Here is a 72089-nt window from a genome sequence, read left to right on the forward strand (position 1 = left end):
AAATGGCGCAAGTTGGTGAAAGCTGGATGAGCCTTCTGTATCCGTGCTGAGATTTCGTCACATACCAGACCACAAGGGTTGATGAGACTCCCAAGATAAGTGAAGCGGCCAACACGCTCAACTATTTCACTCCCTATCATTAGTTCAGGTGTCGATGCAACCCAATCATGAAGTAACATTTTGCACTTCGAGGGAGAGAATCGCATCCCGAACATACCTGCATAGTTGCTTATAGTGGTCAGAAGACTCTGCATTTTGTCAGCGTCTTCACCGAATAAAACTATGTCGTCGGCGTATTCTAAATCAACAAGTGAGCCTCCCGGTAAAAGTTCAACCCCTGGAAATTTAGATGAGGAAAGTGTTGTCTCCAAAAGCATGTCAAAGACAATGTTAAACAAGAATGGGGAGAATGGACAGCCCTGACGAACACCACTTGAGGTAATCAATTCTGATGACAATTCACCATAGGCTCTAACTCGACCAGTTGTGTTCGAGTAGAGAGCCTTTATGAGGTTAATGTACTTCTTTGGTACTCCTTTCACTGACAAACACTGCCATAGAACCTCACGATCAACAGAGTCAAATGCCGCCTTAAGGTCAAGAAATACTACTATTGTGGGACGTCTGAATGTATGTCTATGTTCTAGGACCTGACGTAGAGTGAATATCTGGTCTATGCAACCACGTCCAGGTCGAAAACCAGCCTGGTTTTCTCTAGTCTGCTGTTCACGAGCCTTGGTTAGGCGTCTAAGTATTATTGAAGCTAATATTTTAGACATTATATTAGTCAAACTGATCCCTCTGTGATTGTCACAAGAGGACTTTTGTCCTTTCTTATAGACTGACACAATCAGTGATTGGGACCAGTCAGATGGAATTACGTCCAGTTCCCAGATCCTACCTAAGACCTTAGTCAATCTCGTTGCTAGTACTGGACCACCATCCTTAAGAATCTCAGGAGTAAACCTGTCAAGGCCTGCTGCTCTTCCTCGCTCCAGATTTCCTATAGCTTTTTCAACCTCGTAGAGAGTTGGAGGACTTACCTCAATTTGCCATTCAGGACGACTGGGGATCGTGGGTAATTGAAGTGTGGCTGAAGGCCAGTTGAACTGATCCCTAAAGTGTTCTGCCCATCGATCCAACCTCCTGGATTGAGAATGAATTATATGCCCATCTTTATCTGAGATAGTTTCACTGATACTTGGGTTCGTAGTACCGGTTTCTTTAACGAGTCTGAATAGCTGTCTACTGTTACCTATTGCCGCTGCCTTTTCCATCTCTCTTGTTTTCGCTACCCACCACTGTTCACGATCATTGCGTAGGCTTCTTATTAGCCTTCGCTTAAGCTGACTCCGCTCTTCGTTATGTTCAGAGCCAGGTGGGATGAGTTTTCGAGCATCTATCAGTGCGGTAGATGCTGCCGAGATCCATTGTTTCTCCCTGACCTTATGGCTTACTTTACTAGCGGATATCACTGCTGTTTCCACAGCTTTACGGATGTCATTCCACGCTGCTTCGGGGTGGGCACAACTTACATGTCTGCCTAACTGTTTTTCTAGTAGTTCCTGAAATATATTCTTAGCTTGCCTATCATTAAGTAGAACCCTTAGAGGCTTCCCTGCAGTTTCTTTCCTACGTCCAGTGAGAAGCAGACAGATACGTGCTCGCACTAGAGCATGATCTGAGTCTAAACATGTGCTCCAGAATGAGCGACAGTCTTCTATCGAGCCCCTCCATCGGTGGCTGATAGTGATGTGATCTAATTGGGTCCAACGTTGGGACGAATTCGGGGGTCGCCATGTCAGATATTTTTCCTTATGCCTAAAGTTAGTATTTGCAAGAAATAGGCGGTTATCTGAACACAGCTGCAACAGACGGTCGCCATTATCTGTTCTTTGAGCCACGACATCATAAGATCCACCCAAGTATCTTTCCCTTTCACTTAGTTTACTACTTGAGCATTAAAGTCACCAACCACTATTACTACATCAGAGCGCCTAGCTTTTCGGAGAAGGTCAGAAAGTTACCTGTAAAACTCATCTTTTATATCGTCTGAGCTGCAGTCAGTGGGAGAGTAGGCAGAGACGACGAAGAGGCAACGACGAGTTTCCCTATCTTTCCGAGTCCTTACTGATCCGTTTAGTCGGACAGCGCATAGACGACTGTCTACTGGGATCCAGTCTAAAAGAGCTAGTTCTGCCCTAGGACTTAATGCTATACCTACTCCAGCGAGGCCACGGGATGCAGCACAAGGGCTTCCAGATACACGAAGCGTGTATCGAGATGGTTCTTTATTTTGATAAGGTGAGGTCAAATGAATGACGCTACTCGGATCTTGTATGCGCGTTTCGGAGACGCAGCACACATCAATGGTGTGAGATTCTAAAGTTCTAACTAAGGAAGCCTGTTGTCCTATTTGGCACAATGTTCGGACATTAAAAGTTCCTACATGTAGTTTAGAGCGTGGTTTCAGGAGACCAGGAATAACGTTCCGTGTACTCGAATCGTTTGCCCTAGCGGTGCGAGGTGATAAAAGGACGTGGGAAGGGTTAGTCGTGGAGATAAGAGTTATTAGGTGTAGGAAGGATTTGAAAGTGACCAAATTGGTCTCGAGTGCAGTTATGGACATGAGGGCTCATATCACTTCTCGGCTGCCCACACTGTGGAAGGGCATTTCTTGAGGGACCTGAAAAAGAAGTTGGATTAGTGTTGGTCTTAACGACCTGGGAGCGTGACCGCAGTGCCCAAGGGACAACTGCTTGAGGCCGGTCACGCACGGCCTTTTTGTGGAGGATTTTTGACGTGCTAGCTCCGTTCTTCAAAGGACCTTACCGCCGGAGACGGATATCCGTGGGATAAGGCGAGGTGTGCATTTTTAGGGTCGGCCTTTTCTAACCCCACCCCTCCTTGTGGGAAGGCAGCATCGCTGTCATGCTGGTTGTCTGAAGGAAACACCTTACTGCCGTCACACCTCTGTACAGTCGGCAGTACGACTTCGCCTTCGGACCTTGGGATTGCTGCTTTTAATCTTACCGCTCTTCAACCGACCTGTCTAGCATGGTAGGACCTCGAGGAACGATTGTTCCAGCCAGCATAGCTCGATTGGTTCATCACGATAGGCAAGCCCGACCACCACGTCAAGGTAGCAGCAACGGTCGGGGGTTATAAGGTTCTAATTCATAACTTTTATAAACCGATGAAAATATTGATATTATCGGAAATATACTACATTGATTAGGGAATGGCCAGTTTGCTAAGTGCTTACAGCACTCGACTTTCAACTAGTGATAGGTCGAATATTTAAACTTTATGTATTTCAGTTTGGATAGAGTACGAATTAATAGCTCTCCCATGAAAAGTATGGCTTTAAGTCGAATACATAAACCTATATATGGTAAATGAGTTATATAATCATCCAATCAGTTCAAACAGCAGCTGCAGAAAAGTTCGATATTTGTTTGAGAATATTATCTAAAATAGCAGATAGAAAGTTTAGTTATAGGAAATGACTAGACTACTTTGTAAAAACACCCTACAATAGCATAATCGTGACTTTACGGTTACATGGTGAATTTTAACGGATAAATACTTTATTATCACGTTAGAGATTATTGTTTGTGGCTTCAGAGTAGTATAAGTTTTTACCTGGAACTTTATTTAGTTCGAGCAACACTTATTAAGAGACATTGTGAACCGACATTAAATCTAACAGGAATATTATTATACGACCATGGTATTTTTATCATATTCCATTAATCACTTATTTTGAAGGGAACGAAATGCGAAATAAACGCTAGTGTTGCTAATCAATGGGACTAATGATACATTGTGATGAATTTGAAACTTACCCGAATCAAAATCGAAACAAAAATCTGAAATTTGGTGATAAATGGGTCGAACTAGTTCAATTCGACTAGGTAAGCTTGTGGGAATTTCAGAAGTGTTATGAAGATTAGAATCCTCAGATTTGGTTGATGATAATTCTTCTGTTGCATGATGCTCACAAGATGGAATAAATTTGTCGCTTTCTTTCATCGCTCACTATGAGCTAAAACCTATTTTTAAGAAAAGACTGATGAACTTTGTTTGTTGTATTTTAAAATACAGAACTAAACGTTTACGGATTAAGTGATAAATCATGGAAACATATCTTTGCTTAGTACCCTATGGATAGCCCCCAAATGCCCTGGTACGGCCGAGAGTGGGGAAAGTCAGCTCTCCCTCTCGAAATGCTCTCACATGACCACGCGTATATAGCCTCTGACAGAGAAGTCCTACTCACTGCTTTCTCGTGGCACTACTGATGTTTACGAAATTGAGAGGACGAAAAGCGAATGTCCGGCGCTTTAACCGGGTTGGTGGACACGGCGAGTCCACCTAGGGGAGTTGGAAAACCCTGATTCCAAACCAATGGTGCACATGGGCTCCAGTATCCTGAAGAGACAAATGGCGTATGAATCAATCCTTAGTCACCGGCTACCATGGGACTGCATCTCCTCACGATGCTCCACTGCCTTGTGGATCAGACCTTTAGGTCAAGGACTCCGGGTGTGGTCCCCTAAGAAAACCACCTGTTTCAGTTTGGGTACCTGCTCAGTATCACAGCCCTCACACAAATCGGATGAGATTTGTGTGGCGCATATATATCTGGTGCCCTTTTGTACCAATATTTGTGTTTAAATAAATTAAAATAACCCTATGGATAACTTCAGCACTGCTTAGTTGGCCATTTTATGATACAAGAGAAATACTTTCAAAACGCTTGCGACCAAACATCTGGAACAAAAGCATATATTCTACTTTTATAGGCCAGGTTCCACAGCCATAGAGTAGTATAGTGGAGTATTACATAGTTTTATTCACCCTTTGATAGTCAGATGGATACCACACTTACTTCATGAGTAATACAAATTGCCGAAAATCAAGTCTTTTTGAATCCGTATTAAGATTCTGTAAAACATCAGCCCATCAGGGCTGATGAGACTTCTAAGTCAAGTGAAACCTTGAAATCACTAGGAAACTGAGCAGTTATTTTATCCTGATTCAAGACCGTTTAGTGGTAGTCATGATGTGAACACGTTATTTATCTACTAACTTGAAATTTAGTGGCCTATGTCGTTTAACCACAGTAATCTGACGATATAGTACAGTCGATACCATAGAAGGACACTTATTTGATCTTATTGATTCCACAAGTTACGAAATACAGAAGGTGAAGAAGGTTCCCAAGTAGGTTGCTGAAGGTTATATGATAATAAGGCAATTTACTGTTTGTAAAAATTCCCGCTGATTTGAAGATAATCTCCGCCCTGAACTGATGTCAGCTTCAGAACCAAGGACCAATAATCTGAATAGTGTTTCATTAGAGATGATTCCTTGGAATTTTTAGTTAGGTTTCGTGTATGAAGTCTCTGTAATTTGACAGTACAAGATACTCGCACTGTTATGATTGCCAAAAAGATGTAACCGTAAACTTCTGTTAGGAATTAAACTCCGATATATGAAGCTATAAATAAATATACAAAAACACAAAACCACGAATCGCAATGCTTTGTTGGATGATAACAGATTGTGGGTTAGTGAGTCTTCATTACTTGGGACGAATGTGGATTGGTAGTAATGGTCAGACATTTGAGATTTATCTAATCGGATAAGTTGGTGTTTCTCACTGAAAACTCAACATTTGGAACGAAGCGAAACAATCCACGCAGTGCGAATTCCTGGTCTTAGGGATTTCCACTTTAAACATCTGAAGAACCAGGTACAACAACGGCTCAATTAGATCAGAAGCCCTATGATGACTTTGTAGGTTACAAATGTTATTTATAATGATTATAGTGTCAGAATTGACATCTATCACCTAGTGACCTTAGTAAATCAACGAAGTCAATTTTAGCTTAGGTTATGCCCGAAGTAAAAGGGAGTATAAGCTACATATATTTGGGTTTCCAGACCACATGTTTGTGTGCACATAATCAATTACTATTTGCTTCCGTTTTTTATATGGCTTCCCAAGTTTACGGGGTGCTCTTATAGGTTATTCATCCCGTTGTTTCATTGTTCATATCAAGTCTTGCTGCATAAAACTCGGGAATAAAGCCCGGAAAAAACCATTTTATGAGACTAATTTAATGGTGTAATATTTAGTTTTGGACTTTTTACCTATACTAGTAATATATTGTCTGTACACTGGCTTACGAATCGCTTGTTTATTTTTCCGCTGCCATAGACTGAATTAAGTCAAGTGGTATTCTATTAAGTTAAGAGGTGCGTGATAAAAACAACTCCTCGCGGCAACTTTTTGACTAGTTCTTTAATAATGGACAGTTTTGGAAAAGAAATAGAATTCTACTTTTGGAGCGACATCAAACTGGGTAGCTTGTGACAACCCTTGTGATAGGGGTCTCTCAGTTAACACATGGTTAACACAAAGTCTCAATTGAGACTTTCGAAAACTGGTAATCAGCTGACAAATTTGCTCTAGCCTAAATTGAGGATGATAACAGATACAAACTATAGGGATAACGAGTGAAATAGAAGTTCAAACGTCAACTAGGAATCTTAGGAACTTCTCAAAGCATTTCATACCAAATTCACTAAAACCAACGGCCTTGAACGACCAATCAAAAGCAACCAAAACGATGAGCGAATTTAAAACGTCATTTAAAATAGCATGTTGCTAAAAGTCATGATATTCATTTTATTTCGTATTTTGAAAGCTTCGAATAATGATTTTCTTTTCTAATTAACTGTTATGGTAAGCATGTTACGGTTGGGAGTATAGCGACTTGATCTGCGCGCTATTTAAAAGGATAATACTATTTTCCTTTCTGAATTTATTGTATTGTTCTGACCATAAAAAACTCATAAAAATTACTGATTTAACTTAATTTGAATTTATTTCAGACAAAGTATTCTCTAAGAGTATCGTTTTTTCAAAAGTAAATTATCAACTGTACTTTTGAGTACATTGGTTCTTTTTGTATTTGTTTACACTTTTGGTCCGAACGGTTTTTGACTTTTTGTCTTCAAAATGCTCCTCTTTTATTTGGGTATCGTTTGAGTCTAGTTTTTTTTGAAAGCCTCTGATTGATATATGGACAGTGCAAAAAAAGAAATGGGCAGCACCCGGGCTGTCGATACCAATGGAAAGTGGCATGTAATGGAAAGTTCAAATGATGGTACTACGAAATTTGCAGGAATCTAATGCCTGAAGCTTTTAATCGGTCTGGCTAAAATCGTTGTTTGTGGTTGTGTTGGCAGTGCTGACCATACACAAAAGGCTTGCTATCCGATGCCATATCACTACACAATATGTGTTGTGTTACACAAAGTAACGGACTATAATTATCTAGGAGTCATGCTAAGTAGTAACTTTAAAACTATGGGTAACAGTAGGGCTGCTGTTGCCAAAGGCTTTAGGGTCTTATGGGCTATTCGTAAGTTTTTTCAGTACTTGAACGAAGAAACGTTAAGGGTCATATATCCGAGCTTTTGTCCATAAGGATTAGCCGCTCACAAACTGTGTAAAAAGACGAGAAGCTAAATAAGAACTAAAACTTAGGTTAGATGCTGCCGAAAAAGACCTAAAAATTGTAAATTTTCAAGTTATGAGATTTCGACAGAGAATGATCCCGAAGCCACTATGTGTGCAGCACGAAGTCTTTCAAATAGGCTTCGGATCTGTTACACGAATGCTTGGAGCTTGCTCAACAAGCCGTCGGAACTAGGTGTGCAGATTGATTCTACCAAGCCAGATGTAATCGCAGTCACAGAAACGTGGCTGACGCAGACTATAGACAGTATGGAACTTGATATTGAAGGTTTCACGTAAGTAAAAGTCGACTGAGTCCAGAATCGTAAAGGAGGAAGAGTAGCTCTATTCATTAGGAGTACTTCCTCATTCGCCATTATTGATAACGCATTCCATAAGAGTGGGACGTGTGAATTAGTCAGTTGCCACTTGAAATGCAAGGGACAGGAGATGCTCATTGGTCTGGTCTACTGCAGTCAAATCTGTGAGGTAAATGAAGTTTAGCCAGACGGTCTCAACACATGATCACAAAGTGGTCGACGTCTAACCCTAGATGACTTTAATGCACCCACGGTAGACCAGAAAAATCTGAGAACTGAATTGTCAGAAAACTTCTTCAAGCAGGAATTAGTTGATGCGGTTATCACATGTGCCCTAGTGCAACATGTGAAAAAAAGGACTAGGTACGTCCCGGACTCTGAATCATCCTTAATAGATCTTATATTGACCCATTATGAGGATGACATCACGAATCTCGATTACATGCCACTCCTAGGTGAAAGTGATCATGCAGTTCTAGTTTTTGACTTCTATATAGTTGTCAAAAACGAGCACGCGTCAGTCCAACCCAGACCTAACGTATGGAAAGAGAATATGGAAGATATTATAGACTCAGCATCGTCAGTAGATCGGAAAATAGAGCCAGAGTTTCCAATCGAGACAATTTCGGTTGTATTTCGAAATGTGTACTTAAAAGTCACTGCATCCCACATCTCTTGGACCAAACCAAGGGGTTTGAGAAATTCACCATCATGGTTCAGTAGGGAGATTCACACACTTCTCTGTAAGAGGAGAAGAATGTGGGTAAGATTTAGGTTACTAGGTACTGAAGAGACAAAATCTCAAAGCCGAGAAGCTCGAAATACTTGTACCTCGACCCTCTGTAAGTCTAGAAGGTTGTCTGAAGAAAAAATTGTTAAGGAATCTATAGAATGGCCTTAACGCCTGCATTCGTATATAAACCAAAGGATTAAAAGAGGAGAAATAGTCCAGCACTACGAGGAGACAGTGATGCTTCATCATTAGTGGAGGACGACTATGGTAATGTTCAAGTATTTTCAAACCACTTTAGAAATGTATATGTCGTAGAAACACCCTTAACGTCAGTTCATACAAATCCCCCACATACACCGGACAATATGATCATTAAAAAACTCGATGTCTTTGGTCTGCTAAGTAAGCTTGATATAGGCAAATCCGCGGGACCCGATGAATCGCATCCTAGGTTACTAAAGGAATACCCCTAAGTATATGTTTTAGTCTATCCATAACCCAGGGTCAATTACCAAAAGACTGGAAGAACGCCATAGTAAGTCCTGTCTTCAAAACAGGTACGAAACGTAAACCTGAGAACTACCGACCCGTTAGCCTAACCACCATGATTGTTAAAATTTTAGAAAAGATTGTTCGGAAGGAGCTGTTTAAGTATCTCTACGACAACCGGATTCTTTCTGAAAAGCATCATATGTTATCCCTCTCTCATATAAATAACCTTCCTGGTCTCCTATCAACATCGGTCTTGCTATGTGCTGACGACGATTTCCGCACTGGCAAAACTCCTGTGTGATGCTCGACTGGTTAAACTAAACCTATTTTTATTGTCATATCGAAGAACTAGAGGCGACTCGGTTACAGTGTTCAAGTTAATTAGTGACTAGTTTGTATCTGACATGCCCTCATTTTTCTTGTCTTGCGAAACGGAGCATTTACGAGGACACTCCAGAAATGTTCACAAACCCAGAATAAGTTACTTGTCACCTGACTATCGACTTTCTCATTGAATCATCAACGAGTAGAATTCATCACATCAACACGTGATTGAAACCCCATCTGTCGACTCATTCAAAAGAAAGTTGGACCAACTGAGAGACCATAATTGCTAAGACTAACACAGGTCACCTAGCCTTCTGCCCTTTCCATACTGAAACTGAAGAAGTGCTAAGCTTTATAGCTCTAGGTTCAGGATCTAGAGTTAAATATTATTAGGGTCAAGTGCTGGGATAAGGAGGGCTTGGATGAATTGCTAATGCTTAAATCGGCGAGACATAAATTTGTGAATAAAGCCATTGGATTTACGACAACAGTTTTTGAATTTTGACGCTATATTCTTCCATCGATTCGGTTAAAAATAATCTTGGCAAGTTAGTTGATGTCAGTTTGTTTCGAAAACCCGTAATCTAATTTTTGACCTTACACATCAACCATGAACCATAATTCTCATTCTTCACACTAGTTTATAACTATCAATTAGCCCTAATAAGTAGGGGTTTTTTCATGGCCACTTTTGACTGGCTTAGAGGTTGTCCGTAAATTACAATGTCACTCTCAAATCCCAAGAGATATAAGGTCAAGATTTAGTGTCTGGGTTTATTACAAATCTATTAATTCCAGTCTGACATATCAATATTTAACACTAGTAAAGCCAATAGGATTGTAAAATTCTGTAATTTCGTCATTTCTCTAAATTTCGGAGCTCTCACACGAAAGCTACATACTGGTAAACTTTTCGTAGTGTCATTTTCAAGGTCAACCTTGAAAATCGATCGGGATCATCCGTAAGGCATAGTATTATGACGCTTTTTCGGCACGGCTGAAATGATTTACTTTATGTGCATTTGGTTTCACAAAATTTCTTCCTTTTTAGAAAGTGCGAATCTGTTTTTAGCTAACGTTTACAACGCGTATATGGATTTTTTCAAACGGTACCGACGACTGCATGCGTTTAACTTTATGACACTAGATACATCAGAATATGAGCGATAATAGTTTTTTTTAACAAAAAATCTTACCAATACTTGAGCGAAATATGGAAAGACATAGACCTTACTAATACGACCTACAAAAGTGCTTAGTCATCAAACCACGACTCTACATTCGGACACCACATACTCCCAGTTGTATTTAAATTACGAAGCGCTCAATGATTTTTTTTGTCCGACTGACAATATTGGACGAACGGGACTATTCGAACAAAGTTACACCAAGTAATGTCATTTAATCAATGTGCTCCACATGATGCCTTTTTCTGCTCACTCAGTAGTTAAAGAAGGTATTTCAAAGAATTGTTCTTAAAATAGTGTACAACTATTCACATAAAGCTTCATCATATGTTCGTTGTTAATGTTTTATATCCATGTGCGTTATATCATTTACTTGAAGCTAACTTGGGTTATGTTGAGCTAGCTAGGGATAGATGAATAAGTTCGCCGCAGTAATCTGTAGGTAAGTCTAGTGTCACCGAAGTTGTTCAAAACGTTTTGGAGATATATATCATTTAGCTACTTCTGTGTTGTGTGCATATTAATCGAAAACACTTGTCAATGTAGACAATCTTTAGTCAAATATGTTTGGTTTAGCCATAGCTTGGAGTAGTGAGTAGGTGATGAGACAAGAAAGGTTGTAAGTTGCTGAGTATGTTATTAGAATTTTTATCTTGCAGCTGCAAGAACTAGTTCACTTCGTTTTGATCTCTTCCTAGGTTTGTCAATGTGTCATACTGAACTGTTGCAATGAACGAGTGTAGCAACGATTCAGTGACAACCGAATATCCAGCTGTCGTTAAACGTTTAATGCGTCAACTCGACAAATTTTTGATTTTTCAAGGAGCGTTTGACCGAACGGTCAAGGCGATGTTAAATATGGTTTGAGTTCGGCCACATTTTGTCTGATAGTCTCCATCCATCAAGTAGAGGAAGTAATGGCATGATATAGGTCGATTTTCAATGATACTATGCTATTGCGACAATTTGCAGGCTAGGACAATTTAGAGACTTGTCTGATAGAAGTATGTGAAGTAACAGAATCTCTATGGTCAATAGTTCCTCGTACATTATATATACACAAGTATGTTGCAATAGTATTTGAAATGAAATAGTGTGACCTAGATCAACAGTAATTCTTCATCGGATGTGCTTACACATGTGCATGTAAAAGCAGTGTATGGAGATCAGGTGCTCGTCTTCAAGATTAAGATGGTGATAGTGGTCATCATATTAAAGTTCATTTTTTGAGCAACACACAAACGTGTACCGTTCGACACCTGGTTTCTTGGAAATTTCACCAGCAGTTTAACAAGGACGAAGTTGCTACAATGTGGTCACAATTTAATCCGCGTAATTCAACGTACGTCGTAATTCATTGATTTTGGACACCAAACATATCAACAGCATTTTGCAGCCCATGCACGCAAAAATATAAAAAATTTGTGTATGAATAAAATGGAAATATATCTATCATTCGCTCCTGCTGCTAGGAGCAAATAACTATCCAACAAGCGTTTCTAGAAGAAGCACGTATTGACTCGACTTATCAGACCAAAAAAGCAGGGTAAATATTGAACAATAACATCATTGTTTTGAAGTTTTTCACTGTTCCAGCTAGTCGTAACTAATAATCTTGTACAAAAGACCCACCTTTATATATGCTCCTTACAAGCAAGAACGACGCAAATGCGTCGTAAGACCACTAGAGTATTTCGACGACACGATGTGCGAGACCTTTGATGCACGTACTTTCGTTATGGATTCAGTGGCGACTGAAATTTTCGCTGTACTGTTTATGCACAGTCATGCTGACATAATACGATGTTTGTTCTGTAAAATCAAAACTAAGGTTTGGCTGAAGAACAACTGTCTGCGTAGTTAGATATGCGATATTCCACAATTGAAATCAAAACAAGAGGAAAATGAAGGTTCCAAATTTGTTGTAAATACAAATTTACATTGTTACCTGAACAAATATTACCGCTTAGTTATTCAATCAATAATTGTTCCCTGAATAATCGATCTAAATTACAATAAGTAGGCAAACTGATAAGGAATATAAGAAAATTCTCGAACGCACTAAAAATAAGTGTTATTCTACCCTTTCTGGATAGATCAAGTAAAAACCCGTTCAAAAGAAAACAGTTTGTTGCTTTATAGCATCTAATAAATTTCTTTCATTGTTTGCGACTTCGCATTATCTGTACAATTATAATATATCAGTAGAGTCCATAGCCTCATATCCCTCAAACGTTGAATATGAAACTATGTAGTGCCACTAGCCATAACCACAGATTGAGGTTCCAAGTTTAACTGTCTTATTCCAGGAGTTCAGCAGACTTTTGAGAGGGAATTGCATAAAAACAAAAGCTTGCCATCCGACGGCGAAGGGCTTGGGTGAGTGATCACACCACTAATTAAAATTCCCGCTGATGTCACCGTCTGACTCGACAAAATGGAATGGCACTTAACCTCTTTTCCTCTTTGATATTCATTCAAACAATAAGGAAGATATCGGATGCACATCAGATGAGCTAGTCTATGGTACAACTCTGCCAACTAGCTAACCATGATGACAAAACACCAATCTATTCAAGACGTTGCGCAAGTTGTTTATTAAAGATCGTGCAGTGGATTAAAGTGATACCTTCAAGTGAACATAGTTATCGAGTAAAGCTCGATAAACATCCACAGACGTGCGAATTCATTTTTTACCGCATCGATGCCGTTCGATAACCATCAAAGCAACCGCATGAAGGACTTTACCGAGTTTTCAAACGGACAGCCAAACACTTGTAGATCACGAACGTAGATTATCCTCGTCGAATGACTGGGTGCCTACTCGAGTTAGAAAAAAATGGCGTGACCAACCGGCCAACGTCGCAATCACACCACACAGTCAGCACCTTACGTGCAATATTAATAATAATGATGGCTTTATCAAGTACTATATTTCTGATACAACACAGAATTCTCAAAACAAAGTGTTTCAACAAGTTTTTTTAACAAAAAGGGTGAAAGAAACTGACAGCTGTATACATATATACAACGGTTAGGTAGGTGAACTACCCGTAATCAAATGGAATCTTTTACAGTCTTAATCTGTGCAACTATATCGATTAGACATACTTAAGAATACACGTTATCGATCAGGTCAACTCTAACAACCTATTCGTCACATACTAGGTGAGGTCTCGTAGAGCTTTTATATCTATGCTGACGTGTACCGATTCCGATGTACTGACGTCTCGTTCTTTTAGAAAATATACGACGAAGAAGATATGGATGAAGTGGATGGCTAGTATCTGGTAAGATAATACCTGCCAGAAGTCTGTTAGACTTTACATGTTCATCCAAAACCATATTAGTGATGGCCTCAAAAAATTCACCATACGCCCTGCCATCTGTTTTTAACACTTTGCTCAATACAGAAAAATCTGTTTTCAGAAGCCCGGGAAAGAAAAGTGGGTAATATGTAAAAATTTACAAACCTTAGAAGTGAATGACGAGTAATGTCAAGAGCACGTGATTATTTGCATCGTAAGTCAGCCGGAATAATTTCTTCGATACCAATAAAAAATGAGAGGACCAAGAGAGATCGAAGGAGAAAATTATACCCAGTTAAATTGCCTTCGACAACGTTCTTATCAAATAATCTTTAAGTTTCTTGCCGACAGAAGAATATGTTTTTATTCTGAAATCCTGGAAGGCGGAGTGAAGCGTGAGGTTACCCTTTCAAACACACAGAGACTTTCGACATTCGATGTAAAATAATAGGAAACACAATCCCCATACTCAATAAAGAATTAGATAAATACTTAAGCTTTAATGTTCTGGCATTTACTCCGATGTTTGCAGTCAACTCTTAGCAAATCAACAAAAGTTGTTTAAGTGCTGTTCATGTTTCAGGCTGAAGTTAACATTTTGGCATTTAGACGTGTTAACAGTGAGATGATTATCAACAGACCGCCATTCATACGAGACAAGAGCTCATTCATGTTAAGGGGATGTAAAGAGGTAGAAATTGGCATACATACAGTGAGATAGTCCTCATATTTAAGAAAGGTGAAGATGGCAGATCATGCAGAAAAAAAGAGGAAAGAACAGCTACTAGTGGTACACCTTCATGAGACAGTGGGGACGTTGAACACATTCCTCCAAACATAGTTTTTGTCTAAATTTCACATTCTTATAACCAGACACTTTCTTAGGTATTGGGATGATCTTTATCTTTCTCCACATATTCTGTATGAGATTAGTTAACAAGGACCTGTTAAAGATATTCGTCAATGGATATCATAGAAAGTCAGCAAATATTTAAAAAAGGAGGTTTGGGGTATTATCAGGTCCTAAAGATTGGGATGAAGTAAGTGACTGGATACATTTTTGGATGTGCTTGTGAATGAATAACACAGAAAGCCAGCATAATTTTTAAAAATGTTTGGCTTAACTTTCAAATATTTTCAGTAGCGTAACGAAGACTTGGATGGTTTAAATCTTCCAGCTAACAAGAAGTATGTTATGTGAAACCGATGTCAGAAAGTCTGAAAGATATTTGTCGAAAAATAGTGGCAATTGGATGAAGCTATGCAGACCATGCATAAGAACTAGGAAATAAAGTTGTATCTCCACCTGTTGTCTTCTTAAAGCCTTCTGGGTTGCATAATTGAAGAGTAAAAATTAAATTACCAAATGGGACTGGAGAAGTTCATTATAAAGTCGAAAATGGTTTAGTTATCGGAAAACCACTGACAAACGTTAAAATAGAAGTTTATTCAGCGATGTTAGGTTATGTAGTTGCGTTAGATCTAACTGATCGATCACTTCAGAATCAACTAAAACCAAGTGAACTTCGACACAACTTGGCCAACGGGGTCAATTCTCCCTATGGAATCACTACCAGCTGGTATTTTAACTTCTCGTCAGGAATTCCAAAAAGTAGTTCATGAGATTTGGTTAAAAGCCAGCCAAACAACAATGATCAAAGTTTGAATATGATGTTATGGACAATAGCAGATTTAGTATTGATAATTGTGCTACTTTAGACAAATTTTTGCTTTGTGAACTTCGATTTTGCTCGTATCTCAATTATCTGATTTGAACGCATCGACAGACTTAACCGAGTATAAATGGGAATGCGGACGAGTGGGAAAATCCACAACATTTTGGTGACCTGGTAACAAAAGAAAGCCACAAACACATGAATCAAAATCACTAAATTAATTGGAAGTGAACCATTGAAGCTAGTAACAACAAAGTCGGTGAAACCGCCAACGAAAACAGATAGTACAGATGGTGTGTCGTTTCGAGTCAGGCAGATGTTGCTGACATGAACATCGAGGATGTCACAGGTATTGTAGTTTGGCAACGCTTTAACAGCAATACCTTCTATAATTGAATCGTGTCCAACTAGTGAAATCAAAAGTCAAAAGCGAGGAGGTTGGAAGATATATTTGATAGATTATCAATATCTTGAGAAGTGACTGATCTAAACTGGCTAGCGACCTCAGGAGAAGTTGAGCACGGCGTTCCAACTCGTGATCTGGTGCGGATGCATGAACAAGCATTTTCAGCTAGGTGAGTCCATTAAAACTAGTGTGGTCAGCATCCAACGTCGAACACTTACATAATTTTAAAGATTCCCATTGTGAAAATTAGGATTATTGATTTTGGGGATTTATTTACCGCTACAACATAATTGTTTTTGTTCAAGTGTTTTGGACGGCAACTTAACTTTAAACAGTCAATAAAGTTGTTGGAAAACTCAAAGCGCGTAAAATTATATCAAAACCAGATCACAGTTACAAATGTATCTACAACGCCTCCAACACTTTCTCTTATTGCCTCATCGATCCTGTCGATAAATATCGAAACTATGTAGTAGTGATACCGAACAATCGTTGTGCAAATCATTAACTAGAATTCTTGAATTGTGATAACACCATAATTACGACATATGTCTATATTTAGTAGGAATTGAAGATAGTCCACCTTGCCATTTGGTGATTGGGAGTTAGAATTTAGCAGTTCAGGAATCGACACATGGTTAATGTTCGTTCTTTTCAAAACATATTGTTAGCCACCATTATGATGTTTCTGATTGTACTATTTTGTAACTTGGACAGCGAATGATCTTAAACTTTTCATAAACGCGCCTGGATAGGTTATGCGACTAATGAACATAATGATGTGTTAAAACAAACAAACAACAGATAACTTGTTGAAATATCTAAGTGGTAGGAACAGGTAGCCTAAATATTCAGGCAGACCGTCAGTTATCCTCTGGTTGTATCCAGATACTAAGGTCACTTTGGTGACCGTACAACAGTAACTAATTAATTACAGAAATATATTGGCAAGTGTAGGCATAAGAAACAGTGTTTGACCATCACCTCATGGACCAGTTCATAGCGTGCAATTAACTGATACGCACTGGTTGTCCTTGACGAGGATCGGTAAAGTATTTGGTAATCACTGACCCAACTCCCAAATGATTTTGCTAAGACCCAGTAATGTTTCACAGGCCCTATAAACTTCGTCACTGACAAAAATGGAAAGAGGGAAATTATCTCTTTAGATAGATTAAAACCTGTTATTTACGATGACCGACAGGAGCAGGAAAATACTATTTTACATAAACAACCGCGACCGTTCATTACGACGAAGCCAGAAAACAAAGAGAAACCGAGTATTAGTCATACATTCTCAACACGTTCAGGAAGAGCAGTAAAAAAATGCCTAAACGCTATGTTCATTTTGCTCATTAACAAAAGAATTTTTGAAATAAATAACATCAGGAAAAACTCAATCTATCCGGGTTACTAACGGCAACAATGTTTTTCTCGCCACACATTGTGTATACATATAGCAATATTTTACACGTTTACCCGTCCCACCATATTTTTTGTTTTTGTCATAATTATAAATGGGTGAACTTTTGAATACTTCACATAAATCGTTTCTAAAAAATGTGATTTTCTTGTGAATAAATATACGGAGTTCCGCATTTTCTTATAACTATTGTTAGAGGACATCACCACCATTTGCATTTTCGTTTTTGTAGTGCTCAACTACGTACACATAACTCTATATACTACAATACCTTACACCTCCAACACGCGTGCCACATTTCATAATGCAAGTACATTTATTAGCACAATATTTCTCTGCGAAGCATCACGTATTTTTGTGCTGAATTTTGTTTTCATCTTCGTTTTTTCTATGTAAGTGTATTCTCCTTCACATACCATTGTGGTGACAGTTGACACGAAGTTATTTGCTAATTAGTTTATGTTATCATTCAAATTTTTCATAGTTTCGTATGATTAGTAGTTACTACTATGGACTGTAAAATTGCTTAAAAAATATGACCTTGGTCTTCTGTTCCTGTTTTTCACTCTCATGGCACGATATACCGCCCACAAATACATACTGCACAGTTATCCTGTCCACTTATCAGCTTTTACGATGAGAGAACTCAAATAAATTTGCTGCCTATGTTTATATATCACATTGACATTTTCGCTACGTGATGACTATGGATATACATCTTGAATTATATCATTCATATTTGGTATCACCGCCTACTTATAGTTGTGGATTAGGAGACCAAGTATGAACCCAAACACCCTTTCTCCTGACAATTTAAGTAGCGTCCCATATTTTTCAGTGTACAATTTATATTTCGTCATATTATCAATTATCTCTAACCTTTTTGTAATAACTTTATCATTATTTTGGAATTGATAATGTTTGGTCAGCCACAGATCCTCCGCACCCACCAAAGTTAATAAGCGTGAATACCGATTCAAAGGTGAGCTTAATGAATTTTAGGTGCATTATTGAATATTTGTACATGCTTTTTATTCTTATTTGTAAAGGATCAATCTTGAAATTACTATTTACCGTAAATTTTCTTTTAAACTGGCTTCACAAGTACTTACCGACCTAACCGTAAGTCTGTAACTGAGCAAATATTTTTACATTATCTTCCGTACATAATCTACATATAGCACGACACTATAGTTCTAGAGCCTGTATATAGGCTCTGGAAGCGTTGGTCCCAAGGGTTCATGATTGCTATAACACTAGACAATAGTTCGTCTACCATTGGGATAGGAACTGTGTTGATATTATGTTTATTTCATAAAAAACCAACGTTTTCTTTTGTTTGTTGAACACTGTTAACAAAAGTTCAACTTTTCGGAAATATTGGAAGAAAGTCAAAATTTACCAATATAACTTGAAACTTTGGGGCTTTTGGTCTCATTCCCCCGAAATAGGGAGATTGAGATGTTGCAGTTCGATTTCGCCAAGTTCTCGAAACCATGCATTATGTAAATACTTCTCATTAAAAGGATGATTGTGAATTGAGTTAAATTTTCTCATCACGATCTTACTCTTTTTGTAACTGGTTCTAGTCACTGATTCCCAGCTTGTACATTTCGTTCTACAAGGTTTACTTAGTGATAACGTTAATGTACCATAGGGTTATTTTTGTGTACAAATGTTTCAACAAATATGAAACTTAACACGGGATTATCTCTATCCATGTTGCACCGTATAGTTACATGATGAGTAAAAGTGGACTGTCAATGTTATGGAGTAATAGAAAACTAACCGTTTGTAAAATACTCATTGGCTTTTCAAATTCATTTCACATTATTAAATTTCGGCGACTAAAGATGTCTTCCGGCGTTAAACACATGTCAAATGACATGTATGTTAGCGAAAATGAATTTCACGCCATTCACCGACAGATGTCATGATTGTCAACATAGAGGATGGGAATTCGAAAAATAGGCGTGATATAGTCAGCTGTATGATGAGCGACACGCCGTTTAGAATATACCTTGAGTAGTAATACCTGCGATAATAAAATGTTGAACAAGCTTAAAATACCAACAAACGAAAGGAAGCTAGGAAAGTAATTAAGTAATATGCGAAACTCTCGTATACCTAGTCTGCGCTAACTACAAGACGGGCTTTCTCAGATTTAAGATGATGGATTGGTGTTTGTCAGTTTTGAACACCAAGACTATGAAGTTATCATCCCAACCAACTAGTTGTCTCTTTAGTGAAAACAAGCTTTATCACCTCGCTAATCCAGTAAGTTACATATTTGCACCAATTCTGATCGTATCCTTTATGAATTTGGCAGTAACATTAATTTTATCACAATTTAATTTATCACAATTAATTTATCACAATTCCCAAATAAACGCGCGACTAAAAAACTACTGGAAAAAAGCCGTAACTTTAGGTATTATTATTTAGCTTAGATTCTTTCACATACCCTGTAACCCGCAATGCACAATGAATTTTTCGCATGGTCAGTGATTTTTACTGCACTATGAAGTTATAAACTGAATCGATTAAGAGATGCAATAAAAATGGGGAGTTTGTTCGAAATCAGTACACGTCAGTTAAAGAGGAAACAGATAAAAAATTGTAGAGATGGATGAAGGGTATACTGAATTTTAATTATTAGAAAAACGTAAAATCCCATAGATAAAACGATCTGAAAAGAACCAACTATCCAATCTCTTGCATAGTTGTTTTAAACGCGCACGCAAACATCCGCAACCATAAAAACGAACATACACCATCTATTTAGCTTTAAAAAATTGAAACTGATCAAACTAGTAAATTAGTCTAGGTATGAAATAAAACAAGTAAGCAGGAATTTTATTACTTATAAAGGGATATGCATCATGAAGTTAAGGTTATTAAAATCTCTGTTAAAGAAAAAGAAGTAACTCCAGTTCCAATTTTCTTTTTGTAGCCAATGATTGGGAGCAGTGTCCTCAAACGTACCATCAGCTTATTAGAGAGATGTTTTAGGACCTTCTCTTTGACTGAACACATTACCCAAATACCAAAAAAACTGCAGAATGGAAACGTGAAAAAGGTAAATAAGAAAGAAAAAAAGGCAGAAATGAGTGCACAAGATTGGGTATTGTTTTGTGTATGAAAGCAGGAAATGGTCTTAAGTAAATATCTCCTACAAAGTGCATGATATGGATTTGGATTCGTAAACGATAATTATACTTGGAAGTAACAACTAAATCTATTCTCAGTATATGGTTGTGGGGATCGTTATGCTTTGATGGAGATCATGAATCAATCTATATTAGACCACCATTGAAAACCTCGGTGAGAGGCAGATACCCACCGAAGACAATCGAAGATGGTCGCACAATATTGTGGGTTGGTTGAAGTTAAAGATTAAAACTGTTGGATGACAGCTCAGTGGTCTAGAGGTTAAACGTTCGGCCGAAAGTCCCGGGTTCGAATCCCACATGCGAGATCGCGGATATGCATTGCTGAGGAGTCTCACATCAAGACAAAACGGCCGTCCAGTGCTTCTAGGTTTTTAATGGTAGTCCAACATTGATCGATTCATGATCTAAAATAAAGCTATTCTGTCGGTAATTGCATGTTCAATATATACATTTCGTTGCATCAATTCATTTTTATATTGTTTATTTTAGTCTTCTCATTAATTTTAGGACTGCAATCGATCAGTTTCTTATTGGCGTATGTGCGGATTGCCCCGATATTGCCTTAAGTCAAAAGTACAGATGGATGGTGGCTAGCAGTGGGATCCAGGACGAGCGTTTCGTTCTATATGTGACTAGTCAGCTGGATGTACCTGCGCAGGCTAGTGGCTGTCTGGGTTCAGTAGCTAAGTGGATAACGCGACGGTACTGGGTTCGAGCCCTGGAGTGAACAAGTCTGGGGATGCAGGTATATTCGGCTGACGAGTCCAAAATAGGACCAAATGTGCGTCCCCGATTCTACTGCTAGTCACTATCCATCTTTACTTATTTCGTTGTATAAAGATGTGATCACTTTACGAAAATATAGTATCACCATATGTCTAGATGAAGCGTTTATCAACGACATTTGTTCAGTGAATCACAAAATGATTTAATATTCTGAACTAAAAGATCTATCGTTTGAGCACATTGAGTTAGCTTTACAACCAAATGATTATGATGGATTGCCATTAAAATTTTATCTCGAGACTTAATTTGATTATAAGATGAATATCATAGAGGAATGATGTATCAACTGTGTTAATATTGAATAGCCTTCAGTCAACTATGTAAAATAAGACTTTATTAGTAAAAAAAATTATATTTTTTGTCTTTAAAACATGCAGTGTCATATCTGCACACATAGAATTATTGGTTTACTGAACAAATACTCTGGAGTACAAAGCAATACATGATGGATCGAAAATAACATCAACACTTGCTGGAACACACAAATACACTAAGCTAACAAGCTCTAGATTCCATTCCTGATCATCACTAAATGCAATAACGTGTTTACAGTTTCACAACATGGCAATATCACCTACAAATACTGGTGCATCTATTTCCCCTACCCCCAAGAAAAACAGATTATTGAACTTTTCATATCATCATATTTAATAATTACATGTTGTCATCAAATTGATTGTACTAAAATCTTTATGTACAGTATACATTATTTTTGCTTGACAACAAACCATTCAAACTAGTTTTTCTTGTTCTGTGAAATATGCACTACAGAACAAAATTTCATCGTTCTACCAATTCATACAAATTGTAAGAAATGGAAACAAGCATCAAAGTAAGGATATGAATAAACGAAACCAAAATAATCAATAATTACTAGTCCAATGGAACTAGTGAATGACTATTTAATTTCTACTCTACTACTTACTGATTACAGTATTGAACAAGTTTATGACACTTATGCATTGTATGTACAACACAAATACGGATAAACGTTTAAACGATTGAATAGTTAGTGATCTACTTAGTTTTATTTCTTAAGCAGACGTTACTTTTTTTCATTCACATTATCAATTCACACAATATAAATTAAAAAACCTGAATGGAGAATGTTAAGAATAAATTAGTAGATAAATAGAGACAACTATTGTGAAAGATCAGAACGAATGCATCACGTGATTTCTCATCAATATTGTTTAGATTACCATAAAAACATATTTAACTTTTTAAAAAGTATTTTTAACATTTTTATATGAGATATCTAAATCGTTAATTGTATAAACTAGGCTGATAAACAAAATAGGTATGACAAAATAAATTTATTGATATATTTAATTGGGTGATCATAGCTTACTTGTATAGTACACGTTTACATTACTATGTGATGGTTGAAGCTGACCTTAGTTGTTGAAGTTTGAAGGTCCTAATTCAGTAATTAATGATACTAATGGTCTTATTCAATATTGTGTGTTTAAACTAGACGGGTAAACAAAATAGATGGTTAAAAACTTGTTTGTTTAATTTAGTGATTTACTGATATTACTTCAATTCGCTCATAGATTATCATCATGCATTAACTTTAACACAGATCAGTCAGCTGTAATAAATGTAGGGCCTGGAACATGATTTGAGACAAGATAAAGAGTGAAAGTGATCCCTGCGTAACTGAATTTAACCCACATAACCCCTATGTCTCCAACAACTGGCGACGACAACCATGAGGATCCCAACAAGGTAGTCTGGATTTATTAACACTGATTAGACCAACAAAGAGTTAGTGACTTCATGGATTGATGCTTCGACCTAGTTTGACCGCACCTAACTTTCAACTTTCTCTCACTCTAGCCAAATTAACACGTTGAGGTAGACAGTGATTGAAAACCTAAGTCGATGAAGATTCATAGTCTAATCAATCAATTTTTCATTTTTTCTTCGTACCATATATTTAACCTCAACGTTGCTCACTCGGTCGTTTCATGATACGCGACGAATACTTCAAAGAAACTTATGATCAAGAATGCCGTTTAGTTTTATAGGCCATGTTTTACAGTCATACAGGGATACAGAGCGAACTGTTACTCAGTATGAATGATAGTATTGAAATATTTTGAAAATGACATATTTATCAGAAGCAGATTGAATATTTGTTGCTCTATATCACGAAATAACTGAAGTTAAAAATACGAAGCGTTTAGCTCTAGCTGTTATCAATTCATGATGAGAAACATGCCATACCATACTACTAAGCAGTAAACAGAACAAAAACAAATTGAATATAACTTTCACCAGAAACTGATATCAACTATAGAGTGAATGAAAACCAAAGATAAATGTACAGGCATTTAGTTCGAGGTTGAAATTCACCAGCAATGTGCGCCTACTTCTCTACATGGAATCAAACTTAAAAACCTTATGATCTCTTAAAGTGAGCCACACATACCACTTGGACACTGAGTCTAGACTAAATTGTTTATATTTATTAGTTTCAGTCAATTCGTAATACATCACTATTATCATAAAATATTACTAGGACTTGAGAATATCAATGTGTTGGTTTATTCTACTGGTTATTATTCCTTGGACACCATTTCACTGAACTCTCTCCAAACCAGAACAATAATTCAACAATACACACTCTAATAAACCTGAAAATCAAAGACCCAGTAGAAAAAACATTAAAATTTACATAGAAATCTCTTGAATTATCGATTTGTAAACGAGAATTGATTGATTGGAAGTCGACTAATTGACATATTCCGACGTTACTTTTTTCTTGGATTACATTATCCATACTTAATCTTTTCTGCTACCACTGAGGCTGTTATTATTTCTAATACTTTGACATTTATCTTGATGACTTCATCTCGCTGTGATCAAATAATATGGCCCCCAAATGCCCTGGTACGGCCGAGGGTGGGGAGAGTCAGTTCTCCCTCTTGAAACGGTCTCACATAGCCACGCCTATACAGACATTGCCAGGGAAGTCCTACTCACTGCCTTCTCGTGGCGGGGACGTTGTTGGCGAAATTGAGAGGACGTAAAGCGAATGTCCGGAGCTTTAACCGGGTTGGTGGACACGGAAAGTCCACCTAGGAGAGTTGGAAAACCCTGATTCCAAACCAATGGTGTACATGGGCTCCAGGATCCTGGGAGAAAAAAATGGCGCACGAACCAATTGTTGGTCGCCGGCTACCATGTGACTGCATCTCCTAATGTTGCTCCACTACCTAGTGGATCAGGCCTTTAGGTCGAAGGCTAGGGGAGTGGTCCCCTAAGAAACACAACCTGCTTCGGTCTGGGCACTCTGGCAGTATCATAGTCCGCACATAAATCAAGTGACTTGTGTGACGCATATGTATTTGGTGCCCCTTTGTACCACTATTTATGTATCCAAATATATAAAAAACAAAGTTCGACGTTACTTACAACCGATGAATGCTTTGCAATAACTTATCTACCACGAACATCGTCGTGATGAAGATTTCCTAAGGATAATACTAACCTAAAACTTGTACCATTGAAGATAGAGTTAGCGTCTAATTTTTATTATAATGACATCATCCAGTATTTTCTTTTCCGAATGTTTACAATTATGATGTATTCTACAGTCTAAATGTTAGTCAAAACCATTAAAAAAAACTTTAGAACTAAGTGATTACTTCTAAATAAACTTTTCCATTTAGCCAAACCTATAAAAACCGATAACAGCAGTAGTAAACTGAAACATTTTGTAAAACTTGTTTGAGACGTAAAAGTTAAGAAAATATATGCATTAAGAATGTTATGGATAAGAACAAATTTCTAATGATGCTACAAAGTAAGGGTTGACTAAAATTGGATAGTATTTGATTGTTAGGAGCCAAACAATAGCTGAAAGGTGATGATATGTAATTTATGAAACATAACGTTTTTAATAGAGTTCAGTCAACGAGAGTCAATTGTAGATCCATTATAATTATTTAAATCACTTGTAAATACACCTTAAAACATCCTTTACATGATTTAAGTTTATAAATTAAAGGTTGGATAGAACCAATATAAAAAAATTTCTATTTCTGAATGGTAATTTAGAGAGGGAAAAGGTACTTACGGCGAAGACAGAAGTCAAAAAGCCTAACATAGCTCCAGCCAGTACATCTGTTGGATGATGATAATGATCGGTTACACGTGTGGCGCATATGTAAAACAAAACAGAAAGCAGAACATATTGTAGAAATGGTCGTAGGAAAGGTATCGCAGGTAAATGCAGTCGAGCCTGTAAATAAATCTGTAAAAGAAATAATAAATTCGGTGTTGGATTAACGTATATTTCAGCACCTAAAATATATGTGTTCATTATTTTTTTAAGAAAAAAACAGTAGGGGGGAAAGTTACGTGTATTGTAAATAACTCTTTATTCTGTCACTTAACATTAATAGATTGGTAAAAATGTATTTTAGAAGATTCTGGAAAGTCACAATAACTGGCTACATTGAACTAGAAAAAAACAATATTGACAAGTTGATTAGTCTATGGATTAATTACTTTAACATAAAAAATTAGTAGAGTTTTTATTAGTTAAAAATAAATTATTTAGCACAGTAATTTAGTTACAGCCCCCAAATGCAGTTAATTTATTGATTAACTAATATCAATTACTGTTAGATCAATATTATATGCACATTTATCGATTAACCGGAAATTGAAAATGATAAACATTTCATTATTTTCTTTATAAAATGTCATTTGAATCAATAGTCGGTGCATAAATAAATCCTCAGCCATTGTCTTTTTTCTTTGAACAACTAGCGAGTTTTACTCAATCACAACAAACAACCATACCATCAGGAATTCTAACAAGATATTACAGTTTACAACTTAATTCACAGATAAACATATCTATCTATTCATCAAATGTAAGTGGATGTGATTAATATGTTGAATTTAATTAAAATGATGACGTTAGCGAAAATTGTATGCATAACAACACAGTATTAGTATTAAGTCTACCTTATATAGATTAGAAAGTCAGAAATGTTGTGTCTCTAGTTAGATACAGTTTGAATATTGACATATATTTTTTTAGTACGAGACTGTTCAAAACTGAGCACCCACAAAACACCAGCAATCTTATACAATGGTTGGATTATGGATTTACCAATATCTACAACCCAAAACAATTATTATCCTTGAATGTCATGAACTCTGATCTTGCCAGCCAACTATGACAATATTTCAAATAAGAATTAAGCTTGATACAAGGATCCTTATTTGATTAGTGAGTGACCTAAGAAACTACCATCTCCTATTCACTTGTCTGTTAAATGACGTGTAATCAAGCTTTTGGCTGGTTGCCTTGTCTTTTAAAATCAATCCCATTAGAAACTTTTCATCGATAATTCGATTAAGTGGACAGTTATCAGTCTATCATATTGCATTATCGTACAGGATTTATGGATCAGAATTCCACTAATTCATCTGAACCATCCAAAATGCTTTGCGCCATAAATAATAAAATCCTCCTTTGGAACACATGTTCTAATGTTTTGTTAAACTCAATTAATTATTAGGATGCGATAAACAGTTTTTGTGTGAAAGTAACCAAAACATAGCTCATGTCATCACAATAATAATAATAATAATAATTAAAAAAAACTTAAACGTGATTCCAATTATGTTTGTGTAGCAAGTCACAAGCCACAACTATTGTACAGATTAATAATTTTAACTATTATATAAATCTCTTCAGGATGAGTGAAACTTAAACCATAAGGACAATCATTATTCACTTAATTCATAACGAAGTATAATTTAAAAAAATTCATTTTAAAGATAAATCACACCTACCACAGTGAAAAATAAACTAGCAGAAGCTGTTGATGCATGGCCCGACATGAATGACAAACTAAATAGATAAAATAATAATAATAAAGCAAAAGAATATTGTTGAGGATGTTAAACCATCAAATATGATTTATTAGAAAGATATTCAGTGTGAGAGTATGTACTGGCACGAATGTAATATATATATATATATATATATATATATATATATATATATATATATATATATATATATATATATATATATATATATATATATATATATGTATATATATATTTGTGTTAATTTAGTAAAACTATGAAGATGAAGTAACAAATTTAATTAAAATAATTCAAGTAAATGATTGTATTGCTATTGCAATTCATAAGTTTGGTCTTGAATAAAGCGATTGAACAATATTTGATGAAATGATCGAATTTAGTGAACAATTACAATGTACATTGATGACTTCATATGAATAAACCTTTTAGTTTTTGAAAGTTGATTCAATAAAACAGAATATGAAAATTCTGAGTTTTTAATTAATTAATAATGCAAAATTAATGTTTGGGTATTGCATTGTTTTCATTCAAGACAGTAATTGAGTCAATTTAGGGTGCTAAACAAGATGGTAAATTGTTTAAAGTTCTTAATATAGCCTCTTGTTCTAGAGTAGGTACCTGGCTTTAATTAGGAAAGCTAGCATGATTGTTTTAAGTTGTAGAATAGCATTACTGATAAGACCTAAAATTAGAAAACTATGTATTTAATTCCACTGTATTAGGACAGAGAGGATATTGAGAAAGTTGAAACTTTTAGAACTAACGTATCACGAGTTATTACCTTTATTTTTACTACATGATTACTGAATACCTGGATTATTGTCTTTTATATTCTCAGTAGTGTAAGCTTCTGTTTGATACATACACAATTGTCATATGGTTTACCTTCACTAAATTGTTGTTGATTAAGTACGAAATTACTACGTTTTTTCACTTATGGTGTAGTTATACAGGCATTGTAATTCGCGGTGCTATGCAGTAAAGTAATTCATTCTGAGCTTTAAGTGACAATGGATGAATCAATAATAATAGGATTTCTTGGCTTGATGTACTTGACTTAGGATTGGGTGTCGGGGACAAATAAGAACATGGACTTTAGTGGTCGTTGTTTATGGTCATTTTTTGTTGGTCAAATCATATGAAGGTCAGTGGTCTGATAGGAATAAGCGTAGGCATCATTAGAAGACCCTATCGTCAAATAGCTCGATCACGTGGGCCCTAAAAATAAATCGAAATTCTTAATTCTAGTTCACAAAACATCGAATTTAAGTATTGTGAAAACAAAGTAGATACACATGATTATCCATGACTAGACAGAATATCTACTCATATAAGCAAGTAGTGCGATATTTAAAGACAAAAAGCAATCGAAAGACGTGCTCCTCTAGATAGAAACTCAGAAGCGACCAAGAGAGTTGAATCTATTGATTTAAAATAATTGTTTGACTTCATAAGTTGCCGAGAGTCTCAAAATAAAACTTTTAAGTGTACTGTTTTTAAATTATTTTGAGATAAAATTAACTCATAACTAAAACTATTAAGAGTAGAGGAACTAATCGATTTGAATATAGGGAAAGAGAAAAGATTACTTACAATACATCAGCAATCAATTTTGAATCGGTACCCTGACACGTATATGTTGTCTGCAAACCAGTACAATTTACAGGGACATTTGGTCGGCAAATATCCCAAAAATGTGGCCTCAAACGGCCAAGATAGTATTTTGTAATTGTAGTTAGAAAAAACGTTGTTCCAAGAGATATGAGAGCGGCAACACAGAAATCATAGATAAATGGTAAGGACTGAGAAAATAAAGGTAACATGAGTGATTGATTACAGTAACAACTTACACCCTTAATTGAATAATTTTTATTTTCAGTACATCTCTTCAGTACAGCAGTGATTATCTCAACTAAGCAAATCTTTTCAGACAGATTATTTTCTTATTAACACAATTTACTGTAACAAGTGGAGTAAGGTAACTAACTAACGTTACTACTACATTAGTTATAGTATTCTCTTTATATGGATATTTGATGCTCCAATCATCACAGAAGAAACTCCATTTATGACTTCCATAGTACTTGATCAGAAAATAAACAGCATGAACTAGAAACAAGGGGAATCGAGTACGAGAATCAACTTACGTAAAATAATAGTCAATAAATCTGAAGAAATACGAAGGGTTAATGGAAGATTCATTATCACAGTATGTAGTATGTTAACAGAGTTGATATCAATGATAAATTTCCGAACTCAATTGCAGTAAATGCTTTCACTACCAAAGACAAGAGTAGATACAATGAAACAAGATAAATGAAACTTAAAAATGATTTTTTCATTTCATAAAAATAAGATAGGGTTGGATTATCATTTAAAATAATAGGTAGTAGTGGATTTTCATACCGGAGCTGTTTGAGTCCACTAAAGCTACCAACTACTGGTTGATGGGATAATATTAGTAGACCTAGAATCAGGCAACCATGTAGCTTTATAAGTATCAAAACTGAAACCTGCGATGGAGGGACAAGTATTTGTCCGCGGTTGGAACTTTAACTGCTGTCTGGAACCTTGGATCAACTGTAGAAGTTTTGAATGATGGCTTACGTTTCTTTGGATCTTTCCTAAACATTCGCTAGATGACATGTTACAAGCCAGAAATTAGATTTTAGGTAGATTATGTACTACTAAAGACCAATATATGTAACTCAAATATGTTTCGCTGTCAACTTTAAGTCAATAGAAAGTTCAGATAATGCTCAAAAGCTTTGATCACTGTTAGTTTTATGAAACTTCAGGAGACGTCACGTTTATCTATATAGTTTATTCATTGAGCTAAACATGAGTCCTATAAACGGATTTTGTCAATGATTTAACACTCTGGAAAGAAACTTGAGGTTCTCATATGATACACAAGATGAGGAAGGTAAACAAGAGAAACCAAGTATATTACACTGAATAATTGTGAATCGTTTCAAAGGCTCGAGTATGATTTTAGGATCAAATAAATGAATCTAGGTGTGTCGAAACTATCTATCAATAGCATTCCACATTTACCTACGTGTTATCGTTAATTAGATAGTGTAAGACCTTAACAGCTAAGTAAAATCAGCTGTAAGGCCAAGAACGGGTCTCAATAGTGCACGTACATTCAGTTTTTGTCTTATCTTACATCTTCAGTTTTAAAATTACCCATAGTTTTTATTTCTTTAATTCATTATTTTACCGCAAATCATATTATCTATATCTAGTCTTTGTTACTACCACTGATACCGTTGATACTTTAACCAGTCTTCGATTCGCCTCCATAATTTCATCTGGCTGTGCTGGTATGGTGTCGCAACTTGACAAGTTCTATGTTGTTTATTACTGACTTACTGAAATGAACTTCAACAGAAACTAGTTCATCACTGGATTAACAGGGAAAAACACACTCAGCACTCAGTACAATATGACGTGGCTCGTCGGATTAAAAACCAAACGAGATTTCAAGAAATCTATGTGAAAAGGTTTTTAAATTTAGTAATCACTCATGCGACTGAGGATATTGCTAATCTAAATATTCTTCCACCGTTAGCAAATAGCAATCATGCTGTTTTGTCATCCATGTTTGGAGCTTGTGACATAATATACGATTAGGTCAAACCTCTCCCAAGTATGTCAGATAGAATAATATTACAGAATGATCTAGATTCATGTGTTGAATGGATGTGTAGTCGGTTACAAGAAGTCAGCTCTAGCAAAAATGTAGTGATGCAAACAAATAACTGTGATAATACATATCACTACACAATGTGTTGTGTTACACAAAGTAACGGACTATAATTATCTAGGAGTCATGCTAAGTAGTAACTTTAAAACTATGGGTAACAGTAGGGCTGCTGTTGCCAAAGGCTTTAGGGTCTTATGGGCTATTCGTAAGTTTTTTCAGTACTTGAACGAAGAAACGTTAAGGGTCATATATCCGAGCTTTTGTCCATAAGGATTAGCCGCTCACAAACTGTGTAAAAAGACGAGAAGCTAAATAAGAACTAAAACTTAGGTTAGATGCTGCCGAAAAAGACCTAAAAATTGTAAATTTTCAAGTTATGAGATTTCGACAGAGAATGATCCCGAAGCCACTATGTGTGCAGCACGAAGTCTTTCAAATAGGCTTCGGATCTGTTACACGAATGCTTGGAGCTTGCTCAATAAGCCGTCGGAACTAGGTGTGCAGATTGATTCTACCAAGCCAGATGTAATCGCAGTCACAGAAACGTGGCTGACGCAGACTATAGACAGTATGGAACTTGATATTGAAGGTTTCACGTAAGTAAAAGTCGACTGAGTCCAGAATCGTAAAGGAGGAAGAGTAGCTCTATTCATTAGGAGTACTTCCTCATTCGCCATTATTGATAACGCATTCCATAAGAGTGGGACGTGTGAATTAGTCAGTTGCCACTTGAAATGCAAGGGACAGGAGATGCTCATTGGTCTGGTCTACTGCAGTCAAATCTGTGAGGTAAATGAAGTTTAGCCAGACGGTCTCAACACATGATCACAAAGTGGTCGACGTCTAACCCTAGATGACTTTAATGCACCCACGGTAGACCAGAAAAATCTGAGAACTGAATTGTCAGAAAATTTCTTCAAGCAGGAATTAGTTGATGCGGTTATCACATGTGCCCTAGTGCAACATGTGAAAAAAAGGACTAGGTACGTCCCGGACTCTGAATCATCCTTAATAGATCTTATATTGACCCATTATGAGGATGACATCACGAATCTCGATTGCATGCCACTCCTAGGTGAAAGTGATCATGCAGTTCTAGTTTTTGACTTCTATATAGTTGTCAAAAACGAGCACGCGTCAGTCCAACCCAGACCTAACGTATGGAAAGAGAATATGGAAGATATTATAGACTCAGCATCGTCAGTAGATCGGAAAATAGAGCCAGAGTTTCCAATCGAGACAATTTCGGTTGTATTTCGAAATGTGTACTTAAAAGTCACTGCATCCCACATCTCTTGGACCAAACCAAGGGGTTTGAGAAATTCACCATCATGGTTCAGTAGGGAGATTCACACACTTCTCTGTAAGAGGAGAAGAATGTGGGTAAGATTTAGGTTACTAGGTACTGAAGAGACAAAATCTCAAAGCCGAGAAGCTCGAAATACTTGTACCTCGACCCTCTGTAAGTCTAGAAGGTTGTCTGAAGAAAAAATTGTTAAGGAATCTATAGAATGGCCTTAACGCCTGCATTCGTATATAAACCAAAGGATTAAAAGAGGAGAAATAGTCCAGCACTACGAGGAGACAGTGATGCTTCATCATTAGTGGAGGACGACTATGGTAATGTTCAAGTATTTTCAAACCACTTTAGAAATGTATATGTCGTAGAAACACCCTTAACGTCAGTTCATACAAATCCCCCACATACACCGGACAATATGATCATTAAAAAACTCGATGTCTTTGGTCTGCTAAGTAAGCTTGATATAGGCAAATCCGCGGGACCCGATGAATCGCATCCTAGGTTACTAAAGGAACTCCCTAAGTCAGTCAGTCAGCTACAACGTAGGACCAGGCACACATATGCATCGGTTCAAGTTGCCATATCTCGTTAGCACAACAAGATGAACACCGGATTCATAGAAATAGTTAAGTTAGTGGTGGTATTATATAAAAGATAGGTTGTATATAAGAATATAGTATAGGAAGGAAGAACGTTATGAAGCAATTTTAATCTTAAGGTTTAAGGGAAGATAAAGAGCGTATACACCCCCTAAGTATATGCTTTAACCTATCCGTAACCCAGGGTCAATTAGGCGAGACTAAAGAACATGGACGAGCCAATCAGAAGCTTTCGCGGGTTTTCAAGGTCACGGCGCTAAGTTCGATACCTGACGCTTACGTACGGTCGGTTTACAACGGATTTTAGAGAAAACATGATAATTAAGCGTCTACAAGATAAGTTATCATGAGATTTTGGCGCAGAATTCAATTATACATCTGGATAGAGTTGTGGCATTATAGCTGATGTCAGTTCATGATGAAAACCCTAAGTATAATTCCTAACCTTAACCATGAACTGTAAATCATAATTTGAATTCTTCACACAGGTTTATAACCCTCATTTAGTCTTAGTTATTACGTTGACACTCTCAGATTCACTCTAGCGTCGCTCAAATGTCGTCCATAATTTATAGTCTCATCTTTAACCCTAAACCTTAACCCTAATCCTAAACCATACCAACATACCGACAACACTGAAACTATGTGGTCGAGGCTAAAAGAATTTTCGGGACTTTGTCATGGTAAAAGAGGTTGACTACTATGGAGCCACAAGGATGAGTTGCTGTGCCGGATGCACTACGATTTTAAAACTTCTGAACCTATATCTGACCTTGACAAGTTTTTGATTCATGTAAAAGAACAGTATCCCCTTTAATTTTTGAGTTTTGTATAATATATTTTTACTGTATGCTAACTGTCTTCTGATTGGCTAGTATTTCTCAAGGTCATTTAAGATTCGTTCAAAGGTCGTCCATGTTCTTTAGTCTCGCCGTCAATTACCAAAAGACTGGAAGAACGCCATAGTAAGTCCTGTCTTCAAAACAGGTACGAAACGTAAACCTGAGAACTACCGACCCGTTAGCCTAACCACTATGATTGTTAAATTTTTAGAAAAGATTGTTCGGAAGGAGCTGTTTAAGTATCTCTACGACAACCGGATTCTTTCTGAAAAGCATCATATGTTATCCCTCTCTCATGTAAATGACCTTCCTAGTTTCCTATCATCATCGGTCTTGCTATGTGCTGACGACGATTCCCGCACTGGCAAAACTCCTGTGTGATGCTCGACATGCCCTCATTTTTCTTGTCTTGCAAAACAGCATTTGCGAGGACACGTGATTGAAACCCCATCTGTCGACTCTTTGAAAAGAAAGTTGGATCAACTGAGAGACCATAATTGCTAAGGCCAACACAGGCCACCTAGCCTCCCGTCCATTCCAATCTGAAACTGACTTTTGTGAGGCCACATTCGGAATAGGGTATTTAAGCAGCGGGTGCCTGTTTCATGTATGAGGAAGATATACAAGAACGGATTTAACGATGAAGGACCCAAACGATAACAAGTCTCTCTGGCCTATCCTTCAAAAACAAACCGAGACTGCCGAACCTATTTCCGTCATCTTACCGCAGGTTACAGGGTGATCTAATACTGGGTTACTGTATACTAAACTATGATTTTAGTATTAATAGGTCTTACATTTTACTTCATTGTAGGACTGATCATTTAAGGGAGAATTTATGATAATTCAAAAACTGAGATCAAAAATCTTAAAACCCAACCGGGATAATTCATATCCCACTATAGCAAGTATGCTTTTGGTACAATAAATACACAAAAGCAAAATTAATTCACAACAAGCACAAAATCACCTCCCTTGTTTGAGACGCGTCGATTTTTTCTATGTTTCGAGATGTCGATGTTTGTTTTTTTTAAACTCTCGACTCACAGGCGGCTCAAAACAAAATGAAAGCAACTTACCGAATTACCACCTGGCAGTGTATGGGATAGTGTAACGCGCACTTCAAAAGAGACACTGTTAAAAACTATGTACAACAACCATGAAGTTGGCAATTTTGTGATCTAACTTCAACTTTGTCCGGGAGGATGGGTGTATTATGCAATGTTATACACCCACCAATGATAACAACGACGACAATAAAATCATTGTTGCGACAGACTGCAATCGAGCATAGCGAAGGGCCCAGGAAAGGACCTGAGAATGCTGATCGGTGATCTATACGCCAAAGTCAGAATGAACTACTATGGTTATGAAGATATCATTCAGGCAACATGGACTAGGAGAAAGAACCGAAAATGCAAGAGATTTGCTACTTTATCTGCATTCAACAAAATGGTTATAAACTTAACAATATTCCCACACAAACGCATACACGAAGCCACATATACCACACCACACCACACCACACCAAAGAGAACCAGATAGATCACATTTGCATCAACAAAAAATTTCGAAGGACCAGGAGAGAAGCTGACATAGCTTCAGATCACCACTTGGCTGTGGCCAAGATGAGGCTCAAGCTAAAGAAATATTGACCAACTGGAAATACAGCATTACAAAGGTGCAAGAAAGGCATTCCTTCAAAATACTGGCAAACTCAACTATTTCATGGAGGCTCTCAACAACAGGTTCCAAGCTTTACAGGATCTATTGGAAGAAGAAGAGATTACTATTGAGGACGATTGGATAAGTATCAAAGAAGCACTAATGTCAACGTGTCAGGAGGTTCTGGGTCGCAAGAGGCATCATAATAAGGAATGGAGTTCTATGGGAACGCTGAACAAGATTGAAGAAAGGAAGAACAAGAAGATAGCAATTAGCAACAGTCGAAAACTATCAAAGAAAGTCGAGGCACATGCTGAATACACAGAAGCAACCAAGCAAGCTAGGAAGATGATTTGAACCGACATGCAGAAGTACATGGAAGAGCTAGAAACGACAGTGGAAAAAGCTGGAAGAGAAGGAAATATGAAACTACCATATGACAAGACGAAGAAACTGGAAGGGAAATAAAGTAAACCAGAGAGACCGGTAGAGGACAAAGAAGGAAAGACAGCCACTAGAATTCAAGGACAGAGAAACAGGAGAATGGGAAATTTCGAGGAAATCTTGAATAAACTGGGTCCACTGGATCTACCAGATATCGAAACAGCACACACAGACATTCCCATAGATCTCACCCTACCGACGATTGAAGAGATAAGGGTGGTCATTTGACAAGTCAAGAGTGGGAATGCAGCAGGTTCTGACTAAATGCCAGCCAAAGCATTCAAGCTAGATATAGAAATAATTGTAAACATGCCTCACTTTCTGTTCAGGAAGATTTGGGAGGAGGAACAAGTGCCGATGTATTGAAAGGAAGAATACCTCATCAAGATATCAAAGAAAGGAGATCTCGGCAACTGCGAAAACTATATAGGTGTAGAGGCAAATAAATCCCCAAAAATCAATAGCTCTGTAAGTGTTCGACATTGGATGCTGACCACATTAGTTTTAATGGACTCACCTAGCTGAAGGTGCTCGGTCATGCATTTACAACAGATCACGAGTTGGAACGCCGTGCTCAACTTTTCCTGAGGTCACTAACCAGTTTAGATCAGTCATTTCTCCATATATTGATAATCTATCAATTATATCTTCCAACCTCCTTGCTTCTGCCTTTTGATTTCACTGGGTGGACATGATTCAATTGTAGGTGTTACTGGTCAAAGTGTTGTCAAACTACAATACCTGTTTTATCTTCAGAGGTATCGCATTACTGTCAGTACCGGGAGAGGTTTTCAACTTTGTTATGCAGTTTGCCCACTCCCCATTGAAATCGCTACTGATGGTGGGGACCTTTTTGACCAGGTGCCTAAGACCGAGCCATATGATAAGATAAAAGCATCTGTAATTCAACACACATGTCTCGTATGAAAAAAGACTACAACAATTATTAGCGTCATGTGAGTTGAGAGACAACATTCCATCACAGCTGTTAAGGCACATGAAACAGCTAGCAGGTCCATATAAACTACATGAAACCCCGCTAAAACAAATCTTTTTTCAACGTCTACCATATAATGTAGGACAAATTCTCCACGTATCAGGAAACTCAGTTAACCTCGATGATTTAGCAGATATGGCTGACAAAATGATGTAAATCTACCCAGACAACCATTGTGTTAACTCAGTACAAACCGCCGGTAGAGAGGATACAAGTAGCACAGCCAACTTCCAACAACAGATATCGGAGATTTCAAGGCAACTGGCATCACTACAAGCCACCATTGCCACGATCCACTCCCGTCGACCCAGATCCTCGTCCCAGAGAAGATCTTTTTCCAGACAGCGTTCTCAGTCACCTAAATGGACCACTGGAATTTGTTCGTACGATCAAAAATATGGCGCAAAAGCGCAGCGTTGCACACAACCCTGCACGTTTACTACAAACAACAACACAAGTAGGGGAAACGGGCCGATGAGACAGTGATGGCGGCACCTGTTACTGGTCACAACTCAAGATGTCTATTTCACATCAGGGATCGTATTTCTGGTTCAGAATTTTTGGTCGACACAGGAGCAAAAATCAGCATCTTTCCACTCAATCTCTCATGACGACGGCACACCGTGAGTGCTAAATTGCCACTCATTGCGGCCGACAAAACAGTGATTAAAACTTATGGATTTTAGATCTCGTACTCCGAAAAAGACTCACATTGGTGTTAATAGTTGCCCGAGTCAAACAAAACTCCGCCTGTAGCTCTTCTAGAGTTACTGCCGGTCCCAAGCCCGGGTAAAGGAGGAGGGTTGGGCATGGGGTTAGCGACCCCATCCCGTAGAAAAGCTAACTCGCTAAAAAAACGCTAACCAGAAAAAATAATTCAAACCATTTAAACTCTGCCCTGGGAGTTGAAGGAATAATTATGACGCTTCATGATGAAAGCCGAAACTCTTCGGAAGTCACGAGACCGATGCACCTTCTAACAACCAGAGCAACACTCTTTATAGGTACATGGAACGTCCGGACAATGTGGGAGACAGGAAAGACTAGCCAAATAGCAATGGAAATGAGGAGATACAACTTGGCAGTACTCGGAATCAGCGAAACCCATTGGACACAAGCTGGACAACAAAGGCTAGGTACAGGAGAGATGCTGCTGTATTCCGGTCACGAAGAGGAAAATACTCCACACACTCAGGGAGTTTCTCCAACGCTGTCCAAAGAAGCACGAAATGCACTTGTGGAATGGGAATCTCATGAACCCAGGATAATCAAAGCATCATTCAGAACAAAGAAGCAAGGGATCACAATGAACGTTATCCAATGTTATGCACCCACCAATGATAGCAACGACGATGATAAAGATCAGTTCTATGAAAGGCTTCAATCAATTATAGAGAAGTGCTCACGAAAGGACCTCACCATCCTGATGGGAGATCTAAATGCTAAAGTTGGAGTGGACAACACAGGATATGAAGATGTAATTGGACGACGTGGATTAGGAGAGAGCAATGAAAATGGGGAGAGACTTGCAAACCTATGTGCATTCAACAAATTGGTTATAGGCGGCACAATATTCCCACACAAGCGCATACACAGAGCTACATGGATCTCACCGGACCACACCACAGAGAACCAGATAGATCACATCTGTATCAACTAAAAATTCCGAAGATCAATGGAACATGTGAGAACCCGGAGAGGAGCTGACATAGATTCAGATCACCACCTGGTTGTGGCCAAGATGAGACTGAAGCTAAAGAAACACTGGACAAATGGACAAACATCACTACAAAGGTTCAATACAGCCTTCCTTCGAGATACTGACAAGCTCTATGAATTCAAGATAACAGGTTCCAAGCTCTACAGGATCTACTGAATGAACAAGAAACCACTTTGGAGGACAGCTGGAAAGGGATAAAAGAAGCACTAACTTCAACGTGTCAGGAGGTTCTTGGTCCTAAGAAGCATCATCACAAGGAATGGATCTCTATGGGAACCCTCAACAAGATTCAAGAAAGGAAGAACAAGAAACTAGCAATTAACAACAGCCGAACACGAGCAGAGAAAGTCAAAGCACAAGCAGACTACGCAGAAGCAAACAGGGAAGTGAAGAAAAGCATTAAAGCCGACAAGCAGAAATACATGGGAGAACTAGCAACGACGGAGGAAAAAGCTGCAAGAGAAGGGAATATGAGACAACTATATGATACAACGAAGAAATTGGCAGGGAGATATAGCAAACCAGAGAGACCAGTCAAGGACAAAGAAGGAAAGACAGTCACAGAGATTCAAGAACAGAGGAAAAGATGGGCAGAATACTTCGAAGAACTGCTGAATAGACCAGCTCCATTGAATCCACCGAACATCGAAGCAGCCCACACAGACCTTCCAATAGATGTCACTCCACCAACGATCGAAGAAGTCAAGATGGCCATCAGATAAATCAAAAGTGGGAAGGCGGCAGGACCTGACAATATACCAGCAGAAGCACTGAAGTCAGACATTGAATTAACTGCAAACATGCTTCACCTACTATTCAAGAAGATTTGGGAAGAGGAACAAGTGCCAATGGACTGGAAAGAAGGATATCTCATCAAGATACCAAAGAAAGGAGATCTGAGCAAATGTGAGAACTACAGAGGCATAAGTTTGTCATCAGTACCAGGAAAAGTTTTCAACAGAGTGCTGCTGAACAGGATGAAAGACGCAGTAGACGCCGAACTTAGGAATCATCAGGCTGGATTCCGTAAGGATCGGTCGTGCACAGACCAGATTGCGACACTACGGATCATCGTAGAACAATCAGTTGAGTGGAACTCATCACTATACGACAACTTCGTTGACTATGAGAATGCGTTTGACAGCGTGGACAGGAGAACATTATGGAAACTACTTCGACACTATGGAGTTCCTGAAAAGATTGTCAACATTATCCAAAACTCATACGATGGACTACAGTGCAAAGTGGTGCATGGAGGACAGCTGACAGATGCATTTTCAGTAAGGATAGGAGTCAGACAAGGCTGTCTACTCTCCCCATTCCTCTTCCTTCTGGTGATTGACTGGATTATGAAGACTTCGACATCTGACGGGAAATACGGAATACAATGGACAGCTCGGAATCAATTAGATGATTTGGACTTCGCAGATGACCTAGCCCTCCTCTCTCATACACACGAACAAATACAGATGAAGACAGCAAATGTAGCAGCAGCCTCTGCATCAATAGGCCTCTACATTCACAAAGGAAAAAGCAAGATTCTCAAATGCAACACGGAGAACACCAACCCAATCACACTTGATGGCGAAACTCTGGAAGAGGTGGAAACATTCACGTACCTGGGAAGCATCGTTGATAAACAAGGAGGATCGGATGCAGATGTAAAGGCGAGGATTGGCAAAGCAAGGGCAGCATTTCTACAATTGAAGAACATATGGAACTCAAAACAACTCTCAACCAATTTCAAGGTCAGAATCTTTAATACGAACGTCAAGACAGTCCTACTGTACGTGGAGAACTACCACAACTATCATCAGGAAGGTACAAGTATTTATAAACAGTTGTCTACGCAAAATACTCAACATCCATAGGCCGGATACTATCAGCAATAGCGTTTTATGGGAGAGGACAAACCAGCTTCCTGCTGAAGAGGAAATTAGGAAAAGACGTTGGAAGTGGATCGGACATACATTAAGGAAATCACCAATGTGTATTACAAGGCAATCCCTAACTTGGAATCCGGAAAGGAAGCGGAAAAGAGGAAGGCCAAAGAACACACTACGCCGGGAAATAGAAGCAGATATGAAAAGGACGAATTACAACTGGAAAGGAAGGCTCAGGACAGAGTTGGATGGAGAATGCTGGTGAGCGGCCTTTGCTCCTCGATGAGGGGTAACAGGCGTAAGTAAAGTAAGTAAGTCAAACAACCTATTTTCGGAGCTGAATTCCTCAGCGCTCATGATTTATTAGTAGATATGAATAAAAAGAAATTAACCGACAAGAATACACGTTTACAGGTTAGTGGTAAAAATACCCCCAACTATGAAATTCATATTGTTCGAGTGATAAAACCCGTGAATAAAATTTTCACTGACATTTTGTCGAAATACAAGTGGATCATAAAAGTTAATTATCGACACGAATGCACCGCACATCATGTACAAAGCCACATTACTACTACTGGCCCACCAATAAGCGCTAGGCCGGGAATACTGGCACCACACAAGTTAACGATCGCGAAACGAAAATTTGAACACATGATGTACCTAGGCACCATTCGGCAGTCTAGTAGCCCATGGGCGTCGCCTCTACTTATGGTTCCCAAGAAAGACCAAGGCTGCCGCCTATGTGAAGATTACCGTCGTTTAAATAACCAGACTACCCCAGACAGGTACCTTATTTCTCATCCAAATGACTTTTCTCTAAACCTACACGTAAAGCATATCTTTTCGAAACTAGACCCTGTTAGAGTGTAGCATCAAATTCCGATGGCACCTGGAAATATTTAAAAACAGCCATAATCACACTTTTTGGTTTGTTTGATTCCTGGAGAATGCCATTCGGTGTGAAAAACGCTGCTCAGACATTTCAGAGGTTCATGGACGAGCTTGCAAGACGCTTAGACTTTGTATTTGTTTATGTCGACGATGTTTTGATTGCTAGTTCATCCACGGTAGAACATGTACAGCATTTACACACCCCCTTTATACGTTTCAAAAGTTATGGCGTTGTGATTAAACTTTCAGAGTGAATATTCGGTGTCCTATTTCAACATTTCAACTTTCTATTACAGGGTCGCGATTTTATTGTAATGACTGACCATAAACCTCTATGCTACTCTCTTAACACGTCGTACGACAAGCACTCTCCACGTGAAGCAAGACAACTGGATTACATTTCTCAATTCACTTCAGACATCCAGTTCATCAAACGATACTTCAACATCGTCGCAGACGCCTTATCTATGCTGGTACACAACCACGATATAAGTCTCGAAACTCTAGCGAAACTACAAGTAGATGATGCAAATCTGAAAGCCTGCAAAGAAAAGTCTAACTTGAATCTGAAATCTGTACCTATACCTTTCTTAGACTCATCCATCATTTGCGACACTTCAACGGGTAATAATAGCTACTTTGTGCTACAAGCTTGTCATCGAAAAATATTTCAACAGCTACATGGCCTGTCATACCCAAGTATCAGAGCTACCACAAAACTCATCACAAAACGTTTCGTCTGGCCTAAACATAATTCGGGTATTAAACGTTGGACGCGAGGCTACATTCAGTGTCAACTCAGCAAAGTCCAATGGCACACAATCAACCCGATCGGGAAATTCCCTATACCCGACAAACATTTTCAGCATATTCATTTAGACTTAGTTGATCCTCTGCCACCATCAAATTCCTTCGCGCACACTCTTATCGCGGTGGACAGGTTCACAAGACGGGCGATATCATGCCTTATCAAAGAAACATCTTCAGAAACAGTAGCATCTGTTTTCCTTATTCGATGGATATCAAACTATGGATTACCTTCAGTAATTACTACAGATCGTGGTTACCAATTTCAATCATCCTATTACAGGAGTTTACTAGATTTCTGTGTGTGAACCACATCAAAACAACAGCTTATCATCCAGTAGCTAATGGTCTGGTGGAGAGATTCCACCGTTAATTTAAAGGCTCACTGATGGCACAAGCTGACACATCAAAGTGGAGCGACGCTTTACCACTTGTACTCCTTGGAATTCGTTCAACCATCAAGGAAGATATAGGATTCACAAGCGCCGAACTAGTTTATGGTCAACACTAACATTAGCAGGTCAACTAGTCAACCAAGAATCAAAAACATCAAGTGGTCCTAATCATTTTGTGAGCCTTTTTTGCGAGCGATGTAAAACATCAAAGCAATACCTCAGCGCCAACATAACAATCGCGTGCAACTTGATAAACGCCTGGAAACGTGTAAATTCGTTTTTGTTCGAGCCGATGCCGTTGAAACAACCATACGAAGGGCCTTATAAAGTAATTAAACGCATAAGCTAACACCTCATCACCATCAGAAATGGTAAGACCATTTCTTTAGATAAAATAAAACCAGCTTTGTACGAAGCTCCACAAGACAAAGAAGATAACACTGTAGATAAACAACCCCTCCCATTAATTACTGATAGATCAGAGGAGGATGAAAAACTGAGCACTAAGCCTACTTGTTTAACACGTTCCAGCAGAATCGTAAAGAAACCTAAGCGTAATGTGCATTTTGTTGAATAGCAAAATCAAAACAAACATTCATTGATATACAGTACACTGTTGAATTTACTCAATCGCCTAATAAAAACGTTTTTCTTCTTTTCTTCACACGTGCATATAATTAAGTACATTTCTCCACAATTACTCGTTTTGTTACATTTCTTTTTTCAAAGCAAGAATTATGTCACAATAATAAACGAGTGAATTCTAGGTAATTATTTAATAATTGTACATAAAAATAAACAATCCAATTTTTATTTTATGAGTTTATCAACAGTTTCGCACCGTATTATTAGTCAACTAATTCACTGACCATATATTCATTCATTTTTGTTGTGATCGAGTGCATCCATGTACATTAACACTTTGTGTTTGACTACCATGTACTTCACTCTTCATTTTCCATTGTGTCTGTGTTTTACAAACTAGTGTTACCTCCGGACACTCCAGGGGGAGCTATGTGGAGTTAGGCTTAACAAACCTATTTTGGAAATAGCTTTCGCTATCTTTCGCATTTATTTTGTCAATTTTTACAATCTGTAAATTTATCACTAAACAATTGTATTTGTTGTTTAAGTATATGACCTTGATTAATTCCTTCCTTCCGTTCTTGAATCCCACATAGCACGACACTGTTAACTGTTCATAAATGAATACACTCTTATACACACGCCTCTCGTTCTACAATGTTTGTGGATATGATAACTGAACTATTGATTGACTATCATCTATATTTATAGACTGTTGTAACATTCCCATTGTATTCTACGTTTGGCTATCTTACTGGAGCCATATCAACCTCAGTGGGTTTAATAATTATCTACAATTGTGAATTCTGGCACCAAATACAACAGAACACGCACCAGCCAGCAGATTTAAATAACTTCCCTTAACTTTTATTTGTGTTCATAACTTATAAATTGTATACTAATATATTTACTTTTGGACGTAATAACTTTATTAGTATTTTTGAGTTGATATACTTTTTGGTCCGCCACAAATCCTCTTAGTATGTATAAAAAATGAAGGTGTGAATAATTCATGGACAGAAAAATGTGCATAAATCAGTTAATGAAAGCTTTTGATGATATATGTATAAGAACTAAGTACTATACTGGAATTCTTCAGTTGGGGAGGTGGATCAGAATACCGACATTATAGTTATAAAAAAACAGTAGCTAGTGGGAAAGTCTTATATTTTGTCTAACGACTTATGAAACTAGTAATAGATTATTCTAGTCTAACATGATATGTTGTTTATTCTGTCGAGAAGCTTGAGTCTTGGTTACAATTAACTACGTCGATAAAGAAACTAACTGAAACTGCCTTTCTGAAATTTGTTCAATTTACTTTAGCTACTTGTAAGTAGTCAAGCTCAAAAATATCAAAAGTTCTCAGTAGAATTAAATTCATGTAGTTAACACAGTTGGTCATTGACTTGACTAACACGTTTAAAATGTTTTTTTAGGAATTTACTAAAACTTGTTTTGGTAACAGTTAATATTTTAGAAGTATTGACTGCGTTAGAGTTTGTTATCGACTTTGATGAACTTGTCAATGAATTTGATTGTAATGGATTAACTCTTCTTTCAGCAGGTAGACGAGGATCTCTGCCACGTTGTTCACTTTCATGTAGATGACCAATTAGCAATACAAAAAGGTCTGCAACCATATGATTCAACGATGCAGAAACTTCGATAAATTTTGCTCCATGTATTGAGGCTAAATGACGGCCTTCTGTTACAAAGGGGAAAACAAAAAGTCAGTAAAAGGTGAAATCAATAAAATCACTTAATTAAAAATCTCATGTTCAATTCTCTTAAACTTTACTCTTTACATTTATCACCAGATCCCATTTTCAGGTTTTTAAAGATTTTTAAAATCTTGGAGTACCTAGGGCGGATAATAAGGTCAATAGCTAGAATATATTATCACCGTTTGTCAGTTAAGCCCTCTGAAATCAAACTATATAGATTAGTTATTCATTACGATCAAATTCCATCCTCTTTTTTCTTATTACTCTACAAAGCTGTATCCAATGGCGTCATATTCGGGTCACTCATTCCAATGTTCCAATCTAATAGTGCATATTAATTGTTAACATTGTCATTATCCTGTGAAATTAATTTACAGAAATTGTGAAGATAATTTTATATTATCAAAATTTAGTGCATTTCTGACTGCAGAAATGTTGCCGAACTAATTAATGTTAACAAACTGATAATATAACTTCTAACCTAAACCCATACTAACAGTATGATAAGATAATGGATGATTTTCATACTGGGATCTTTAATAAACTGTGTACTCCTTATACGCTGAATAAAATGTTCTGTTAACTATTCACATTTGTAAACTAATAGGATAATGAAACTCTTGTCTTAAAAAATCCACGAGCTAAAAACAGAAGAGAACATAGTCATCATTCAACGTTTGTGTAAAACTGGATTATAACACAGTGAGAAAAGTTCCAGTATCAAATAATTAGTGTATACTTCTTAGTTTTTCCTCATATTTGACATCATTTCTGAAATGCAGTTTTCTTGTGATGTCATTGTAGTTCTCACACTTATTGAGATCTTTCTTTGGTATCTTGGTGAGATATTATCCCTTATAGTCTGTTGGCATTCGCTCTTCTCAAATCTTTGTGAATAGAATGTGGAGCATCTTTTACGTAATCTTTATGCCTGAATTTAGTGCCCCTGCTGCTTTCTCACTCTTTATTCCTCTGCTTGTTGGTGGGGTGACATCTGTAGAAAGGTCTGTGTATGCCGCTTCGTTGTCCGGTACGTTCAGTGAAGCTTGTCTATTCAAAAGTTTTTCAAAGTACTCTACCCACCTGTTTCGCTGTTCTTGAATCTCAGTGAATGACTTGCCTTCTTTGTTCTTGATTGGTTGCTTTGGTTTACTGTATTTCCCTGATACTTCGTTGTATCATATAGTTGCCTAATATTTCCTTATCTTGAAGCTTTTTCCGCTGCCGTCTCTAGGTCTCCTGCTTGTAACATCTAATGCTCCTCTTCACACTCTTATTTACCTCTGTATTCGGTTTGTGCCTTGAATTACTCTGCTCTAGTTCGACTGATGTTAATTGTCGTCTTCTTGTTTTTCCCTTCTTGAACCCTGATTAAGGTGTCATCAGAGATCTTTTCTTAATGCTGGTGCTTGTTGTGGCACAGTACTTCGTTGACTCCTTTCCTGTTGTTTTCCAATAGTTGTTTCCTCTTATTGAAGTAGATCTTGCAAGGATCGAAGCTTTTTGTTGAGACCTATCTTGAATTCTTTAGGTTTGCCAGCGTCTCAAAGGAAGGCTGTATTAAAATTTTGCCACGCTATATTATCAGTTTCACAGTGTGTCTTTAGCTTTAGTTTCTTCTTGGTGACAATCTGGTGGTGGTCTGAAGCTACACCTGCTCCTCTCTTTGTTCTCATGTTCTCCAAAAATCTTCTGAATTATTTATTGATGGTAGTGTGATTAATCCGGTACCCTGTAATGTGATCAGGTGAGATGCATATAGCTTTATGTATACATTTGTGGGAGAAGGCATATAAATTTGCAAATCTCTCACCATTTTCGTTCCTTTCATTTAGCTCACGCCGTCCTAGTATATCTCCATACTTTGTGTTGTCTATTCCGAACTTGGCATTTAGGTCTCCTATCAGGAAGGTTAGACCATTTTTCGGGCACTTCTCGTTGATAGACTGCAGCCTCCCATAAAACTTATCTCTTTCACTGATATCATTGGTGGGTGCATAATACTAGATAACATTCATCGTAATCTCTTTCTTCTATATTTTGGAAAGTGTTTCGATGATTCTGGATCCATGAGATCCTCATCCTATAAGTGTTTTTCGTGCTTCTTTGAACAACATCAGTTTATATTGTTTTGTGTGCGAAGCATTTTTTTCTTAATGACCAGAGTAGAACGCCACCTCTTCCGAAGCTAACCTTTTCTGTCCAAAATGACTTCAATCAGTTAGACTTATTCTAAGCACCAAAAAGTTGTGTCTTCTCATTTTCGCTGCTAGTTGACTAGTTCTACCGATCTCCAACATTGTGGGAATATTCCATGTACATACATCAAGCGTCGCTCTGGTTTTTAGAAGTGATATCGGTATCGTGACTTCCGAAGAATCTCGGCTTTCAGTATGAGGCGTCATAACTTTTTAAGTAAATATTCTTCAACTCTCAGGCCAGAGTTTAAATGGTTCAAATAATATTTTCCGGTTCAGTCTATTTAAGCAGGAGGGCTTCCTTCGAGATGTGATTGATATCTGCATACACAGTCCTCCTAGTTTTTCCAGGCTTGGAACTGGCAGTAATCTTAGAAGGGCAACAGGTGGAGTTATAGTGCAAGATTTCATGATTAAATTTGTGACTATCCATTAGAGAATGTATTAGAGATTTGTAGGCTTCCAGACATAATCGGAAACAAATCTTAATTTCGCATTCTTTGAAGTACAATTACAACAATTTACACAAAATCAACCAATCATTAACTTATCATCAGCAAATTCTTCTTTAACATCTCATATTATTATTGTCTTCCTCACGGTTTTATTTTATAAAAAAAAAGCATGCTTACTGTTAAGTTAATGTAATCCACAGTGTAACTATCTTTGTTCAGAGGATTCAAATAAAAGAAAAGCAGTCAAGTGATCAATGAAAACTGAACTTGAAATGAAAACCAAAAAATGCATCATCTTAAAGAGAAAGGAAGAACTAAATTCATGGTAGTAACATGAAAATACCTACTACAGTAAGATGTTTATTTATACATGCATATCATACAGTCTCTATTTTGTTTTAATCCCTATTTCTTTTATTTTAGCTTTCATAATATTCAGAAGGGGTTTTGGAGGAGATTTCAGTATTTTCATAGTTGAAATCATGAGTCAATTGAAGCTAGACCACTATGGAAAACCTGGAAGCACTGGACGGCCGTTTCGTCCTACTATGGGACTCCTCAGCAGTGCGCATCCACGATCCCGCCTAGCGATATTCGAACCCAGGATCTACCATTCTCACGCCAGAGCACTTAATCGGTAATTAAAGCAAATTATTATCGTGAATGTAAACTCTTTTTTCCTTTTTTTCTCCTTTTAATTTGTTATTTACCTCCTTACTTAACCAAGTGATTCTGTTTCGTTTTGATTCTTAATAAGAAATAGAAATAAACAGTTTAATCAATCTTAGTTTTACATGTATCACTATCAAAAATACAATTTACTTCTTTTTTTAATTGATTTTTAATGTTTATATCTGAGTGGTTAAGTGATAAATAAGCACGATACTTAGTAACAACTGTTTAAGAGCATAAGAATAAATGTAACGAGAAAAAAAGAAACACCCCCCAAAAGAAATTTATGTTATTAAAGACACTAAAATTATTGATTTGTTATGTAGTTTATTTAACATATTGTTTACTACTTAGCTGTTGTTGGTTGTGATAGATAATAATTTCTGTGATAATTTAAGATAATTAACATAAGTAGCATTTAACACTAATCGGAAGTGGAAAATCTGTCAGGAGAAGGCTAAGAAGATCAAGTTGTAGAGAATAGAATGTGAAGGACATATGATGGAAATTCACGAATGAAGTATTCAGTGTATAATTCTCATATTTTATGAAGAGATTCTGTAATTTTGTATTGAAATACAGTTGGTTGTCTCTGTTTGTATTCTCGTTCACAACAATATTATTTTCATAGCTGAATGCGTGAGTCAATTGAAGCTAGACCACCAGGGAAGACCTTGAAGCACTGGACGGCCGTTTCGTTCTATTGTGGGACTCCTCAACAGTGCGCATCTACGATCCCGCCTCATGAGATTCGAACCCAGGACCGACCTGTCTCGTGACAGAGCACTAAACCAATAGATCACTGAGCCGGCATCCGATGGTGTTTATGTCTAACTTCAACCAATCCACGAAGTTCAGCAACCATTCACTAATTGTCTTCAGTGAGTTCCTATCACACAACTATGAAAATACTAAATCTCCACAAAACCCCTTCTAATAACAATATTATTGTTAAATCTTACAAATTTGTATAGTTCACATTACTATACTTCTGTAAACACTAAATAATTAGACAGAAAGAACTTCAAATAACTTATAAGATAACAGAGATTTCTGAACTAACAAGCTCAACTAAATATTCTAGATTTTTCAAAAAGTGCAAATCATCACTGAGTACATAATGAACATAAAATTTAATATACATTTGAAAACCACTCCCATATAGTTGGTATTTGCAAGACGTTTAAAAATGCTTATATCAAAGCCAAAATACTATATCTACGTATTCACATTCTAGTGCCAGGTGAAATCGGTAGAATATCGAAACTGCGATAAGTTACTATGTAATTTACGGGTTATATAAATCCAGGTTAAATTTAATATAATATTACCTGACGCTAAACTGTCACATATTCATTATTTATATAAGTGCTAGTGAAAACTAATTAGAGATTTTTAGTTACAGCTAAATGGTTGGAAATCGATAATCGTCATCACTAATTTAGTAGTTAACGTTGATGGTCATTGAAAATCATGATGCTCCACGGGTTAACTAATAAATCATGTAAATAATAATTTGAAGGTCCATAAGTTACATTACTGATGAACATTACTTAGACAACTATTGAGAGCCAAGAAGCACTGGACAGTCATTTCTTCATGAAAATGCGATATAAAATATACAAGTTCTACAATTTTCACAAGCCATTTACATCTACATTTGTCATATGCTCATTAGCGACTAATTTCAAAAGTTAATTCCTTGAGTTCCAATGAGATACCATCACTGGTGTAGTTTAGCCAAGTCTAGTGTGAAGTAGATACCCATCAATGGTTTTCAACAATGATCGCTCATTATTACTAATTGATTGAAGTTACTTATATATGCCATTAGATGTCAACTCATTAGTTCAAAGGTTAAGTGCTTGCTACGAGAACTAAAAGTAGACTAAAACACTCAAGGATTTCCAAAAACCGTTCGAATTATTGATTTGATTATTAATTGCATTTTATTCTTTATTATTTTTATTATTCTATCCTTTATATATTTCCGATATTTTTTATCAATTTTGATCAACGTTCAAGATGGTGGACTATTTAGCTAACTCTGAAAAAAATTAAACTTGAACTAACAGAAATAAGAATTATCTGAATTGGTTTATGTTATTGTAGTGAACAGAACACGATTGGGGACAATCGAATGTATTTAAACAAACATTACAGACTATCTCAGTAAATTCTGATAACCAAACAATGAACAGTCAATTTGCAAATTAACAACCAATTGTTTCAATCTTCACTGTTTCTTCTCTAATTCCATTGTTCGTGCATTTTCCTACCGATTGCGCTTCGTTTCAATTCTTTCCTCATCGGTCTTCTGCGAAAATACATTCTATGTCTGACCAACACCATATACTACTTATATGGATATAAGTAAACCACACCACACTCATCCCCCCTTTAAAGCATTCGTTCATGCGGTGGTTCTGTTCGCCATGCCACTGTCTTCTTTCACTGCAGTCTGTGCCAAACTCTCCGTCAGAATGTCGAGTCTGCAACGCGCTGACCTCCATAGCTCCGTCGACCTGCCGGGGCACCAACATCCGCATCCACCCGGCACCTGGGACGTTCAACACCCGTACTCCACCGGCCTGCTGAGCCATCTACATCCGATGTCCGCCCAGCAGCCGCACGTCCCACTGCTCCTCTCCGTCGACAGCACCCGCTACAGCCAACGCCGCCCCGCCAGAACACTCAACTCGACGCCAACTCTCCACACCAGACTGCCCCAACTAGCACCTCAACTCCAGACCCGCAGCGGCGTCCGCAGAACAGCACCCTTCCTCCTACTGGTTGGCAGCGACACCAAATGTAGTGAATGAGAACACGACTGGGGACAATCGAATATGTTTAAGCAAAGATTACAGACTATCTCAGTAAATTCTGATAACCAAACAATGAACAGTCAATTTGCAAATTAACAACCAATTGTTTCAATCTTCACTGTTTCTTCTCTTATTCCATTGCTCATGCATTTTCCAGACGTTTGCGTTTCATTTCAGTTCTTTCCTCATCGGTCTTCTGCCAAAATACATTCTATGTCTGACCCACACCATATACTACTTATATGGATATAAGTAGACCACACCACATTATAACTTGTGGCCTTGTGCCCCATTAACGTATAATGTAATGACACCGGCAATTAGAGAACAGCGATTTACTGACTGGACCAATGAAGAATAAACCCGTACCAGTAGTCTACAGTCCTTATCCATCCTTCTTCCTGCTTAGCCCCACCTCTTGAGTCCAGAACGCAAATCTCAGCCTTCGAGACATAAATAATTTGTTTCAAACATACTGGGTTTATATACAAGCCAAACGGACCACATCACACTATATATTAGAAAATAACATTTGTACAAGATCTAGCCGAAAGTGTCTGTGATTGAGGGAGACTGTAATTAATAGACTGAGCGTAACTCAAGAATGGTAAATCGTATAATAATAATCTCTGGGTCAAAATAAAGCTTTTAATAAAAGGAACATGAATATTCACAGTTTAGCTACTTAATTGGTACACTACTTAATTATACAATAAAAATATATGAATAGTATTAGTCTAGAATTAGATTCTAATAGTTACCATTCATTATTCTTATTGAGATATAACAATTTAAGGGGGTTTTCTGTGGAGATTTTTAGTAATTTGTTTATATATAGTTGAAATCATGAGTCGGTTGAAGCCAGACCAGTGACTGGCTCCATGAGGTATTTCCTGGAGTTCTAGTGAGAATCAGTAACCCGTGGAGTTCAACCAGGTCTGTTGGGAGATATCAACTCACTGGAGATAATTGGTGAACGGTTGCTCAACTTTTTGGATTGGTTGGAGTTAGACGTAAACACCATCGGATGCTGGCTCAGTGGTCTATCGGTTAAGTGCTCTGGCCGGAGACTGGTAGATCCTGGGTTCGAATCTCATGAAGCGGGATTGTGCATGCGCACTGCTGAGGAGTCCCACAATAGAACGAAACGGCCGTCCAGTGCTTTCAGGTTTTCCCTGGTGGTTTAGCTTCAATTGACTCATGATTTCAACTATATTTATACCAATTTACTTAAATAAAAGAACTAAAATTCAATTTTATTTATCATTAATTTAACAAATAAAATTTAGAATAGTTTTAATTAAGGAATAACTTTTTCTCTTATCTCCATGGCTTCTGATCGGATCGTTTATTTCAGATAAATGTTTTAACATAATTAATGAATGAGTCCTAATTTAGATGGGTTTTTCAACAGGTTATACTTAATTAACTTTTTGTGCGATATACAACATTTTCTGGGTTGTATTGATTTAATCCAGCCTTCTTAACTGATTAACCCTTGTCTCTAATTAAATTTATATAAAGAATTTATTACTTCATTAGTGATTTTATTATTAATAATACAATGGGTCATGGGCACAGTAGAGCGCCAGGAAACATTCGATATTAAATAGTGACAATAGTGTGTAGAAAATTATTTGCATTGAGTAATACAGTTTCAATGCGTATACAATTGTGATAGATTCTACTTAGTAGAAGATTCATTTTAATGTTGACGGGAAGCCATTTTTTGGTAATCCTTGAAGCCACTAAGCTGTATTATCTTTGGAACCACTTCTACGGAGTTGTCAAGAACAAACGCAAACTAATTTACTTCAGCTATTCGCTATTTAATGACATGATACCATAAGATGACTAGTTCACTGCTAATTTTTCGTTCAGCTCTAGTGCCGGGAAATCTGATGTAATTTGAAGCGTAAGTTCAAGCCACCAAAGCTGTTGTTTAAAGATGAGAGGATTAGTTTGAACATCACCATCATTGTACCTAATACGCTTTACCAGAAAGCAGCTTTACTTACAGTGTTGCTATGGCTAGCTAACAATCCCTTTGGATTACTGATGATTAAAAACACAGATGATAAGATAGTGAACTCATAAAACCCAATGGAGATAGTCCTACTGCACCTTTGCACCTCTGACAACTTGAGAAGCCGACTAACGTTAATTTAGCGCCGAAGATATACATGATAGTTGCAGGTCACTTTCGTTTTCACAACACTTAAATTGAACTCGCTTCTCAAATAATAATTAGTGCTCACAAGATTATTAGATAAACTAACTCCTTATCTATTTCTATCCTCACATCAGTGATGGAACAGGCTGTAACCAACTTTATGGTATTTCAATGCAGTTTTAATTATTATTACAGTAATAGAATCGAAAAAGACTCAGCACGTAATAGCTTTTTATTTTGAATCGGTAAATGGTATCTTATCGATAATATAGAGGAACTAATTGCATTTTTGAACTATGAGTTTGTAGCTGAAAAGTCATCATTACTTAATCAGAAATGCCAATAAACTGTTTTCCATTGATGTAACATAAGTATAGGTGCTTAATTGAAGTTGCAAATATTGCCTGATTGAACTATAACATTTGCAAGCTTTCTTCAAGTGCTTTTGACTTCATGTTTGCAGTTAAACACATTCTGTCGATGACTAGAAGCAGACATCAAAAGAATGAGTGGCCATTGGAAACAACTAGGGAGGATTACCCAGGATAGAATTTGATGGAAAATCCTGGTGTGCAACCCATGCTTCCCCATGAGGGGTAACAGGCGTAAGTAAACAATTAAGTTACATTTGAAGATGCTTACTACTCTGTACATCAAATTTATCTTAATTTGGTGACCATCAAAACGTAGCTGACTGGTCAGATTGAAAGTTAAACGAATAGTTTTTTCCTTATAGTGAAAATGTGTGTTATAAATTCCTGAATATAAAATAATTCATGGTCTATTATTTGGTAATTTCTGTTTGACATATCATCCTAAGTAACGTATCATGTATTCAAACAATAGATTCCTTCATACTCTCACTGAAAAATGATTAAAATATGCATTTCATATACCATACTTAACGATATCAGTTAGGTAAATCATCCAGGACAATGTTAATATCAACATAATTGAAAAACCAACTTGTTCGATCATATTTCGATTGTAAATCTGCGATACATAAACGAAAAAAGAAGGGATCGTTCTGTTATTCAAAGTCAATCACAATTACAAAATAACCTAAAAAACCCTCTAGTTTAAGTTGAGCTACTCATAAAACTCATTAGCAAATTATCCGAGTTTATTTGATGGCGACATAAAATAAAAACTATAACTGCATTATGTCATACACGATTGAGAAAAAAAGTTGTACAGCAATTAAAAAGGGATTTGACAAAGCAATCGATATTTATGTATTGTTAATCTGAAATGTTTCTAAAAAGTATTCAGTAGGAATTTCAATTAGTTCAACAGTATGAAAGTGTTTCTGCATACTAGTGCTTTTTTGTAAAATGAACAAAGTAGATATAATGGATTTTTATTTTGTTACAGTTGAATAGATAATAAAGAAATTCAATATTTTGATAACACTCATTATCTAGAAATTAAATAATATGATGTTATTATAAACAGAAATGGATGGTGGCTAGGAGTGGAATCCAGGATGCGTGTTCTGTCCTAGTTGGAATTCGTCAGCCAGATATACACGCATTTCAGAATTGATGTTTACTCTGAGACTCGAACCCAGAGCTGTTAGCTTCAAACATTACCACATTACCCGTTTGGCTACTGAGTCTAGATAGCTACTAGCTTGCGCAATGAGATGACGTTTCAATTCATTTTTGTATTCAAACAAAGAACGATACTGGGTTCGAGTCCCGGAGTGAACATCAACTCTGGGATGCAGGTTCATCCATCTGACAAATCTAAAGTAGGACGAAACTCACGTCCTGGATTCCACTGCTAGCTACCATCTATCTCCGTTTACAATGCTTTTGACTTAAGGCGATATCGAGGCAATCCACACAAGGTATACATATGCCAATAAGAGACTGATCAATGAGATGATTCAAACAAACAATACAAGAATGAATATGATGTCATTATTGGAATGATATGTCAGAGCTTATAGTAAATGACATCAATAATCACTTACCATCAATAGATACTTGTCTACCTCTGACTAAATCTGATTTATTACCAACAAGATAGATTAATCCAGGTACGGCTGATATTGGACTATTCATTGCTTTTGATGATGACAACGTTGGACATTGCCTTGTATCATTCAATGGTGTCAATGCATTAACGATTAATCTAGCTGCTTCAAAACTATTTTGATCATCAATAGCATAGACAACAAGGAATGCATCGATACAATCACGTATTTGAACTTCCTTTAGGGAATAAATTAGAAAAAATTGATAAATAGTGAAAAAGATAGTCAAATAAAATGAAATGACCAATGTTTGTAGATGAATTAAACCATTTTAAAGATTCTGATTTTTTCAAAAGATTACTTAACTTAAACTTACCAGTGTCTATTAGTAAAACGAGTTTGATTTATGATATCTGTTGAGTTCAAATAGTAGTCAGCGACACAGACTTAACATTGGTCGGAAAACACTGAAACCATAATAGGACACTGTTTAGTTATTTGACCGTTGAAATCATGGATTTTGAACATCGGTTTAAAGACTTCAGTAGTTTCCTAAAGTGGTCTGTAGTATGTGAAGCTAAATGCTGAAACTATTTTGCTAAACTATTCATTTGTAACTATTAAGTAGTTAAACTATTAATTAACTAAGAATGATCTTAAATCACTTCTTGTGAATTCTATTGCTGAATTATCAATTAACATTGGGTTAGCATTCCTGTAAAGCTTATCTTAAGGGGGATAAATTATTCTTTATAACATTTGTTGCTCTAACATTTCGGTGGATGACTTTGGCAGAGTTATCAAGAAATTACAGTGAAATTTACAAAGTGGCGGTCTGTCAGAATATTTAGGCTACCTGTTCCTACCACCTAGATATTTCAACAAGTTATCTGTTGTTTGTTTGTTTTAACACATCATTATGTTCATTAGTCGCATAACCTATCCAGGCGCGTTTATGAAAAGTTTAAGATCATTCGCTGTCCAAGTTACAAAATAGTACAATCAGAAACATCATAATGGTGGCTAACAATATGTTTTGAAAAGAACGAACATTAATCATGTGTCGATTCCTGAACTGCTAAATTCTAACTCCCAATCACCAAATGGCAAGGTGGACTATCTTCAATTCCTACTAAATATAGACATATGTCGTAATTATGGTGTTATCACAATTCAAGAATTCTAGTTAATGATTTGCACAACGATTGTTCGGTATCACTACTACATAGTTTCGATATTTATCGACATGATCGATGAGGCAATAAGAGAAAGTGTTGGAGGCGTTGTAGATACATTTGTAACTGTGATCTGGTGTTGATATAATTTTACGCGCTTTGAGTTTTCCAACAACTTTATTGACTGTTTAAAGTTAAGTTGCCGTCCAAAACACTTGAACAAAAAATAATTATGTATATGTTACCAATATCTGTGTGACTCGAGACGGCACATCATCTGCACTATCTGTTTTCGTTGATGGATCCACCGACTTTGCTGTTACTGGCTTCAATGGTTCACTTTCAATTAATGTGGTGATTTTAACTCATGTGATTGTCACCAAAATGTAGTGAATTTTCCCACTCGTTCGGATTCCCATTTAAACTTGATTTTCGTTAATGATGAAGAATACGTGTGGTTCGTAAATGTGCTCAACTGTCTAGTTCTGACTATTGTATTATTCGTGTTCTACCTGAAGTATATGACAATCATGGAAAGAGCAGACTCTTACATCAAATGAAGATAAATACAAGAATTACTCAGAAGGAAAAATTCAAAATTTGAAAAAAAACATTTTTCGTACAACAAACTGGGGATTATTTACAAATGACGAACTGAAAAACACCCTTGATGTTGTCACTTATTATATTAAATTCTGTCCTGATATTTGTTGCCCCACTGAAATCATTTTTGTAAGTTTGGTCGACCTACATTTTCACAACTAAAAAGATTACGGAGGGTAAATGAAAGAATATACAAGAATAGAAGCTAAATTGAAGTTCGAAAGCTAAATGGTTTAATAAACCAAAAGATTGGACGTCTGAACTTGATGTTTGCTCACAAACTCCCATATTGTTAAAACTCTTCATGTATGTGAAAACTATTTTAAAAGCTCACAGATGATAGACGTAATAGTGACGATAACCAGCTGAATGTTTGTGATGCAAGCATGTCTTTTGCACATCAATAATCTGATATCCGCATGTTTGAACGATAGTTGTGCTTCGATTTTCGATGAAACTGATGTCCGAAAATGTCTCCAGTCACTTAACTCGTCCCATAGTTTAGGACCTGATGAAATCCCAAACTTCTTTTTCGAAAAATGTGCTACCTTTCTGTGTTATCCATTCACGAGCATCTTTAATGAATCATTCTCAACGATTTTCGTACTGAAGATGTGGAGAAAGGTAAAGATAATCATAACACCAAAAATATATCAGGCGATAAGAATGCAGAACTTAGACCCATAGTAAAAACTTCACCTCTTTTCAAAACAATGGAAAAACCATTGCTACTTTCACTTCGATCCGCATTGGAAGAACATATTGATCCATATCAGTTTGCTTACAAATGCAAAAGAAGTACCTTAGATGCTGCTGTTATTCTACATCATAATATAGTGTTCAGCTTGGAAGAGGGTAACAATATTTTCGATAAGGATTTCAAGATTATAATTCCTGCTTTGACTCTATTTCATGACCAATACTACTTCGTAAGTTTATTAGCGTCAACACCAACAGCTAGAAGACCGACTGACTGTGTTCGTATCTCTCTGGAAGAGAACAGTACACTGTGCTTGGAGGAAAGTATTCAAATTCTCAACTATGCGGTTTGTCTCACTGTATGTACACGGATTTCTACCGCTTTACACCCTCTTGAGACGAATGAGTTCTTATCTCTCATTGATCGATGGTCTGTTGCTAATGATCTCACACTTAATCCTTTTAAATATCAAATTGTTAACTGTAGCCTGAAACACGAACATCACTTGAACACACTGTTGGATTCCCATCAAGTTTCTACTATCAAAGATTTTGTAATAGCAGCAGTGTCAAAGGTCATTTATCTTGGTATAATTTTCTCCTCTGATTTTTATTGGTCCTCTCATGTTTTATTGCTATCGAAGAAAGTTTTCCGCCTGACTTGTCGCATAAACAGTGATATGGAGAACCAATCAGAAGTAGCCTGATGAGACGGTCAGTCAATGGTAATCAGAATCGATCTAAAAGACAAGTGCATTTCATTGGTTAAGGAATGGGTCAACTTCCCAAGGATAGATTGGTGTATATGTGAATGTGTTTGTGCATTTCATTTGGTAGTCCGATACATTTTCTCGCTTCAGTAGTCAGTTGGGGTGGGGTTAGCACGTAGCACACCATGTATCATTATTGGATTTTGGACATCGTCCGTCACAACAAAGAGGCTGCATGGTTTTGGCATTACTGGACATTTATGATTTGGTAATTCTTGCACAATACCTTTTATCCTTTACTGCTCTCCACTACTCTTTACCGAGCTTTTGAGAAAAGACTTTGATGTATTGCGGAGATTGCTGAAGGTAGTTAGCAGGATGGGAGGTAACTGTTTTGAGGTTGCTATCAACATGATCGTAGACAGACATTTAAAATCTTGCAAACGTCTGGCAGTTGTTATTAGATACTAATGATCCACTTATTATTATTATTGATAAATATTTTTTGAATATCCCATCTATGTTTAATTATATTGTGGTATGATCAATTATTGTATGTATTTACATTGAAGTTAATTCATCTTCACTTAGAATACAGTCAACTCTATACCTTATACATTGTAACTATCATTCCAACTAATAGTATTTTTGTAATTAAGACAAAATGTATTAGATGTTAAAATGATAATATATGAACGATTGGATAAATTATACTCAATTTTTGTTATCTAATAATAAAAAAAACTGTTTGTAATTTTGTATATAAATACTAGTATATAATTTACTCAACCACTCTTTAATAGTAATGTAAGGGTAGTAAGATTTAGTTGTAGATAATGTTATATGTGTATACATATCTTTTTACTGGTATTATAGTTATTGTTCACCCCTGTCAGGTAAAGACACGTATCTACCTCAGTACAATGGAAGTCGGTCGCTCAATTTCGTGAATTGGTTAAGGTTAGACATTAACACCGTGGGATACCGGCTCAGCGGTCTATCGGTTAAGTGCTCTGGCGGGAGACTGGTAGGTCCTGGGTTTGGATCTCATGAGGCGGGATCGTGGATGTGCACTACTGAGGAGTCCCACAATAGGACGAAACGGCTGTCCAGTGCTACCGGGTTTTCCATGGTGGTCTAGCTTCAATTGACTCATGATCTCAACTATATAAAATTACTTAAATCTCCACGAAACCCCCTTCTGAAAATGCCATAGATATCAGAAAATGGTTATAAACATATCATTAAAGCTAACCTGCAGTCATTAGACACGTTAATATTGATATGACGAATATGTCTATACATAAAAGATTGATCAGTCACAACTTCAAACGTTGATTGAATAAAACAGTCAACAAAGGTGAATAGGAATATAAAGATAACATACTCTGAAGTGACAAAACGACTATAAATAAGATCATTAGAAGTGATTGATGCAATAGTTGTGTAGTAAATAAAAACTCATTTGTGTGTGAAGTAAGATCCACCGATAGTGTAGCTCATTTATTGCAAGTAGTCACCAATAGATATATTATGGTTATCTGACAGAGTGGTGTTATACCAACTAAACTTATGGTCAGATTACTGGGAGAAGTACAGTAAAATGAACTCTGTAGAATGCTTCATAACTACACATCAAACGTTAAAAACCTTCATGGTTGTAACATAACAGAAGACTGGCTAACAGTCGATTACATATATGGTGGAAGATGCAACATGAATGGATTCGATTTAGATAAAAATACAGAGTGGGATGTTAGTTCGCGCAAAGCTGTATCGTCCAAGTATAGAACCTTTCAATGATTAGTAACTATGATCCCATATAACACTCAATTAAAAACTTAAAAGTTTCACGATGAGTTCGGTTTTATTGAATCAAGATCAAATGGTTCACATGTTTGACCTCAGACAATAACTGGCATTCGTATAATCTTTTCTCCGATAAAAATGATGATCCAACGCTTTCTTCATATTAACTATAGTTTACATATTAGTAGAAAGAGAGAAATTCGATTGAGAAAGCTGTTTAAAGATGATCAAGTATTAGACGGTCATTTAATTGAAATCAATTCGTCTATAATATTACTTTCAAATATAAAATTTTACTTACAGTAGTCTTAATATATACATATATATTCTCTGTATTTCTAAAATTTTGCATATAGGTAGTAATATTGTTATCGACTTTAATTTTCTCCACTGATTAAACAAGGAACCTCTAAAAGTTAGGAGTAGTAGACAACTGTTTTTCCCAATACGAAAATCTTTAGCAGCTTATACCCAATATTTGACGAGGTTTCGAAACTAAGACATACAGGCATCATGGTAGAAGCGTTACCATTAGACTATTCAATCAAATCCTATTGGCCCACATCTTAAATGTTGAACAGTTCTCCATGTAGCTCAACAATTGATTTTGAAGTTAGTTATTCGTAAGTATACGATTAATATTTGGTTTTTAAAGATTTGTAAGTATCAGTTTCATTTAAAAGATTCAGTGGTTTCCATGTTGATAGAGATACCAAATTAAAAATTATCCCCGATCAAAACAAATTTCCACTGCCTAAAATCAACCGAACATCTGCATCACTATAAAAGATGAAAATAAAACTCAATCTATTTTAAAATGAGTAAATTTTAACTAGTTCCCCAAGAGGTTATTTAAGGTCATTTTACGTCAAGCTTTTTCCTTCAATTTTTCTATTGACTTGTATTCGGATATTCTTAACTAATCAACTTTCATGTCAACTAATATTTCATGTATAGAATAAGGGGGAAATAACTTTTCATTTTAACTATTCTATTTGACTGATAATCTGTTTAACTATCTATATATGTATGTCATTTTCTATAATAAAAAAAATTTGACTAAATGACCTAATTAAGTGAAAACATGATTTTCACACCTACTCTAATTTTATGTTTACCTTAATTTTTGATAAATATGATGAATAGAACACTTCATAATGGAACATTTAGATATATATGCAAATAAGATAATCATAATAAAGAACACAAACAAAACATGGAATGAACTAAATAATAAGCCCAATTCTTTTTTTTATTTTTTTTTGTTCCTACAAGAAGATAGTTATCAGGAAGGATAATCATTTTCATAAAATTATAAACAAATCAATTCTATTTTATTGATTAATTTATTTTTCAATTTTGACTTATTTCCTTATTCTAGTAAAAACAAAATGAGATAAAAAGTAAATTTCATTCAGATTTCTTACTAAAAGTATATGCCGGCTTAGTGATCTATCGGTTAAGTGCTCTGGCGCGAGACTGGTAGGTCATGGCTTTGAATCTGGTGAGGCGGGATCTTGGATGCGCACTACTGAGGAGTCCCACAATAGGATGAAACGGTCGTTCAGTACTTCCAGGTTTTCCTTGGTGGTCTAGCTTCAATTGATTCATGATCTCAACTATATAAAAGTATATACTTCAGTTGAAAATGATACAGTAGGCTGAATTTTCACATCTGTATTCGTGTAAATAATAGTTTTACATCGTACGTAATATTCATCATTCAATTACCAGACTTAGGGTATCATTTGAATCAAAGGGATACTGGACAATTGTTACACCCTAGTGTGGAACTAGTCGGTAGTGTTTAGGAATAAACTTCCTAAGGGTCGAACACAGTAAATCCAGATACATCGTCATGCACCGGCTTGGCATCGGATGTTTTATATTTCAAACTTCAGACGATTTACGATAGACAATATAAATAATCTAATTCCATTGATGACGACTGTTTTATTCACGGAATGACTCAATTGATGAACTGGTCACAAAACAAATAAAGTTGGGAATGTAGATAATTAATTGCTAAACCAGTGTTTTGAAAAGTAGGCCATAAGATTCTTATGTACGGACTGCTAGTGAGTCCAAATTAAGACAACAATTCTACGAACTGCACCCTGAATTTCAATGTTACTCTTGCTGGATTGGATATGAGCTGAATTTTTATCGAAATATTAAATGGATCTTAAAAAAATATCCTCATTCAAAAAAGATATTTCTGTTTATTTAGATAAAAAAATCGGTTTACGAACAAACTCACTCTACAATATGAGTATTACTAATATTACTACTCATTCTTTAGCAGAAATGAAAATGGAATACATTACTGATCGCGCTTAATAATTACGGATTATCAAATAACAGAAATTATCAGCTGACTACAAAGTATAGAATTGCCCTAATGTTTGTTACAATTTAATTCAGAGAGTTGTTCAATAAAATGTTACATCTGGTAACCAAACTTACAAAATGAGCGAATATTATGTGGGCTACAAATAGATGTAATTATTGTTCAGTAGTTTGGTGTTTCATTGTATGGTAATATACACTGAATACATTGTAGGTTTTTAAATAATTATAATCTTTAATCTTATCTGAAAGCAACTGAAGTAAAATCATAAAGTTTGATTTCGTTCACTTTCAGGACGTTTCTCTGAAGTCAAAAATTCTTCCAAAATTTAGCTTTGTTAAATAGAATTTGTCTTCAAAAGTAAATCCTGTAAAATAAGCATAAAGGTGTGTCCTAGACTCCACTGCTATCCATTATCCATCTCTCTTTATAATGCCGTCAATTAAGGCTATATTGAGGCAATACGCACAGTATACACATATAGCCAATAAGAGACTGATCAGTTGCAGTCGTAAACATTAATGGGAAGATACAAACAAACAATACTAAACGAAGTTAAATAAGTTTGTTTTGATAGCCTTATTTGTTACTAGTTGCCTCATTATCTTAATTTCTCCTTATCTCCAAGTTAAATGTCTTATACTATCGACCGCTGACCATGTTTTTGATCGACATTTCTCGAATAGGTTGAAAGATTGGCATCTTCATTGGTTCTTGGTTTATCCGAATGCTACGATACCTGAAGTTCTTTGGAGATTTTAGAATTCTCCGGATCTGGAGTTTCGACCTTTTTTATAGTCAATTCCACGTAAATGATTGTCTACATATATATGAATCGTTTCGTGGATAGTTTGCGTAATTTATGAATACATCTATTTTGTGAGCATCAATAACTCAGGTTGAATGATTATTTCACCCGTAAGCTAATAATTATGTGATATTAAATGATGAAGAATATTTGTCATAGAGTATTTTATAAACGATTAATAATCATATTATTTATAATAATCATGACTTATCAGTATGGGGTTGTGGAAATTATTAAGGTTTTGATTGAGATCATGAATCGATTGATGAAAGACTACTAGTAAAAACAAGAAAGCAATGGATGGTTGTTTCGTCCTATTAATCTTGATTTGTTGACTTTTGTTTTAAAAGGAATAGTGATAAAAACCATATTCTATACACAAACATTGATCAATTCTAAAAAATTCTATTAATACAATGTTACAGTTAATTACCTTATATATATAGAGAGGTGGTAGGATCTTTGATGGGAAAACCACAAGACATCTAGTTTTTGTTTTTTATTATTAATTATTATTATTAATTCTAATATAATTAAAATAACCCATTGTGTCACTGAATAAAAATAAAAAGAATTCAGCGAAGAAAATTCACTTTTCGACAGTATAAAAGAGAACTCTTTCTATGAATATGGGATTTTAGGGAGATACGGCTGCTGAACCTTAATAAACGGATTTCAAATTGTTGAAAGAAAACGTTGTACTCCCTACCACGGCGAATTGTTTTCTCTAGCCGGCCCACCATTTACTTTATGTGTTAAGGATAAACTTCCGCTTTGGGCCATATCAATGTGCATCTATAAATTTACCTGCTCATGTTACATTGGCCGCACAAAGCGAGCACTTTCTAAAAAGCATCTCAGAACACTATCCGACAACGCTTTTAAAAGGAGAATGTAAAACAATTACTAGTTCTATACAGGAGCATTTAATTAACTGTGAACACATCGCTCCAAAAGAGTTTTCTCATAAAGTAATTTACACAGTCAAATGAATTGGGTCGAAGGGAAATTGAATCAACATTTTATGCATTACCGGAGCATTGGCAATCCACGAACTCAGGCCCGAACTTTGTGTGCAGAAACGATTCGTCCAACTTCTCTCATCCTTCCTTGCCCCTGATTCCCTTTAGTAGTATGTTTCGGTAATTTACCCCTTTTTTTCTTCGTTTTTATTTGGTTATTATTGATTTTTTAGGTTATTATCTTGTAATTTTAAACTCTAATCAGTTATTATTATTATTGCCTTATACAAGTTTTCTTGATTATTATTCGGTTTTTATTATTATGACCTTTATGTTTGTCGTTTTCCTTTATACCTGTCAATTGGACAATTATCAGAAGGGGTTTTGTGGAGATTTAGTATTTTTCATAGTTGAAAGCGTGAGTCAATTGAAGCTAGACCACCATGGAAAATCTGGAAACACTGGACGGCCGTTTCGTCCTATTATGGGACTCCTCAGCAGTGCGCATCCACGAACCCGCTCTCGCGAGCGAGATTCGAACCCAGGACCTACCAGTCTCGAGCCGAAGCCCTTAACCGATAGACCACTGAGCTGGCATCCAACGGTGTTAATGTCTAACTTCAACTGATCCACGAAGTTGAGCAACCATTCACCAATTGTCTTCAGTGAGTTCCTATCTCACAACAGACGTGGTTTTGAACTCCACTGGTCACTGCTTCTCACTAGACCTCCTAGATATACATCTCGTCAGTGGTTTATCGGTTAAGGGCTTCGGCTCGAGACTGGTAGGTCCTGGGTTCGAATCTCGCGAGAGCGGGTTCGTGGATGCGCACTGCTGAGGAGTCCCACAATAAGACGAAACGGCTGTCCAGTGCTACCGGGTTTTCCATGGTGGTCTAGCTTTAATTGGACAATTATCTGACCCGTGAATTAATATTTTCATCGTTATATTCCTTCCTTACCCCTTGATAATTGCGTAACCTCATTTGATAATAACTCTCGAATCCATTTATGATTCAATCTTCTCTATCTTTATATAGATATATATTTTTCATATAACTGTAAGCACGAGTGTACAGTTTTAGTGATTTTGCCAAAAAGGAAGTTTTCTTCGCTGAATTCCCCTTTAATCCAATATATTTGAATCAACAGAAAACAGTTTAAGAACATACTATGAATAAACTTGGATCATTTTTCATATACACAAAAGTCAAGTATTACTGATTAGGAGAGTTACATATAATTAAAATTGGTCCTAACGAGATCCCCGGTTTTGTACCTTTGGCAACTCAACTATTGAAATTATTATAGTATCCACAAAAAAACCCCTCTGAAATTACTTATATATTTTAGTTAACATGAAAATGTACTCTTAGATTATAAACTATTGTGTGACCTTACTCTTAAAAAATAAAGATATGAAGCTCCCAAATACAGTTAAGAAAATTAGTTACCTTTTTTGTTCTATACAAATAAATTACGCACATAATGTACAAAATACATCGTTTCAGATGACTTGGAAGATTTTTAGCTCAGGAAGTACATCTAGATTACGCTGCCATTTCTGAAATAGATTCTTTAATCATGAATCATCTATTTGTTTTTCAGGATATACTTAAAAAAACGTAAGTGATAAGAGCCTCTCTCTACAAGTGATAAATAGATTGAAATTGAAGTGATTTTTATCTTTGGTTTTACGGTTAAATCGTTTTTAAAGCATCCAGTATTGACACTGTTATCTGAGTAGATAACGCATGAATCTGAATAATAAAACAGGATTATGTATAGAAACACTTCATGAATGTTAAATTCATCAAACTGGATAACTTAATCGTGAAGCTTTTATTTCTATTGTAGTCAGAATTATTCAAACAAACTCCAAGAAGAATATTTCATCAGTAAATTGTCAAGCTCATTTAAACTGTTAACACCAACCTCGTTCACCTCATGAGCTTTGAATTCCTACCTTGTGGAAAAATATTAAATAACTTGAACATGGGTTTATAATTTATAACTAATATACATACTGATAGGAATACTGTCATTGTTTATTCATAATTTAAATAAAGCCAAATCAATTATCAAAACAATCATAATTAAGTGGGAGAATGTCAAAAGAAATCAGTAATTATTTAATTTTATGAACATGAGCTTACAAGATTTGTTTCAAAGTTCTCTGCTGAAGTATCTACAAAATTCACTGTATATACTGAACCCCATAGAGCAGTAGTTATTGAGTAAACATCTAATTTGTTATCCATTTCATCAGGATCACCTAATTCAATGGAATAAAAAGTGGAAACGGATACAAAAATAATTATTAGTTTCGTTTAAAATTCAATTTTTTTTCTTAGAAGAGACAATAATTTGGTAAAAAGCTACATAGAGTTTATTACGTATACTGTCTGATGTGTATTATGGTTCAGACTATCGTCTTATTTATCTAAGCAGTTAGTGAATATTACAACAAAAAGTGATGATTAATAGTCAATCCCATGATTCTGAACTAGTAAGTCAGAATTGTTTACAAAAGCCAAATAATTACGGTATAATACGTACGGGCTGCACTTTAAATTTTCTCATTAAAGAACTATCTTTTAACATTAATTTGTTTATAATTACGTAATAGTTGAGATAAACAATATCAATAGGGTAAAAAGACTTTGAAGATGTAATCTCTGAACTAGATGGCGTCTTCCATGGTCTTTTTGAACAACATCATCAGTAATCAAATTAAAAGAAAGCTTATGAAATCCTACAAATAAATAGTTAATGGCTTATACTGATATTTAGATCATCTGGCTCAGAAAAAAACAACACCCTTACTATTCCCCTTATGAATTATAAATATTGCCAATCACCATAAAAGTAAAAAAGAATAATTTGCATCATGTACGTTTAATTATTTGGTTATATGAACAGTTAGAAATAATGCAATTAACTAAGGTATTATATCTGAAGCAATTTATAGAGTCATTTATAAAGAAATGAAGAGCAGTATATTTATACATATCTTTAGAAGCCTGCTTCAATATTCGGGCTACCTTTCCCTGCCATCTGGATATTTCAACAAGTTATGTTTTTTCTGAGCTTATGAAATGTCTACGATCTTTCTCAATACAGGTTACAGAAAAGTAAAATCAGAGATATCATCGTGGTGGCTGACAATATGCATTGAAAAGGATGAATGTTATTCAGATGTCGATTCCTGAATTGCTAACATCTAACTGGAGATCACTCAATATTTATCACAAGGATCGATCAAGAAATAAGAGAAGGAAACTTGTTCAAATACTTTGTGCTGAAAATTCTATATTGTACCAAAATTATAATAAATTTAGGAAAATAATAATAACAACAGAACTCCCAAATATTTGTTTTGCTGAAGTTCAATGATAAATGTTATTGGAATCTTTAATTAGAAAATTCTTTTTTGCAAGTGAAGAACTCCCTAAGGGAAAGAGATTGATTGAAAGTAAAATAAACAACTTGCTAAGATAACAAAACCTTCACTAGTAACTTTTATTGATGTTTTATTAAAAATTGAATTGAAGAAATAATATAATTTTAATGTGGCTATGATAAAATAAGAAAAAAACCACCACTGATCTACGATAATAAATGACTGAATGTAATCGAATGTAAGGTTACATAACAGCCGGATGTTGTTACAAACTTGTATTTATTACGTTGTAAAAGCTAATACATCTAATGGTCGGTCATATTCTTATTAGTATAAACCAGTAATGTAATCTGAGACATTACCACTGAACTATTTAGGCCGTAACCGATCTTCATTTAAAACTAAAATATTTACACTGATTGATCACTAAATAATAACTGATGTCATTTTTGTCTGGTTCAATTGAACGTCATTTGATTAGCGTTAAAGGGTTCGACCAACATGATATTAATCTTAAGCTAGTGATTAATCAATGTAAACTTACGATAAATCCAACATTATTATAATCCAGTTTGACAGAAATACAGTGGTCTTATTTGACACCTATATAAATTGTGAAAAATAATCGAATAATACTATGGGAGTAAAGGTATGTAATGAACTAAGGACAAATTTCTCAAACTTGGTCAATTGTTTAGATAATACTTAATGTAGTGATTGAAGTATACCTCCATCTTGAAACTAATGCCAAGATAGTACGGCACATTGATTTTACATTACTTCAATTCTTACTAACAAATTATCAAAAGTCAGTGGTTAATATCCTTTCATATATAAGGGGATTTATTTAGAAAATATCTATTTCAAATTAACAGATGCCTTCCATATGTGATGTACTTGAAGAAACCCTGCATGTGAATGTTTGTTTATCAAATAGATAATAAAAACAAGTACTGATTATTATTTTCTTAGGTTTGTATTCTCTTGTTGTTAATGTTAAGAACTGCAAATGATCAATCTCTATTGAGGTATATACATACTGAGTGAACTGTTCCAATTTGATCATAAGTTTTTATCAAGGTCTAATAGTGTCTAGCAGTGGTATTCGGAACTTTTATTTCCCCTTACTTAGTAGTCACTAGCTTAATGTACCTAAGGCTATGTGTTAATGTTCATAATGATAGTTTAATAAATAGTGGTTATGTATGTTTTAGTTAAAATTGTATTCACTGAAAATGAAGCAGTTGACAGCACAGACTTATGCTTGATTTGATCTGACCTCAGGAGAAATGGATTGTATATTCAAACCTAAAATTATAGCTCAGTAAATTCATTTGTTTCATTTAATTAATGCTAAAATTAACTTATTCAAACAATGCACGCAATAATATAATAAATAAGATCTTCAAGGGATCTCTATCAGCATCACACGTGAACTAATGAATACAAAAAGTATCATTTACTGACAGTCGATCTGACTCGCATAAATATGAAATAAACTAAATGAATACAAATGTTTCTTCTTTTAAGAAGCGAGAAGGTGAAATAATATGATGACAATTCGTAACCTAGTGTAGTACTACTTAAATAGAAATATGACAATAGCCATCTAGTTCTGTTTAGTGTATACTGGTTCTCTCATATTCGACTGAGTTTGTAATTATTAATAATTTTTAATCGTACAGGTCTAAATCTATTATTAATTTTAACTGGTGTCAACTTGTGAATTTCAAGTTAGCACACCAATAGTTATTCACAGCATAAATCTAAATGATTATGTTCATGGCTTGACGGTCCAGATAAATTCTAGTTTAGAATAAAGCAGGTGTTCAGTTCCTACTGCTTTGTTTTCTGCTGTTTTTCAACTTTGATAATTCAGTAGTACGAAGTATGCAACATCACATTAGCAATCATTATAATATTTTTGTTCTATGGCTTAATTCTCACAGTCGATTAACTATCCAGGGTATGGCTCAGCTAATCTGAATATATCAAATAGCATTATTCTGAACACATATTTTAGAAGTTTTCAAATATTCAGTACTTAATCTAATAAGAATTTCCGCATAAATTAAGACGGATAGTTTCACAATGGTTGAGTGCTCTGTGTATGTAAGACATTGAAAAGGGAATTATATCCGTAGAAGTTCCAAATACTGAAAGTAAAAATAACACAGTGTGGTCAGATTTCCTGTAGTTAAATAATCAAAAATCAAGATCATTAAATTTTAAAAGGATTCCCAAAAACAACTCTGCATTAAACAATTGTTCAATCATGTTAAGATTTCACATATTGATCTGACTGATTTTGCTCACTGATAGTATGCTATGAACTACTTGTACGGACAGGTAAAAGTAGTATGTATCGGAAATTGAAGGTAGAATTCTTACGGATGGAAGAAGAGAATGGAGAGGAATGAAAGGAAAACAGAAGGCAATCAAAATATCAACGGGAATTGAAAGACGATGGGACAATTCAAGGGATATGCGCAAATAGTGTTTTTTTAATGTATTGTTTTCATATTTTACAGATAGAGCGTGTAATTTTTCTTAACTGAGTGATTTGGTTTATTTTTAACAAGGTTTTCATTCATTCCAATGATAATATTTTGCGTCAATACACTGAAATGGTATATATGAACTATTTACATCAATGGATAAATAATCTATAAGGTCAGGTAGAGTATATTAAATAAACAATATATAAAACATAGTAAGCTACCGTTGTGACGTTTACATACCACTCACTTATTTACTAATCTAATGAGTACATTACTTTATCCTCATTTATTCAGTTTAAAGAGAAAATCTCCATGGTGACTTTGTTTTTCTGTTGGTTTCTACTTTAAAAACATGATTTCTGTATAATTTACCAACAAGGAATTGTAACTATGGTATCAAATCAGCAATTATTAATTAACTTTGATATAAGTTGTAAACTACTTATCCATTTGCCTATTCAATAAACGATATATTATATACCACTGAATAAGAATAGTAAGTAGTATGATGAAATGTTTCACCTTCAGACATAAACGTAAACTGTTTACATTTTATATATTGTTTTCAACCATGAATAAGTTTTCAGATATTTTTTTGTTCGTGGCTCACATTTTATTCCGCAAGTCAGTAAATAAATACCATGGTTATTAGAGTAAGTTATCTCGACGTGTATTAACACTAAGGATAAATCCTAGAGATTGTTAAATGTTATAGTTTACTTTACGAAATGGCCTTTGTTAGAGAACGATCGAAAATCAGTAGGGGCTGGATAGTTGTTTTGTCGTAGCATAGGAATCCTCAATACTAGAAAACTGTTGCCCAGTGTTTTGAGTTAATTAAAGTAAATTATAAATTATTGGGTCCCGGCTGAGTAGTCTAAAGGTTAAGTGGTCACTACTTGGTCTGAAGGTTTAAGGCTCGATCCATGGCAACTGTCAAGCTCTGCCTGGCTTTCAAATATTGTCTTACTAAATCCAGCTACTGATATGAACTAAGAACTTTGATCATCAATTTCTTTTTTTATATATAATAGTTCTATAACTTTAAGACTCATTATTTAAAGACAAATCGCTCGAAACTAGCCACTGTTGATAATTGAAAACCAGTAATGACCGCCCGATATCGCGAACTGGTTGAAGTTATATATTTTTACCATTTGATCCCGACTCTGGTATCCAGAGATTAAACATTCTTTAGCGATCTTGCGGGACCTGAGTTTGATCCCAGATTGCATGGCGTCATGACTGGCTACTGCTGAGGAGTTGAACTTCAGGATGAAACAGCTGTTAATTCCTTCCTTTACTTCATTGTTGGTTTATCCAAGGTCAGTTCATTATTCAAAGTATGAAAAAGTCAATGACTTTTCATAATTTTGATTATACATATCGTGGTAAGACAACTGGGAACTATACTTCCAAAGTTTAATATAAATAATTATTCTGTCGTTTATTTCTAGTTAACAATATGAGAAATATAGTTTGTGGTATAATACAGAATTAGTTTGAAAGATCATAAATATTTATGTGAATAGTAAATTTTTATGAAATAAAGCTACTTACAACTTGATGAATTTCCATGCACTAATGCTGCCAACTGATGACATAGTGAAGTTTTACCAACACCGGATACACCTAAAACTTGTACTTGATAAAATGTTAGTCCTGGTTCATCAGCAAATACTGAATCCAATGATAACGGTACACCTAATGGACTTGTTGGATTACTAATATCATCCATTGCATAGGGAACAGATGGTACAGATTTTGGTGGAGTTAAACATAAATTTGAATAACTATTAGTCATTGATGTATAGCTTAATGTTGCCGTCAAAGGACGTTTATATAATGATGACTTATTTAAGGGATCTTCTTCAGTACTAGCTCTTCTAAGTTGACCTTTTCCAGGAGGTTTTAAATAACTTGTTTTATTTGATCTTATGCTTTTTGTGTCCGATATACTTCCAC

At 36.0% G+C, this 72089-nt stretch overlaps 6 protein-coding genes across 7 annotated transcripts in view; 1 reads left to right on the top strand and 5 right to left on the bottom strand.

Annotated features, from left to right (window-relative positions):
* Positions 1-4035, bottom strand: part of Smp_139030 (hypothetical protein) — a gene marked incomplete at both ends in the record, with an annotated part of 36919 nt that extends 32884 nt beyond the window's left edge. Inside the window, one exon of the mRNA XM_018800056.1 lies at positions 3849-4035. Within this exon, the coding sequence (XP_018653907.1) occupies positions 3849-4035 (187 nt within the window). The remainder of the gene's footprint in view (positions 1-3848) is intronic.
* A 16216-nt stretch (positions 4036-20251) lies between these two features.
* Smp_085240.1 lies at positions 20252-29511 on the bottom strand (the record flags this gene model as incomplete). Of its 2 annotated transcripts, XM_018800057.1 has the most annotated exons (7): positions 20252-20461; positions 25453-25629; positions 27189-27246; positions 28821-29029; positions 29078-29149; positions 29188-29336; positions 29375-29511. In XM_018800057.1, the coding sequence occupies 7 exons, from the start codon at positions 29427-29429 to the stop codon at positions 20402-20404; spliced, it is 780 nt and encodes a 259-aa protein (XP_018653908.1). The 2 variants fall into 2 exon arrangements, with proteins under 2 accessions (XP_018653908.1, XP_018653909.1); XM_018800058.1 differs by having other exon boundaries at positions 20402-20461; positions 28821-29149; positions 29375-29429.
* A 14950-nt stretch (positions 29512-44461) lies between these two features.
* Positions 44462-44716, bottom strand: Smp_139040 (hypothetical protein; the record flags this gene model as incomplete). The annotated part of the gene is made up of 1 exon (XM_018800059.1): positions 44462-44716. One exon carries the CDS (start codon positions 44714-44716, stop codon positions 44462-44464), a length of 255 nt encoding a protein of 84 aa, XP_018653910.1.
* Positions 44717-50560: 5844 nt separating this feature from the next.
* Smp_203380 (uncharacterized protein) lies at positions 50561-50947 on the top strand (the record flags this gene model as incomplete). Its single annotated transcript, XM_018800060.1, has 1 exon — positions 50561-50947. One exon carries the CDS (start codon positions 50561-50563, stop codon positions 50945-50947), a length of 387 nt encoding a protein of 128 aa, XP_018653911.1.
* A 4146-nt stretch (positions 50948-55093) lies between these two features.
* On the bottom strand, positions 55094-55192 carry Smp_116270 (putative hypothetical protein; the record flags this gene model as incomplete). The annotated part of the gene is made up of 1 exon (XM_018800061.1): positions 55094-55192. One exon carries the CDS (start codon positions 55190-55192, stop codon positions 55094-55096), a length of 99 nt encoding a protein of 32 aa, XP_018653912.1.
* A 10891-nt stretch (positions 55193-66083) lies between these two features.
* Smp_139050 (hypothetical protein) overlaps positions 66084-72089 on the bottom strand; it is a gene marked incomplete at both ends in the record, with an annotated part of 6577 nt that continues 571 nt past the window's right edge. The window contains 3 exons of the mRNA XM_018800062.1: positions 66084-66182; positions 66377-66495; positions 71685-72089. The exon at positions 71685-72089 is cut by the window's right edge and continues 571 nt beyond it. Coding sequence (XP_018653913.1) covers positions 66084-66182; positions 66377-66495; positions 71685-72089 — 623 coding nt within the window. The remainder of the gene's footprint in view (positions 66183-66376; positions 66496-71684) is intronic.

The sequence above is a fragment of the Schistosoma mansoni genome, chromosome W (genome assembly GCF_000237925.1).
Source record: "Schistosoma mansoni strain Puerto Rico chromosome W, complete genome".
In the NCBI taxonomy this organism is placed as follows: Eukaryota; Metazoa; Platyhelminthes; class Trematoda; order Strigeidida; family Schistosomatidae; genus Schistosoma; species Schistosoma mansoni.